The sequence below is a fragment of the Euphorbia lathyris genome, chromosome 8, assembly GCF_963576675.1.
Source record: "Euphorbia lathyris chromosome 8, ddEupLath1.1, whole genome shotgun sequence".
NCBI classification, from domain to species: Eukaryota; Viridiplantae; Streptophyta; class Magnoliopsida; order Malpighiales; family Euphorbiaceae; genus Euphorbia; species Euphorbia lathyris.
The window spans coordinates 67596778-67668866 of record NC_088917.1 but is presented as its reverse complement, the minus strand read 5'-3'; the positions used below and the strand labels follow the sequence as shown (position 1 = coordinate 67668866).

General features: G+C 33.6%; 2 protein-coding genes across 3 annotated transcripts; both read right to left on the bottom strand.

The window, feature by feature from the left end:
• Window positions 1-18816: 18816 nt before the first annotated feature.
• LOC136202742 (putative glucose-6-phosphate 1-epimerase) lies at window positions 18817-25784 on the bottom strand. Its single transcript, XM_065993583.1, has 8 exons — window positions 25433-25784; window positions 22538-22612; window positions 21561-21617; window positions 21323-21483; window positions 21083-21223; window positions 19950-20052; window positions 19765-19864; window positions 18817-19366 (listed from the first exon to the last, which is right to left on the bottom strand). The coding sequence occupies exons 1-8, from the start codon at window positions 25529-25531 to the stop codon at window positions 19152-19154; spliced, it is 951 nt and encodes a 316-aa protein (XP_065849655.1). The 5' UTR covers window positions 25532-25784; the 3' UTR covers window positions 18817-19151.
• An 8049-nt stretch (window positions 25785-33833) lies between these two features.
• LOC136202134 (villin-4) lies at window positions 33834-49857 on the bottom strand. Of its 2 annotated transcripts, XR_010674320.1 has the most exons (24): window positions 49595-49857; window positions 45760-45903; window positions 45450-45549; window positions 43537-43605; window positions 43203-43439; window positions 42695-42872; window positions 42461-42593; window positions 42149-42311; window positions 41899-42046; window positions 41627-41727; window positions 40809-40964; window positions 39513-39581; window positions 39348-39416; window positions 39094-39231; window positions 38421-38549; window positions 37366-37513; window positions 37214-37224; window positions 36839-36979; window positions 36245-36370; window positions 36086-36151; window positions 34909-35245; window positions 34595-34809; window positions 34312-34501; window positions 33834-34216 (listed from the first exon to the last, which is right to left on the bottom strand). XR_010674320.1 is itself a non-coding variant. In XM_065992624.1 (23 exons), the coding sequence occupies exons 2-23, from the start codon at window positions 45813-45815 to the stop codon at window positions 34388-34390; spliced, it is 2904 nt and encodes a 967-aa protein (XP_065848696.1). In that variant the 5' UTR covers window positions 45816-45903; window positions 49595-49857; the 3' UTR covers window positions 33834-34387. The 2 variants fall into 2 exon arrangements, 1 of the variants encoding a protein (XP_065848696.1); XM_065992624.1 differs by having other exon boundaries at window positions 33834-34501.
• Between the last annotated feature and the right edge of the window lie 22232 nt (window positions 49858-72089).

Genomic DNA, 72089 nt, shown 5'->3' with positions numbered 1-72089 from the left:
ATCTCAGTGACCGAAAATAATTCAATAAGAATATTTCGATTATTTTAAATTCTATCAATAGAATATTTTATGAAACTTTAATAATTATAATTAAAATACTTTAAAAATGGAAGGACTAATACTAATATTTGCCAAGTAGAGGTAGTGTAAAGTTGAATATAAAATTAGTACAAGTAGACTTATGATCCGTAACGAGTTTAACTGAACCTTCGGTCGGAACTAACGATACCGTTTAGTATTATACGTAATTATTCCAGATAAAAATAAGTCTCAGTTTTAAATGATTTAAGTAGTTTTGAATACGTTTTATTAAATTGTTTAAGATATCTTGTTTAAAATATTTATATACTTTTGATTTTGATTATTTGAAGAATAATTATTTATTATCGTGGTATTTTGGACATTCGGTCGAGATAACGAATTTGATGATTTTATACGAATTATTTTTGGATTGAGAAAGTTGTTACGATTGTGGTTATTATTTTGGATTGACATCCAAATATGATTTTATGTTTGATACTTTGAAAGAAAGATAAAATGGTTTTGTCCATCTAGGATTGCCCGGGGTAGGAGATGTAAGTTGTAAGACCATACCTAAGGGCGGTATGGCCAGAGTGCACGGCTGGTAGTCCTAACGTTAGGCAAGGCGAGATATGAATGAGATATCTCGATTATTGATATGATTGGTGTTATGATAAGCTACACGGGTGGAATTCGAGGATGGACACACACACAAATTTTATATTACGTTTTAAAAATGATTGATGATTTGAATTATAATATTTTACCTTTGATTTATTACGAGTTGGTTTGTTAAAGTAATTTATTTGATTACGAGTTGATTTGAGTACGAATCGTTTTGATAAAACGTTGTTCGATTTGATTCGTTTTGATAAAACGTTATTCGATTTGATACGTTTTGATAAAATGATATATATATAAAGATTATAACAACGTGAAATATACAATTAAAGTATTAGTGTGTCATTCAACGTGTGAATAAGTTAAAACGAGTTAATAAGTTAAGAGAACTACCTAAGTTAAGAGAACTACCTAAAATAGGTAGAACTACGTGGCTTTGATTCCCGATTTAAAAGATTAAAAGATGTTCGGGATACGTAGGAAGCTTGATAGAATTATCAAGTCCAAACCAAACAATTAAATAAACTTTAGGTAGTCCAAATAAATTTGTCTCTATTAGAAAATGGATTCGTGTTTCAGACCGATAGGCGTTCGTTAGCCTATTTTCCATTCATACCCGATGCCGATTTGGGTCGGGTGTGATATTTTGGTATCAGAGCCCTATGTTAAATTCTTCGGACCTAGCGTGGTTGGTCGTTGAATGTTTGGTAGTTATAAAAAACTGATTGAGAAAATAATTAAGACAGATTATATGATATGCATAAATTTCGAGGACGAAATTTTCTAACGGGGGGAGAATTGTCACGTCCGTGTCTAAAATTTCTAATTTTTATTTTCGAAATAGATAGTGTTAGTTAATTATAAAATTTAAGTATATTATTGAGTTCAATTTAATGTTTTTAGATATAAATAGATAGTGTTAGTTAATTATAAAATTTAAGTATATTATTGAGTTCAATTTAATGTTTTTAGATATAAATTAAAAGTTTTGGGTAAATTTAAAGAAATTATAAATTAAAAGAACCTTAATTGATATTTTATTGTTAATTCATTTATGTTAACAACTCATGTACGGTTAAAAATAATAAAGTAGATTAATATATTATATTATGATTAGGTTATTAATAAATATTTACTTTTTAAATAAAAAAATATATATATAAAAATTAGATTCAATCATCCACATTTACTACCCAAATAATGGTTAAATTGATACTTATTGATTTTCATATCATAATAATAATAATAATATAATAAATTTATAATAATAAAAAAATAAGTACATGACACCTTTTATATTACATGTCAATATTCCATTTTACTCTAAAACACATGTCTTGCATCATGTCTTACATCATGTCACAAATGATTTATATTTTACCAAGTATGTGACATGTGGCTTGATATTAGAAAACTTACCACTAAGATAAGATTATGAAATCATGTTCATATATATATATATAAGTTCTTGACATAGTGAAAAGATAATAATAAAAAAGGGAGATGAAAGGAATTAAAAAGAAAAAGAGAAGAAAAACGAAAATTAACTCTTTTTATAGAAAAAAATCTTATTTCATCCTTGATGTTGTCCTTTTTTTCGATCAATCTGATCGATGCGATGTTCCGACGATATTTCGTCTAGTTGTCACGTTTCGGATCAGCTGTCAATGGATCACACCGACGAATTTCCACCGACGACGATATTTTGGTAACTCTATTTTAGATTTAAATTATTTTTAAAAATGGTCTGAGTATGATTTTATATAATTTCGGTACTGGTAGTTTCGTCAATTTTAACAGTTTTAGATTTATCATTAATAATTTATCGCATGTGGATTACTAATAAAAATATACATTTTAGACTATTCGTCCTTTAGATTTGTTCAAGTGAAATTTCGGCATTTCTATTTTTTTTTTTAACAGCGTCGTGAGTTTAAAGGTATAACTGATCTAAATCAACTACGTCGATTCAAAATTACCATCTCAGTGACCGAAAATAATTCAATAAGAATATTTCGATTATTTTAAATTCTATCAATAGAATATTTTATGAAACTTTAATAATTATAATTAAAATACTTTAAAAATGGAAGGACTAATACTAATATTTGCCAAGTAGAGGTAGTATAAAGTTGAATATAAAATTAGTACAAGTAGACTTATGATCCGTAACGAGTTTAACTGAACCTTCGGTCGGAACTAACGATACCGTTTAGTATTATACGTAATTATTCCAGATAAAAATAAGTCTCAGTTTTAAATGATTTAAGTAGTTTTGAATACGTTTTATTAAATTGTTTAAGATATCTTGTTTAAAATATTTATATACTTTTGATTTTGATTATTTGAAGAATAATTATTTATTATCGTGGTATTTTGGAGATTCGGTCGAGATAACGAATTTGATGATTTTATACGAATTATTTTTGGATTGAGAAAGTTGTTACGATTGTGGTTATTATTTTGGATTGACATCCAAATATGATTTTATGTTTGATACTTTGAAAGAAAGATAAAATGGTTTTGTCCATCTAGGATTGTCCGGGGTAGGAGATGTAAGTTGTAAGACCATACCTAAGGGCGGTATGGCCAGAGTTCACGGCTGGTAGTCCTAACGTTAGGCAATGGGAGATATGAATGAGATATCTCGATTATTGATATGATTGATGTTATGATAAGCTACACGGGTGGAATTCGAGGATGGATACATACACAAATTTTATATTACGTTTTAAAAATGATTGATGATTTGAATTATAATATTTTACCTTTGATTTATTACGAGTTGGTTTGTTAAAGTAATTTATTTGATTATGAGTTGATTTGAGTACGAATCGTTTTGATAAAACATTGTTCGATTTGATTCGTTTTGATAAAACGTTATTCGATTTGATACGTTTTGATAAAATGATATATATATAAAGATTATAACAACGTGAAATATACAATTAAAGTATTAGTGTGTCATTCAACGTGTGAATAAGTTAAAACGAGTTAATAAGTTAAGAGAACTACCTAAGTTAAGAGAACTACCTAAAATAGGTAGAACTACGTGGCTTTGATTCCCGATTTAAAAGATTAATGTTCGGGATACGTAGGAAGCTTGATAGAATTATCAAGTCCAAACCAAACAATTAAATAAACTTTAGGTAGTCCAAATAAATTTGTCTCTGTTAGAAAATGGATTCGTGTTTCAGACCGATAGGCGTTCGTTAGCCTATTTTCCATTCATACCCGATGCCGATTTGGGTCGGGTGTGATACTTTTTCTTTAGGAGAAAAATCCACAAACATTATGAAAATTAGAGTTTTATGTAAAACCTTCGAACTTTACATAAATATTTTATTTTTAGATATAATTTACGTATAGTTTGACTAAATTTACGTAACCTTTTTATTTTAGGAGAAAAACATTCACGAACCTTGTGAAAATAGAGTTTTACGTAAAACCTACGAATTTTACGTAAATCTTTTATTTTTAGACATAATTTACGTAAGGTTTGACTAAATTTACGTAACCCTTTTACTTTAGGAGAAAAATCCATTGTGAAAATTAGAGTTTTATGTAAAACCTTTGAACTTTACGTAAATATTTTATTTTTAGATATAATTTACGTAACCTTGAGATAAAATACAGAAACCTTGTGAAATATAGAGTTTTTCTGTAAATCCTTTGAATTTTACGCAAATCTTTTATTTTTAGACATAATTTACGTAAGGTTTGACTAAATTTACGTAGCCCTTTTATTTTAGGAGAAAAATCCATAAATCTTGTGAAAAATGGAGTTTTACGTAAAACCTTTGAACTTTACGTAAATATTTTATTTGTAGACATAATTTACGTATAGTTTGACTAAATTTAGGTAACCTTTTTATTTTAGGAGAAAAAAATTCACAAACCTTGTGAAAATAGAGTTTAACGTAAAACTTATGAATTTTACGTAAATCTTTTATTTTTAGACATAATTTACGTAAGGTTTGACTAAATTTACGTAACCCTTTTACTTTAGGAGAAAAATCCACAAACATTGTGAAAATTAGAGTTTTACGTAAAACCTTTGAAGTTTACGTAAATCTTTTATTTTTAGATATAATTTACGTATAGTTTGATTAAATTTATGTAACCTTTTTATTTCAGGAGAAAAAAATTCACAAAACTTGTGAAAATAGAGTTTTACGTAAATCTTTTATTTTATCAGTCCCTATTTTAAATATCTAACATATTGTTTAGTTCTCGTATTTTAATAATATATTGTTTAGTTCTTATATTTTATTTTGATCAACAGCTTTGTCACTTAAATTTTTAAATTATTGAACAGATTAGTCCCTCTATAATGGACTAAACTGTTGAATTGAGCTAAAATTAAGGACTGAATAGTGTATTATTAACATATAATGATTAAATAGTGATTAGATTAAAATATAGGGACTCATATATTATTTACTTTATAATTAATAATCTTTAAAATTTTCATAATTAAATATTACCTGATGTTACCTTTTTATTAATTTTAATTAACATTATTTATATTAACACATATCTAATTACTATTGGATACTAAAATAAAGTATGGTTACTTTGTTTTCCAACAAAGTAGCCATAGAATTTACCCTAATAATAATAATAATAATAATAATAAATAAAAACAATAATAATTATTATTCAAAACCTTACACATGGACTTTAGGTGTGCATGTAGGTAATGTGTAATGGGTGATGGAATTTTTTTTAAAATAAAAATAATAATAATAATAATAATAATATATGTAAGGATGCTTTAAAAATAAAAGGGAGAATGGCAAGGGGTTTTGGAGGGCAGACGAAAAATTATGGGGACAAAAGAACAAATATTGTAAATTTCATCCCTCACTTTGAAATTTTTTTTATTTTACATCTTTCTTCTATTTTATTTCCCTTCTTTCTTCTATTTGAATTATACCATATTTGATGGATATTTACCATAAAAATTCAACCATATTCCTCATAAAGAAAAACCTATATATCAATGTCGTTAAGATTATTTTCATGTTTGGGGTTACGGATATTGAGAGATTATATGTTCGATTCAATCAAACCATGAAGAAATAGGATACGAAACAAGCATCATTGAACATAACATTTGGGAACAACGTCAAGCATATGAAGCATCAACTGTCAATAGATCACATTGACTCATTTTCGGTGTCCGACAACGACATTTCGATAACAATATTTTAGATCCAAATTATTTTTAAAATGTTATAGGTATGATTGTGAGTAAGTTTGATTCTGCTAGTTTTGTCAAATTTTAATAGATCTATGATTAATAATTTATCGCCAATGAATTTCTAATAAAAATATAAATTTTAGACTGTTATCCTTTAGATTTATTAACGCGAAATTCAGTATTAATGGGCTTTTAGCAACGTCACGAATTTAAAAGTATAATCGGTCCAAATTAATTATGTCGGTTTAAAATTTATATTTTAGTAACCGAAAATATTGCAATAAGAATATTTTGATTTTAAATCCTATCAAGTTAAAATTAAAATAAGTTATAAAATAGAAATGGTAATTATTGATAATTGCCTTAGAAAAATAGAAATGATTATTATTGATAATTGTCAATTAGAATCCATAAAAGAGCTTGAATATAAAATTAGTTGGATATAAAATCAGTATAAAAATGAGGAATATAAAATTATATAAGTAGATATATGATAATCTAACAAGTGTAATAAATAGTTAACTACTCTGATTTAGAGTTACTAATCTCGTGCTTAAAATAGCCGATAAGAATATTTAACTTTATCGATACCATATTTTGGGAAATTTGATTCTTGGAGTTGGATTAAATTATGATTCGGTAATTTTATATCAATTTTTGACAATTTTAGTTATATTAAACGAGTATTTGATTTTAAATGATATTGTATTTTGAGCAATTTTTAGAGAATATTTGAATAATTATGGTTCTTTTACGGAAGCCAAATGGGTTATGGTTTATGGTTATGAAATTTGATTGTGAAAAGAGATTTGAGCATATTATAATTTTATGATTTTATATATATCCATCTAGAGTAATCTGGATCGGTGGTTTTATATTTGAAGACCATGTTCAGTGAGGGACATGGCATGTGTACACTGTTGAAAGACCTATCGGGTATGGCAAAGAAGTGTTGAGTAAGACCATGCGGGTTAGGCAAAATTATGAGATATCTCGATTCTATTATATTATGTGGATTGATACGTAAGGGGGGAAACTTTAGGATGGATATCATATTTTAAGTTTATTTAGATCACGAGCTGGTTTGATAAAACGTTTGCTTGATTACGAGTTGGTTTGATAAAGCGTTTGCTTGATTACGAGTTGGTTTGATAAAACATTTGTTTGATTACAAGTTGTTTTGATAAAGCATTTATTTGATTATGAGCTTGTTTAAATGTTAGATTTATTTGATTATGCGTCGCTTTAATAAACAATTTATTCGATCATGGTTTGTATTGACAAAAATGTTAGATTATCGATATTTATTTGTGATACGAGTTGATTTGATAACGTAATTTATATACTTAAATGTTTATCGATTTTGATAAAATATTTGGTATATATTTTATAAAATATATTCATATTTTAAAAAGATTATTCCATATGGATTATTAAATAAATTCGGAATACTAAATATTAGTGTGCGGTCATGAACAGTATTGTGAATAGTAGTAGAGATAAAATAAAACTATAGAGTAATAAAGTAAAGTATATTAATTTCATCAACATGTCGAGAACTACCTAAACTAGGTAGAACTATGTGGCTTTGATTCCCGATTTAAAGATTAAAATATGTTCGGGATACGTAGGAAGCTTGATAGAATTATCAAGTCCAAGCCAAATAATTAAATAAACTTTAGGTAGTCTGAATAAATTTTTATATATTAGAATAGAGGTTCGGGTTTCAGGCTGTTAGGTGTTCGGTATCCTATTTTCCATTCATACCTGATGCAGGTTAGGGTTGGGTGTGACAGTGTTTTTCAACCAGAACGTAGGGGTTGATACTCGACAGCAGATATGTCACAGGTTGGGGCTCGGAAAAGTCAAAATTAAGGAAGTTATTTGGGGTTATCATTAATGGTTGGTCGGAATAAACGAGAAATCTTAAATTTTATTAAGGACAGAACTGTTGAAACACCTTTCCAACATGATTTTGATTTGACAAAATTATTTAAGATAATCCATGATTAAGACAATTAAATTTAAGTGCTTTGATTTAATTGTACTAATGCGTTTGTTCAATGTTGAGTATAAAAATATTTATAAGAACAGGAATCAAATTAAGACAGAACATAGTCAGCATGACAACATAGCGTGGGCTGAGTAAAGAATAACTCAGTACGAAAGAATGAAAGTCTTCTTCAGAATCGAAGCTTACAAATGAAGCTAATCACATAAGCTGAGTGAAAAGCAACTCAGCATAAAAGAAGAGAAGTCTTCTTCGGAACTATATCTTGCAGAACGAAGCTGACCGTGGAAGCTGAGTGAAAGGCAACTCAGTATCGGAATTGGCGACAATCAAAGACAACGGTTATCAAAGTCATGCTGAATTATTTTAAGACAGCACCAATGATCCGTTTCCTAAAAGACAAGATCCGACAGTCATCTGCACCAATTCAAAAGCTTTTGAATTATGCATGGATACAGTTTCGAGACGCATGGGTCAAATATCCGCTGGCTAAATGACGAAACATGCACAAGAAGACAAACCTGCGAGAAGAAGACAAGTCTGGCGCCTGCGAAATTCAGACGACATGATTGGCCTGCAAATCTGAAGCTGACCAGAACAATGTCGGAAGAAAGAGCCGTTTCAACGGATAGATCCGAATTCAAATGATTGTGTCTTCAGATTTCAACTATAAAAGGACAAGTACACTTCTTGGATCCTTTGTCGAAAATACAAGTGAAAAAGAGCATACATACAAATCACATCAAAACAAGAAAAAGATCTTACACCAAATTTCTATCTCTGTGTAAAAGCTAGATTGATTTTGTAATCATCTAAAGTGTTCTTTGTCTGAAAAAGAACAAGTCTGTATCAATTGTAGAATTGAGAGAGTTGTGCTGAGTACTCAGTTTTAAGTACTCAGTGGTAGAGAAATCTAGGTGTTCGGTTATAGCACTTAGTAGGAGTTGAGTAGACTAATAGAGGACGGTACTCTTGCATATTCAACTGCCTTGTAAATGGTTTGTGCTCTACCTTTAAAGAGCTCAATATTGGATTGAAAAAGCCCGGAGGGATTCTGGGGACTAGACGTAGGCAGAGAGGCCGAACCAGGATAAGTCGTGCTGAGTAATTTCTAACTCTATCTCAATATATATCTGTATGTGTTGCTTGCTATATTTACTCAGTATATAAATTGTTTAAGCTGACACTGAGTAAATTAGAGTGTTGAGTTGGAAGCTGGCCACAAAAGCGTTATTTCCCAACTCGCAAGTAAAACAGCTCTAGTCAGTATCTGACTAAAACTGTCTTACGCCTCACTCGGCCGTGCTGACCAAAACTGAGTTGTGAAACTCAAAGAATTATATTAAGTCAGCATAATTAAAACGAAAAAGTTATATTAGTTCCTAACCCCCCCCCCCCTTGGAACTAATTACACGGGACCAACAAGTGGTATCAGAGCCTAATAGCTCACTACTCAAAGATATAACTATCTTGAGCTGATCCCGATAAATGGCTGAGAACAGTACTCGTTTCCTTCCAGGGAACCAAACAACACAGATACTCCCTGAGGGACTATCAATTAGTCGGCCTCCCTTGTTTTTCGGATCAAATTATACATTTTGGAAAAACAGGATGAAGAACTTTATTCAAGTTACAAACATGAGTGCGTGGCTTGCAATAGTCCAAGGCCCATATGTGCCTTACAAAACTGTTGACAACGAAAAGGTTGTCAAGAGTGAAACTGAGTGGTCAGAAGATGACCTTAAAAAATTACAAAACAATGCTTCGACTATCAATATGCTTCACTGTGCGCTAGATGCTACAGAATACAATAAGATTTGAGGTTGCGAGTCAGCACATGAGATTTGGAAAAAGTTGGAGGTGACCTATGAATGCACAAGCAAGGTCAAGGAGTCCAAAGTGAACCAACATATGAGACTCTACGAGCTGTTCGAGATGAATGAAAATGAAAACATCTCGGAGATGAACTCAAGGTTCACCAATATTATAAATGAGCTCAAGAGGCTCGGAAAGAACTTCACCGAAGAGGAACAGGTGAAGAAAATATTGAGAAGTCTTCCCAAAAGCTGGCAAGCTAAGAAGACAGTTGTGGAAGAAGCTCAGGACTTGACCACGTACAAATACGACGAGCTGATCGGATCTTTGCTGACTCATGAGATCTCTATGAAAAACTTCGAAGCAAAAGAAAAGTCAGAGGACAAAAAGCAGAAATCTCTTATCATGAAAGTTGAATCAACCGAAGCTGACTCATCAGATGATAAGGAGATGGCCATGTTTACAAGAAAAATGAAGAAGCTGTTCAGAAAGAACGACAGGAACAGCAAAAGGCCATACAAAAGAAGCGACAGGTACAAAGCTGAGTCCAGTGACAGCAGATATAAAAAGGACAGCTCTAAGCCTGTCACATGCTTCGAGTGCCATCAAAATGGACACATTAAGTCAAGCTGTCCCAACTTAAAGAAAGAAAAGAAGGGAAGCAAAAAGGCAATGGTGGCCACATGGAGTGACAGCGATGAGTCAACATCATCTGAAGCTGATGCCACCGAGTCAGCAAACATATGCTTCATGGCAAATGATGCTGCTGACCACACTCAATCTGAGCAAGCTGACCTCTCAGAAGAATCTGAACAGGAGGAACACTCCAATGAGGTAACATCTTTACTCTTGCTTAGAAATGAAATGGTCAACGCCCTGAGTGATCTATATACACTAACTAAAAAGTGTAACAAGAAAATAAAAGCACTCAGCAGGCGATGTGACGAGATTGAAGAGGTCAAACTGAGTGACCTCCGATATCTTCTCCAAGACAACTCAACTTTGCATGACAACATGGAAATCATGCACAAGTTTGTCTCGGAAGTCCAATCAGATTCAAAGAAACTGAGAAAAGATGTCACAACCCTACAGAACCAAATAAAAGGTTCAACTAAAAATAAATCCCATGCTGAGTACTCAGGTACTGGTCAGCGTAGACAGTTCACTCGGTGTGACTGTTGTGGGAAAAGAGGACACACAATAGATGTGTGTTGGTATAATAAGCGGACTGTCCAATGTGACTTCTGCGGAAACAAATGTCATACCACTAAGGTATGTTGGCATGCTCAGCACAATAGTGCTGACCAAAGACAAAATCACCCTAAAAGGGTAACTCATTGTGACTTCTGTGGTAAACAAGGCCACACCATAAATATATGCCGTCACAAATTAAAATATGATATTGCACCTGTCTATGCTAACCAACGAGGACCCAAAAAGAATTGGGTACCTAAAGATGAATAGTTTAACATGCAGGTGATCCTGAGATGCGTGGAGAAATCAAAACTGTGGTATATAGACAGCGCATGCTCGAGGCACATGACTGGTGATGAAACTCAGTTCATCACACTTGAACGTAAACGATGTGGAAACGTAAGCTTTGGAGACAATAAAAAGGGTAAGATAGTATGTTCAGGTACTATCGGAGGTAACCCCACTATTGAGTCAGTCTCCTTAGTTAACGGTCTCAAATATAACCTATTGAGCGTAGCTCAGCTGTGTGACAGCGGTAGACAGGTTATATTTGATGCTACTCGGTGTCGGATACTCAAGGGAAAAAAAATAATTTGATTTTAACTGCCCCTCGTGTTGACAATGTATATATGTTGAGTTTAGAAAAACAGTTTTCCAAAAATATATGCTTGGTATCTAAAGAGGATAACTCCTGGCTATGGCATAGGAGACTTGGTCATGTAAGCATGGACCTCCTTGCCAAATTAGCTAGAAAGCAATTAGTTGAGGGATTGCCCAAATTGAAATTTGAAAAAGATCAATTATGCAATGCTTGTCAGCAAGGTAAACAAACGAAAAAGTCTTTTCAAAGTAAAAACATTGTCTCAACCAAGAGACCATTGGAATTACTACATTTGGACCTTTTCGGACCTGTCCAGCCACTCAGCTTGGGCGGTAAGAAATTTTCCTTAGTCATTGTAGACGATTTCTCTCGGTATACTTGGATCATCTTGCTGAGTAGCAAGGATGAAACATTTGAGATGTTCACAACATTGATTAAAAAGCTTGAAAATGACAAAGACCTAAGAGTAGCTCATGTTAGAAGTGACAATGGCGGAGAATTCAAAAACCAATAGTTTGACGAATTCTGTGAAGTCAGTGGTATTGACCACAATTTCTCTGCTCCTAGAACACCTCAACAAAATGGGATTGTTGAAAGGAAGAACAGAACAATTATCGAAATTGCTAGGACAATGCTGAGCGAAAATAGGCTTTCAAAGTATTTCTGGGGTGAAGCTGTCCACACAGCATGCTATATACTCAATAGGGCTTTAGTTAGACCTATTCTTAAGAAAACCCCATATGAACTTTGGAAAGGACGGAAGCCCAATATTGGCTACTTTCATGCCTTTGGGTGTAAATGCTTTATACTCAACACAAAAGATAACCTTGCTAAATTTGATGCTAAAGCTGACGAAGCAATCTTTCTCGGGTACTCAACTAACAGTAAAGCATATAAGGTGTATAATAAACGAACTCAAGTTGTAGAAGAGTCTGTCCATATCGAGTTCGATGAAACTGACCCTGCAGGAAAGACAACTCAGTCCGCTGAAGATGAACCAAGCTCAGCTTCCGCTGATCAAATTGGAGCCTCTGAGTCATCGGTACAAGGGTTGACCAAAGGTAAACACGAAACCGAAATTACCTTTGCTGACCAAACTACTCTTGCAGATATTGTAGAAACACCTATTCTAGACAACTCAACATTACCCAAAGAAATCAAAATTCCAAGAGGACATTCGGAGAAGTCCATTCTTGATGCTGCTGACAACAAGCTGATGACAAGAGATCAGCTTAGAAAATATCTCAGCAATATTGCATTTGTCTCAGTTTATGAGCCAAAAAGTTTCGCTGATGCTGAGCACGACGAACACTGGATCAATGCTATGCAAGAGGAGCTTGATCAGTTCAAAAGAAATGAGGTATGGGATTTAGTACCAAAACCTAGGAACCAAAAGACCATAGGAACTAAGTGGGTCTTTAGGAATAAACTAGATGAGCAGCGCAACGTAGTCAGAAACAAAGCCCGACTTGTAGCCCAGGGCTATAGTCAGCAAGAGGGCATTGACTACGGTGAAACCTTTGCACCCGTAGCTAGGTTAGAGGCTATACGTATTTTATGTGCTTATGCTATTTACATGAATTTCAAACTATATCAAATGGATGTCAAGAATATTTAACTTTATTGATACCATATTTTGGGAAATTTGATTCTTGGAGTTGGATTAAATTATGATTCGGTGATTTTATACGAATTTTTGACAATTTTAGTTATATTAAACGAGTATTTGATTTTAAATGATATTGTATTTTGAGCAATTTTTAGAGAATATTTGAATAATTATGGTTCTTTTACGGAAACCAAATGGGTTATGGTTTATGGTTATGAAATTTGATTGTGAAAAGAGATTTGAGCATATTATAATTTTATGATTTTATATATATCCATCTAGAGTAATCCGGATAGGTGGTTTTATATTTGAAGACCATGTTCAGTGAGGGACATGGCATGTGTACACTGTTGAAAGACCTATCGGGTATGGCAAAGAAGTGTTGAGTAAGACCATGCGGGTTAGGCAAAATTATGAGATATCTCGATTCTATTATATTATATGGATTGACGTAAGGGGAGAAACTTTAGGATGGATATAATGTTTTAAGTTTATTTAGATCACGAGCTGGTTTGATAAAACGTTTGCTTGATTACGAGTTGGTTTGATAAAACGTTTGCTTGATTGCGAGTTGGTTTGATAAAACATTTGTTTGATTACGAGTTGTTTTGATAAAGCATTTATTTGATTATGAGCTTGTTTAAATGTTAAATTTATTTGATTATGCGTCACTTTAATAAACAATTTATTCGATCATGGTTTGTATTGACAAAAATGTTAGATTATCGATATTTATTTTTGATACGAGTTGATTTGATAACATAATTTATATACTTAAAAGTTTATCGATTTTGATAAAATATTTGGGTATATATTTTATAAAATATATTCATATTTTAAAAAGATTATTCCATATGAATTATTAAATAAATTCGGGATACTAAATATTAGCGTGCGGTCATGAACAGTATTGTGAATAGTAGTAGAGATAAAATAAAACTATATAGTAATAAAGTAAAGTATATTAATTTCATCAACATGTCGAGAACTACCTAAACTAGGTAGAACTATGTGGCTTTGATTCCCGATTTAAAGATTAAAATATGTTCGGGATACGTAGGAAGCTTGATAGAATTATCAAGTCCAAGCCAAATAATTAAATAAACTTTAGGTAGTCTGAATAAATTTTTATATATTAGAATATAGGTTCGGGTTTCAGGCTGTTAGGTGTTTGGTATCCTATTTTCCATTCATACCCGATGCAGGTTAGGGTCGGGTGTGACAATGTTTTTCAACCAGAACGTAGGGGTTGATACTCGACAGCAGATATGTCACGAGTTGGGACTCGGAAAAGTCAAAATCAAGGAAGTTATTTGGGGTTGTCATTAATGGTTGGTCGGAATAAACGAGAAATCTTAAATTTTATTAAGGACAGAACTTGGAATCGTCTTCAGTCTTGGCATTTCAAAATCCTATCTCGTGCAGGTAAGGAAATATTAATGAAAACTGTTTCCAAACGATTCCAATTTATGCGATGGATGTTTTCTTACTACCGTTGAGTTTGTGTCAGGATCTTGAACGTATGTTCAACACTTTTTGGTGGTGTAATGTGGGGTCGGGGTATTCATTGGTTGCGTTAGGATTGTCTAAGCATATTTAAATTTGCTGGCGGTTTAGGGTTCAAAAAACTTAGGGAGTTTAACTTGGCTATGCTCGGAAAACAGGGTTGGCAATTTATCACTGCACCAAATTCTCTAGTTTTTCGTATATTTAAACTAGGTAGTTTAAACATGGGTCTTTCTTGGAAGCCACTAGAGGTCATAATGCAAGTTTTGTTTGGAGTAGTATTATTGAGGCAAAGGACATCCTTCTTCAAGGTTGTCACAGGAGATTTGGTAATGGTAATAATTTATGTATCGAACATGATTCTTGGCTGCTAGGAGCTCCTCTTGGAGTCCCAACTTTTGTGTTGCAAAATCCTATTGTTGCTGCTCTTGTCAGTTCTCTCTTTGTATTGGGTGAGAGATGATGGGATATAGATATTGTTCATGATCTTTTCAATTCAAATGATCAAAATTATATATTTAGTATTCCTATTTCTCAAAATCTATTGCATAATGATTGGTTCTGGTGTTTTGAACATGATGGAAACTATTCTGTCTGGAGTGCTTATAAAAGGCTTTGCAATATTCCAGTTGATAATGTGAGTAGTTTGTGGAAGAAAATTTGACAGCTCAAAGTTCCCTCGAATGTGAGAAATTTTATTTGGAGAGTCTGTCATAATGTTATCCCATCTGTTGATAATTTAATTAAGAGACATGTCAATTTAATTCCAATTTGTTCATTATGTGGTTCGGTTGAGGAGAGTTTTATGCATGTTTTATGTGCATGCAACATTCCTAGTCGAATTTGGCAGATTGCAGGAATGGAAAGAATTCTAAACTGGAGAGGTCACTTATTGAAGGAGTGGGTGAGCTTTATTTTTAATACACTGTCTGTTGACTCTATTTGTGTTTGGGCCATGGTAATCTGGGGAATTTGGATAAGTAGAAACAATTACATTTGGAACAATGTTAAGATGTCTCCAATAGTGGTTTCTAAATGGCTTGTATGTGTTTGAAGGAATAGCATGATGCACAAACCTTGCATCATGGCAGAAATGGTTCCACACAAAATTCATTAGCACATAGATGGCGCAGACCTCATCCCCATGTTCACAAGTTAAATGTTGATGCTTCCCTGATTTCGGGTTCTGATTTGTTAAGGGTTGGGGTTGTGCTTCGCAATAGTGAAGACCAGTTCTGTGGTGCGTTTTCTAAGCTTCTCCCAGACAACTATCAAGTCAGAGATGGAGAAGCAGTGGGTATAAGAGAATCGATGAGTTGATTTAAAAATAAAGGTTTGGAAAGATGTGATATTGAATCGGTTATTTTTACGGTAGTTAATCATCTTAGGGAATGACCTTTTAGGTCTGCTTATGGTTTTATATTATAAGAGTGCAAAAATCTCTGTTAAGTTCTTTAAATGACGTTAGTGTCAATTTCGTTAGTCGTTCTGCAAATAGTGTAGTCTATGAGTTTGCTCGAGCTGCCTCTATATTACGACTAATGAAATGATTAAGACCTCCTGATTTTGTTTCTTCTGTATTATATTCTGACTTTCATTAATGAAATTTTCTTTTTACTTTAAAAAAAATATTTAAAATTTAATTTAATTTAAAACAAAATATTATCATATTAAAAGTCAAACTATAATAACAGACCCTTTTACTAAAAGAAAAATTAAAAACACATAGGGTATAATACAATTCAATGCAACTCCAAAACGAAAAAACAAACAGAGCTAATATCGATTTTTGGCCCATTAGGGCCAAATATTGAATAGCCTGTTCCTTGTTCATACTGGGTGCGCTATGGCCTTTGCTCAAACCTACCTGATTAGAAAGATAAGGCACCTTGGCTTAGCCACCTTCAGTTCCCGAATAGAAAAAAAGAAGGATCTCCGGTTTCAAAAGCCCTAGATATACATCCTTAAGAAATAAGAAATCAAGGAGTAACTTAGAAGAGGGCCTTTCCTACCGGATTAGGAATGCGAAGGCCTTTACTTCGAAAGGAGACCCGGCAAAGAAAGAGCTATACTATCAGTTTTAATGCAAATTGACACTATTTTACGTAAAATATATACATTCACAAATTTTTGTAACATTGGTGCACTTTTACGTAAACTAATTATCTTTCACTAAAATATTAATAAAAAATAATTTTATTTGTTAATTATTTAATATTTTATTTATAAATTTAGTAAATTATGTCTAACGCTAAATGATTCTATAAAACTCAAATGTTTTACGTGAAACGCGAGTTTTAGGGAAGTTAGTAATTTTTTTTGTAAAATATTTTTAGGTATATTTACATAAATTATATCTATCAGTAGAGGATTTACGTAAAATTCAAAAAAATTATGTAAACCCCAATTATTTCGTGAAGTTAGAAATTTTTTTATAAAATAACAGCTTCACGGAAATTATATCAATTTAGGTGAAGTTGATTTGTTCTTTTTTGCAAAATAACAATGTTACGTAAATTGTGTCTAACAATAGATGACTTATATAAAGTTGAATTTTTTTTTACGTAAACCTCATTTTTTCGTGAAGTTAGAGATTTTTTTTATAAAATAACAGCTTTACATAAATTAACTCTCACTTTATGTAAATTATGTCTAACAATATAAGATTTACGTAAAGTTTGAAGATTTTATGTGAACCTCCATTTTTTCGCGAAGGTAGACAAGTTCAGATGATTTTTTTATGTATTAAGGGTCAGTTTGTTCTCTGTAATGAAATGTAATGTAATCAAAGTCGTAAAGTAATCAAAGTTATAATGTAATGGAATGGAATAGTGATTCTATTACCATGTTTTGTTGACAATTAAAAAGAAAATGATGGAATGTAATTACCATTACAATACTTATATTTTTCTAATTAAATATAATCATAAAATTTTATTTACATAATTAAAATCAACGAAAAACGTGAAAAACGTGAAAAGCACGAAAAATGTGAAAAATTGAATCGAAAATCAAATACAAAATTAGATTAACCGAAATCAATAAATTAGTGTATAATTTTTCGCTTTTTTACATTTTTCCCGTTACTTTTAATTTCCATTTTCACCATTTTTCTATTTTCTCCTTTTTCCGGTTTTTTGTTTTTTTTTATTTTTCGTTTTTTTCGTTTTTTTTCTCGTTTTTAATTTTCATGTTTTTCTACTTTTTACATTTTTTACAAGAATGAGAGACTAGATTGAGATTTGAAAAATGAGAGGTTAAATGACAATATAATGAGAATTCAAGTCATTTTTCTATGGGTAAAAAGCATCATTAGACCTCTGATCTTTCATTTTTTGGTCCATTAAACCCTTGATCTTTTATTTGGATACATTAAGCCCTGATCATTTATTTTTTGTCTTATTAAGCCCTTGATGACCAAAAAAGGTAAAATTGACCATAAAATTTGGTTAACATATTGTTGTTATTCATTGTATCTGGATTCGAAATTTGTATTTTTTCACTGTTTGAAAGCAGTTTTGGATGTGTAAAGTGACTATAGAAAAACTGTAGAACCCTTAATTCAAATTGTAAAAAATATTTTTTTTGAATAATTTCAAATACAGATGAAGTTAATAACATTATTTTAATATAATTACATGTTCACAATTTACTAATTTGGTCATCAAGGACTTAATGAGACAAAAATAAATGATTAAGGACTTAATGTATCAAAATAAAAGATCACGGGCTTAATGAACTAAAAAATAAAAGATCAGGGACCTAATAATGCTTTTTACCTTTTTCTATGTAATGGGGATTACAAGATTTGTTAAACAAAATTTAACTCAAGGTTTTCTCATTACATTACAATAAAATTGTAACATGCAACCAAACATGGTGAACCATCTAAATGGTCATTCCATTATGAAGGTCATTACATCTTACCAAACGGGACATAAACCTTTAACTAACCTTTAACTAGTGTTGCCGATGAATCCAAGGTTTACTAGGCATTAACATTATTCAATTACACGAACTCCCACCTCTCAAAGAAGGCTTATGTTCTAATGAAAAAAAAGAGCACATACAAAATAAAATACTCCCGTATTGGTAAAAGATAGTCCCTTGAGTCCATATATTTTTTGAGGCACTAATGACTCAACTAACATACAGCTCTGAAATTCTATAGTTATTGCTTATTTTGTAGTTTCTAGTCCAATGAATTTTTTCCTGTAAATAATAACCTTAAAAAAGAGAATAAAGCATAATATATAAATGTAGGCTATCTTTTTAGGACACAAGTACAAGTACAAAACAAACTAATATCATACCCTTGAAAATAGGCATTTGATTTCACAATATGGGTGGGGTTGTAGAAAGACTTTACAATATTCAAATCTTTTACAACATGGGGTCTCAACTCAACTCAAGCGAAGCATCCTTGAACTTGATTTATACATCCATCAACGTACACAGAAAAAAACTGAAATTCCATATACTAAGATTGATTTCTTAGACTTGCAGTAAAGTTCCAGCCAATGTAGCTGTACAGTACACAAAATATTGTGAGTGAGTGCATCTCCCTTTAGCTGCTTAGAAGAACTTTTGCGGGATCAAGTTGACCGCTACAGTAACTGGATGGAACGGCAGACAGTTCCAGTCTTCCTTTCCATTCTTCACCTGGTTTTAGTGTTATTGGCTTCTCCACAGCAGCTGCCTCCACACACAACATATGCTTGTACTCATCATCTCCAAAATCAGCCATTGCCTTTGCCTTCTTATCCCACGGATTCCACACCACTACATTCACAACACAAACAATAATTCAATCTCATGTTCAGCTCAGGTCAATCCATTTTAAAGCTTGTTTCATTACTTCACCAAGAGTGGTGTAGCCTCCCCAACTTCAACCAACGAAATATCTTCAAGGAACTGAGTCGGATATGTAGACAGAAGACTATAAACTATGAAGACTTATTGAAGTCATATTATTCTCATTCTTGTTCTTGTTACCTTTCTATTACTTAAATCTTGTATTTGCTGTGTTTTTGTTGCTCACTCTTAACAAACACAAACATTTGACTCAATGTCCTAGCATTGCCATTCTTATATTTAGAATTCCATCATCACACATGGTGTTCTTACTAAACCATGATTCCTCCAAGGCACACTAGAAACAAAGAGATTGTAAATCTTACCAGCATCTGGAAGTCCATCTTTGCGCAGTACAAATGTCCTCTTCTTCTCATGATCCAGGATTGCTATCTTTGTAGGAGTGCTAAGATATACCTTGTCAATCTGTATAGTGATAAAAGCTTAAATTAAGAAACTTTTAATCAAACTAGTTTTGATTAGAAGGAAACATTCACCATCTTCACTTTACCTCTGATTCAAATGTTATTGCATCCCCTTGCTCAGTAAAACGTTCCTTACTTTGTAGGTTGTCAAGATAATCCAGTGTCTCCAATCCTTCAACTCGCACTTCACTGAAAACGAAGTCCAGCAAACTATATGTGAACAAATGCAACTAAACAAAGCCTTCACGAATTAACAAATGGATTATCAGAATGATAGAATGTACACCCTGGCAGATTCAGAAGATTGGTCTTTAATTACAACTCAAATGTTAGTGCTAATGGGACTAAAAAGTTAAACATGATAAGTATACTAATTACTAAAGGGTTTCATACCATGACTATGTCCTGTCATCTCCCATGTGAATATCATCAAGAACAATGGTTCAAATATTTGCTAAAGAAAGGACAACCAGAGGCAAAGGAGGTTTTGATGTGAATCCAGAGTTAGACACAATTGGACACATGCAATCAAGCAGACTAATTCTGCACAGACGCACACCATCAAGGCCACAGAATATAAGAATTTATGTATTTGGGTAGGGAAGAAAATGAGGTATAAGAGTTCTATTGTAAATCCAGCATCAGATCAAGCTGGCATCTTGTAGATGAGGTTTGGCAGTGAGACAGTAGAATAAAGCATTTCAGATCCAATAACAAATGCTCAACTCCAAACCCTGCCTGCAATGCCCCATCCTATAGGCAGAGGTTGATTTTAATACTAAATTTCTAAGTTATGTTTATATTTCAGAAGAATAACAAGACTGCATGTGGATGCTACTCAAGGCCACTTGCTCAAGCAGGAATATAATAAGCACCCTTTAATTTTTCATTAACTCATGACTATTATGAGATTTTAAGAGCATGATTTCTGAAAGGGAAATCTGGATAAGTATTAACTTGTGACTTGATAATACTATTAATCAACAGCTATCAGATATGTGGCAAGATACAAATACAGTTTTTTTTTTCATTCTCAATCCTAAATAAAACTTTCAGAACAAATTTTAGAGAAAGGTTTTTGATAAATAAAATTCATTTTTTAGGGAAAAAATGAATTTTACATGTCACTAACCATGGATGCATATATGAACTATATGAAATAATATTATCGCAGCAACATAATAAAAACCAAACACGAGAAACAAATTTCATTAACTACCTGATGTCCGAAACAGAAAAATATGTGTGATATGCAAACGTGAAAGAGAATGGCTTTCCATCAGCGTTGGTATTCCTGATTCGAGATGTCAGCATCAGATCTCCACCAGGTCCCAAAGCTACCCTCAGACGGTATTCAAAACTAAAATCAAAGAGAAACATGGTTCAATTACAGCTTATTAAGTATGCCAATCCTCAAGATTATGACAAGCATCGAAAGAAAAGATTTCAAGTACTTCACCTCTGAGGCCAAATCTTCATATCTTCTTCAGTAGGCTTAAGGAGCAAATCAATAAAAGCCTTACTAGTAGAAACTGTTGGAAAAGGAGGTGGGTCAGTGTCAATGCTCCAGATTCTATTCCTTGCAAATCCATGCTGCTCAAGACCACCTTGACTTCCAAACTGTGCAAGGAGCAAATTCTCTTAACAAAGATGAACTCGAGCAAAACAAGATGAGAATTTGAGTGACTAGTACATACTTGAGGAAAGCACAGTGGGATGCCTCCACGAATTGCCTTTGGGGGTTTGAATATAGCCTGCATAATATAATCAAGACGGTCAGATTGGATGTACTTGGTAGAAGTACGCAAAAAAAAAAAAAAAATGAGCATTATATTATGTTTGCAGAAGATGAAGATGGAATTCAATGCATTTGCAAATGAATTTCATTAGTCAAGAAGTTACTTTAAGTAAACTGTGCAGACCAAGCATGCCCAATGTGAATTTTCATGAGCTCGATATAAGTATGTGGAAATTATATACACCACATAAATTCTTAAGCACATGCTAGTGGACATCAACTGTATGATATTGTTTCTTTCTTCTCACATTTTATGTTGATGTAAACCCAAGCTAATAGACAAGAATTATACATTAAACTAGTACACAAGGTTGACCTCAACTGAACTTACAAGCACTAAGACAACCAATGTAGTATACATATGTCAAAGGCAATAAATAGGGTAGGTCCTTGGTAGCATTGAAGGCATAAACCAGCAAGTTATTACTTTCCAATGCATCAACCAGTAATAATAGAGAGTTACACTATCTACCCATAAGACTTCCGCAATATATGAGGACAGTTCAACACACATGCATTTGCTTATTATTTTCACCGTACTGGATATAAAAAGGGCGGCCCGGTCGCACTACGCGTCCCCGCTGAGCGAGGGTCCGGGGAGGGGTCCCACCACAAGGGTGTACTGGGGGCAAGCCTTCCCCTGCCAATTTATTTGGCAAGAGGCCGCTCCTAAGACTCGAACCCGTGACCTCTTGGTCACACGACAACAACGTTTACCGTTGCGCCAAGGCTCGCCCTCACTGTACTGGATATACATCAAAAAAATAATAATAAGTCTTTACAAGTGATTGCTGCTCTCTTAAGGGGAAAAATTTTCAAAATTAAAATGGACAATAATTATGGAACTGAAGACATAATTAGATTGCTGAAAATCACCTTATTGCTAAGAAAAAGTAACTCCTCCCCATGGTCATTCTTCCAGGATGTTACATGGGCCCCGTACAAATACACCTGGAGAAATAAAACCAGAATAATAAAAAATGGTTAAGTAAAAGGAAAAATAGAACTATTTGCACAGCACTAGTTAGCAGGCCTCTACCCTTTTTTTCACTTTTTACCCATAATCCCAATGAAATAGATTTCTTGTGGAGCAATGTTCATTATAGTTCAACATTTCATAATCAAGACTTAAATTAATGATAATATTTTTATTTTATTTATTTATTTAGTGCTTTAGCAGTTTTTGTTAGTGGAAACCTATGCTTTTCCACCAATGAGTTAGTATTAATTATGGTGTTTGTTGAATATAGATACATGTTCTTCATTTAAGCTTAATAGGAAAAAAAAAAGACACTTCCCATAATCAAGCTAATAAATTATCCAAGGAGTCCTCTAAATTTGCAGGACAAAAAATGACCAGTATTAACAAATGTTTCCAACAACCAGTCCATATATTGAAAGAGGAAAGGTAAAACATTGGATTCATGGAATTCAACTTCTAAACCAAATTAACAAATCTTATACAACAAGTCCTCTAAAACTGTTGACTAAAATTGCTGTTATTAGCAAACATTTCAAACCAATAGCCTATCTATTATAAGGGAAAAGGCAAACATCTGGATTCATGGCTATCAAATCTCAAACAAAATCTACCATTGTCACAGTAATGATGCAGATGCACTATGGTAAAGGTTACGCACCTACATCATGTGAAATATCTCACTAATCTTTACATGCAATATATTTCAGTGACGGAAAATAATATTACTAAGTAACCTTATGCCACAAACTTAGGAACCAATAGGTGCGGCAGTGAATTTTAATTATTTTCAGTTTGTTCTAGGAAAACTATTTTTTTTATTTATGATCTTTTCTCTTTCAAGTTCAATATCAAAATAAAAATGTAATTAGAGACCTTATTATGTGGTAATTATTTGGTCCACTGGTCGTCATTATGTGACATTTATCTGATATTTTAATGAAAGGAAAGAAAGTTTATTCAATTTAGGGACCTTATATACTAGAAAATTTGGTTCTCTCTAACAAGCCATTACTGTTAAATTAGCAAAAATAGGTTAATGTGAAGAAAATCCAAAAATGTAGCATGCAGCCTAAGCTATTCTCTAACTCGGGTTAGAGTACCATAGAGCCCAAGCATAGACACAGACCTGCGAAAATCTAAAATGGAAAATAATGTCTACTCAAAACAGCACAGTTTCAAGTTTTTGCATGGTATAGTTCACACCAGTACATGAATGACTCTCACTTGATCCGAAGATATCAAAAATGGGGGAGTGCAACAAATAGAAAATACCATTATAGGATATCCACTTTGAATCCAAGTTAATCTAAAACTAGATGGAAGTAGTAATTTAGTACATCAATTGGTAAGGCAATCTTTGAAGAAAGGGAAGAGAAAAAAAAAGACCTAGTTTGTAATATCAGTTAGATACATAAACCGAGATGAAAGGCACAAAGCATGCATCTAATTTACTTGATACTGTATACAGTTCCTCTTATTCTACTTTCTCTTCAAACTGAGCATAAAGATAAATAAAAGAAAAGAAAAAAAAAAGCATGCTATACTTCAACCAAATAGATCTGACAACGCACCATTTGTTTGAGTATACTGAGCTCAAAAGCCTTTTGGTTCTTAGAAACACTACTTAATGCTCTAACAGATACATGAACAGAGATGAAAGAGACATGGCATGAATCTAGTTTAGGTGATACCATATACATTTCCTCTTATTCTACTTTCTCTCCAAGTGGGATAAAAGATATATAAAAGACCATACTAAGTAAGACAGTTATAGTTAAACTTAAACCAAATAGATCTGACAAGGCACCATTTGTTTGAGTACACTGAGCTCAAAAGCCTTTTGGTTCTTAGAATCACTACTCAATGCTCTAATAAGGTCTAATGGATGTTACAATCAACTCCGAAATTTTTCTTTCATTCATAGAAAATCCACAGAAAGATAGCAAACAATAGGTCCCCTCCCTTCCCCCCACCGCCCACCCCCCAACACACACACACACACATACAGAAGCATGAGGATGCTATCACTTCAGTTTCCTCATTCAAAAGAACATCACAAATATGCCAAAATAACTCCAGGTACTAAGAATTCTTGTACTAAAAAACAAAAGAAAAGAAAGACACCGAATATCACAAATCCATCTTAATATCCTTCTCAATGCACAATCTAAATCATGTGTCTACTTGAGTGTGCACATACATGTACAGATCCATAAGATTTTAGTCGTCCGCATTAAATAGACTACATTTACTAGAATTGACTTTCCGCAAATAACTTGTACTCAGCAAACACAAGCACACACTCGTCAAAAATAGCAACAGAAATGTTGATAGTCTTTACTATATATCTGAAAAAAAAACTTCTACTGACATCTTTAATCCCAAACAAGAGAATCTATCGAGAAATCACATCGTGGGCCCTGAAATGCACATTCAATAGAAGCTATGTACTATTAACACATCCAACCGCAACTATATCATAAACTGCAAACTTATACTTCAAGATTGAAGTCATAGAAATCTTGTTCAAATTCAAGAGACGAGAGTAACAGATTTAATCAAAATCCAGCTTCGCTAACCTAAATTCTTACAAATCATTCGCACAGAGCATAATCAAGAGATCTGAGCAAGCTAAGGACTAATACGAACACATAAACCCGAACACTAAACCCTAAGAAGAAAATCGGAAGAAGATCAAGAAGCAAAAGAAATTAGATCCTAAACAAGAATCAATAGAAAAAAATGAGATAGAGAGAGAAAGAAAGAGAGTAATAGACATCTTATCTTACCTCAGCAGCACTGCCACGAATCTCCCGGAGAACAACCTTTTCGAGGCCGTTGATTCCTTTACAAACCTCCACCGGTACTCTATCCCTTCCCGTCGCCATTAAATCTCAGCTTCAGCAACTTCTTTATACTTCTTCTTCCCCTTGAAGAATGAACTGACTATACAAATTCAACAACCTCTTTCTCTCTATATATCTCTCTAGAGTGTGAATTTCTTGCTTCTCTCTCTAAAATCTGTTTCGCTCTGCAGAGTGATGCTTTTGTTCGTGAAATTTCGGTATATATTTGGTTTTTGTTTTGTTGTTGCCAGTTACAGAGCTGCGGTGCTACTTCTGGTACAGCTTTTATTTATTTATTAGGATTTTTTATTTAAAAAATGATTTTATTTTTGTAGAGAGAAAGCAAAGGCAAAGCAAGCAACATCTACATCTATAGCCCAACCAACCGATTCCTGAAAAGATAGTTTTCATTTTGTCTTTTTCTGCGTTCATAAATAACTAAATTTTTATTTATAAAACATAAATATAAACCTCAATTAAATTTAGTTTAAGTCACGAAAGGTATCAATCTCGAGTTTGAATCATAACGTACGTATAAAATTTTAATTGGAAAAGGATTCACCAAAAACGTGTGACGAACCGAGAAATTGGATAAACTATCAGAAAAACTAAATTAAACTATTATTTTATGAGAAGTGGAAATCGTACAATCTGCAGGTCCAATCAACTAGATACAGCAGTTCGTTCCCAAGTTCAGTGGAACCCGCCGCTTACTGGTCATCTGAAATGCAACACGGATGGTGCTGTCTTCCACGAGCATCAATCGGGTGGCCTGGGATGTGTAGTTCGGGACAGCCAGGGTAAGGTAATTGTTGTCTGCAGCTCGAAGGTTATTGGTGTAACGGAACCTCGTGTTGTTGAAATTCTGGCAATCCGGAAAGCACTGGTTTTAGCAGCAAACGAGGGTTGGGAACGAGTTATATTCGAGTCGGATGCGCAATGAGTGGTCTCTAGTATTCTTAACAACAGCGAAGATCTTTCAGACTATAGTTGTATATTACAGGATTATATGGATATTTTGATTTTTAGACCAGGTTATTCCGTCTCATTTATACCGCGGTTAGCGAACACAGCTGCTCATGCGATGGCAAGACAGTCTGGTTCCTTAGCTAACGATTACATTTCTTTTTCTGAACTGAGTTGGATGGGTGATGCCATTGTAAGAGACATGTTTTGTGATGTTTAATAAAGTTTATCTTTGTTTCAAAAAAAACTATTATTTTACCTTATTTTTTTTCGAATAAAAATCTAAATTTATTAAATTAACATTTTTTGGGGGAAAATAGTTTTGTTTTCATCTTCATTTCTTATTCCTCTTACTTGTAATGTATTTTTCTGAGATAATGAACTTTATCTTTATGATAATATATTTAATTTTTAGTTTTTTATTTTCCAAAACCCTGGAATCTTTTACCTATTTTGTTCACAAATAACATTGGTTCATTTCAGAATATTTAAAAGATATACTAAAAAATAATGTTAGAATATCCAAAAATAGTTTGGTTTTATCTTTTCTTTTTCTTATTTGCTTTCATATAATTTATTTATCTTTTAAAGAGAATAACATTTTTTTCTAATATTCTTTTCTTATATATATATTTTTTTTTTGAAAGAATATATATATTATTACCTATTTTATTCATAACACTGGTCAAACAATTGGATTTTTTTTAGAAGAAAACAAATGGACTTAGTTCTCACTTTTTTAGTTTGTTTATACTTAATGTGATTTATCATCTTTTTTATTTATTTATTTATTTATTTTTTTTGTCTAATCTTCAAAGTTGGGTAGGTATTTTCGAAAATTAAAGTTCCATCAATTATTTTAATAATGTGAATTAGATATAAATTCATGGTTATTGGAAAAGAGTATATTTAATTTTGGGAAAAGTACGCAAAAAATACATGTGGTTTGCCCATTTTGCAAACAGATGTATGTGGTTTAAAAGTTTACAAATAAAGGTATGTGATATGTTTTATTTACAAAACAAAAGTATTACAATTACACAATTAAGTTTTGATTACAACTAGATACATTTTTATCTTAAAAAAATTTATTCTTACATATCAGCAAAATATAACCTCCGAAAAAAACAACTTCCTAAATCGAAGCAATAAATAATATGGGGGAATTTTACATTTTTTACTAATCTGACAGTTTATGAACTAAATTGATATTTAAATTTATTTTAAATCGTTTTAATTTGACTTTGGGATCCGTATTTTGTCAATATATAAATATAATTGAATTTTTTTAAAAAAATGCTCCTATTGTCATCAATTACTTAAAAATTTAATTTTAAATACTTTCTTTTGTAAAAAAAAATATACTACATGCCTCTATTTGTAAACTTTTAAACCACGGACCTCTATTTACAAATAAAGTAAACCACGAGCATTTTTTTATACTTTACCCTTTAATTTTCATGTACAAACAATCCAATATTAAGTATAACGTTTTCGACATTGCAATTTCAAACCTAAATTTTTATAATATAAAATTGTGATTTCAAGTTTTTTTTGTGACCAAAACTCTGGAAGTTTGAGAGTGATGAATATGAAATTGTATATGAAAAAAAAATCATTTTTGGTTAATCAGGATTGAAATTGCAGCATTTGGTAAACAGTATGGATAAGATTGTATTGTTTTGAATGTGGATGTTAAACTCACTCTCCCACAATAATTATACAGTTAAATTTATACATTATTCTTCAATTATAATTACATATTTATCTTTTTTTGTAATATCGCATATTTATCTTTAAGATTTAAATTCTGGTTGAATGATTAAATTAATCTGGTATCTTAACTATCTAAATTACATTCTTCGTTGTGATATAATTTTTTATCAATAAAGATAAAGCACAACCATTTTTAATCATAATTATTTTTAAAATAAATGAAATATTCAATATTTCAAGGCTTTTATTGCATGTAATGGACAATTTTTTTAAGAAAATTTTTTTCTAAAAAAATAAATATTTTTCTTGGTATATTTGGTTTCAAAACAGCATTAAATTGTTTTAGTAAAGAATAAGGTGGATTTGTTGGGAAAGATAAAAAAAAAATCAAAGAATTAATAAATAAATATAGCACTTTTAGAATTGGACCTCTCTCAGTCTTATATAAATAAAATGGGTAAATATTAATTTATTTTTCACCAAGAAAAATAAAAATATAATTATAATCTCACCAAATATTGATGGTTAAACTCTGTTTTTCTCTCGAGATAATTTTCTCTAACACGAATGGGTTTATTTCTCAACTATTTGTAGCTAATTTGAATCCATATCATCATGATCTTACAAACAAAACTTAGTTGTTATTATTCTAACACATATGTTACATATAGTTAACATATTTCTCTCTTCTCCTTTAATTGTTTTTTCTTTACTTAATATAGTTTTAATATTATACCAAAAAAAAAGTTATAGTTCTAATGTTTTTTCTGTTTTTTCTCCTCTCCACTAACGAGGGAAACTCATCAATCTCCCCTTTCCAAATTAGGTGGAGGGCTCTAGCAGTCCAGCTGCTTCTCTACAAAATTTGTATTTGTCCTTGAGTAAGGACTTGGTCATCATATCTCAACTATTGTCAACATGTAATTGTTCAGACTCCAACATATTATGTATCCAGTGATATCGCACATCGTGTGCTTCGATCTCGAGTGAAAACTCGAATTCTTGCTCAAGTGGATCGCGCTTTGACTATCACAATCCATGTATTTATGTTGCCTTTGCCCTTTGTAGGAACCACTTCATCCAAAGCATTTCTTTGCACGCTTCATTAGTTGCAATAAACTTTGCATCCGTAGTTGATAGAGCAACACATTTCTGTAACTTTGATTACTATGAAACTTCTTCCCCCTAAAAATGTAATCAGATATCCTGAAGTAGATTTTCTGGAATCAAGATCTATTGTCATGTCTGTATCTGTGTAGCCATTCAATTCAGCCTTCCCACCTCTAAGGCATAAACTCATTTTGGAGGTACCCCGTGGATATCTGAGAATCCATTGCAACTGTTCTAGTGCTCGTTGTCTGGTTTAGACATGAATCTGCTTAAAATGAATCTAGTTTTTTTGTGTCTTCCCCTTCTGCGACAAGGAACAAAAATAGTAAGCTCGTGGATCTCGTTGTTAAGGGCTCGTATGTTTGGAATAAAGGTAAATTGTTTAATTTGCTACACCACCATGAGGCATTGGTTGTTATTAATATGGTTATTTCATTAAACCTTATTCTGAATAGGCACATCTTGCATTATTCAAAGGATGGTTCTTACTCTTCTAATTTTGGTTACATATTGTATTGCACATTCCTGATTTGGTGTTGAATAATGTATTGCACATTCCTGCATTTCAATATAACTTCATTTCAGTGGGACAGTTATTGCAAGAAGGACAAGTCAGGGTCATTTTTATGCAAATCATTGCTTGTTACAGGACCTGAGGACTAAGAAGGTGATTGGAGTAGGATTTTACCATGAAGGACTATACAAGCTTACACAGAGATCTTTTCAGCAAAAAGTTATAAAGGATTTTTGTTCTAGTTGTAATGCTCAAAATGTTGATTGTATTTCTAAGAACGATAGTTTGTTATAGCATTTTCGCTTAGGACACACTTCTTTTGAAAAGATGAAGCACATATCTGCAGTCAATTTCAAAGAAATAAAATATCCTTGTTCCATATGTCCACTTGCAAAACAACATAGGCTCTGTTTTTCTAATAGTCAATTTGCATCTCACAGAATTTTTGAATTAGTCTATTTGGATGTATGGGGTCCTTACCATCAACAATCTATGACATGATCAAAGTTTTTCCTTACTATTATAGATGATTACTCAAGAGCATTGTGGTTAATCTTACTTAAATCTAAAACAGAAGTTCATGGTTCTCTTAAATAGTTTTTTTTATATATGTGCACAATCAATTTGAAGTAACTGTCAAAGTAGTGAAAAATGACAATGAGACTGAGTTTGTAAATGGAATGTGTACTGGTTTATTCTCTTCTCTTGGCATTATTCATCAAAAAAACTTGTGCCTACACACCCCAACAGAATGGGGTGGCAGAGAGAAAGCACAGACATATTTTGGAAGTGGCAAGATCCTTATTATTTCAATCAAATACACCCATCACTTTCTGGGGAGAGGCGATGCTGACAGCAACACATATAATCAATCTCTTGCCTGTGAAGTCTATGAATTGGCAAACACCATTTCAGAAGTTATATGGGAGAGAGCCTAAGTATGAGAATCTAAGGGTTTTTGGATGTCTATGTTACATCACAAACATGCAGCCAAGTAAAGACAAATTTGACGCAAGGGCTTTTAAAGGTGTTTTTATGGGATACAAACCAGTTCAAAAAGGATTCCTGGTATATAATCTTGATATAAAGGCAATAACAGTATCCAAGGATGTTATTTTTCATGAAGAGATATTTCCTTTTAAGGAAATCAAAACAGTGACAACAACTAACACTAATATTTTTGAATTGCCTGTGTTTACTAGTTCTGCAGGTATGTTTCTAAAGAAATTTCAAGTGATAAACTTATCGCTATTTCACCACCAGCAGTTGAACAAGTTACTAAAACAGGCAGACAAGTTCACAAACCAGCATGGCTCACTGATTTTGTATCTGCAATACAGACAGAATCAACCAATGCCATTAGTTGCACATATATCTTTCATCAACAACATCTAGCTTTCTTGGCTAAAATTACAGAAAAACATGAGCCTAAATCTTATGCTGAAGCTGTGAAGGATCCAAGATGGATTGCAGCTGTGAAACTGGAGCTAAAAGCTTTAGAGGAGAATAAAACATGGATACTCGTGACATTGCCACCAGAAAAGAAACCAATTGCATCAGGATGGGTCTACAGGATCAAATACAATTTAGATGGCATTGTTGACAGATTTAAGGCCAGACTTGTGGCTAAAGGTTATAATCAATTGTTTGGAATTGATTATACATATTCTTATTCTCCTGTCGCAAAAGGTGTAACAGTAAGAATTTTTCTAGCTATTGCAGCAGCAAGAGGGTGGCCAGTACATCAAATTGACATCAATAATTCCTAATTACATGGTTTTATTGATGAGGATCTATATATGAAAATACCAAAAGGGTATGAAGTGGCAGATAAATCAAAAGTTTGCAAGCGTGTTAAATCCCTTTATGGGTTAAAACAAGTTGGCAGACAATGGAATAAGGAAATGTCCTCAACATTCGTGGCATTTGGTTTCATTAGGTCTGCACATGATCATTGTTTGTATACAATGAAAACTGCAGAGAATTTTACTATTATTGTGTTATATGTAGATGATCTTCTGATTTCTGGTACTTCAGAGGTCAAAATCACTCAAGTAAAGCAGTATTTGTACAAGAAGTTCACAATCAAAGACTTGGGGTATGCCAAGTATTTTTTGGGCATAGAGATGGCAATGTCAGATGAAGGTTTACTGGTTTCACAGATAAAATATGTCAATGATCTATTGAAGGATTCTAACCTGGCTGAAGCACATGCAACAACATCACCTTTGCCTTCAGGATTTCAGTTTCACGCAGAGACAGAGAAGTTGACATCACCAGACAGTTTTTGAAGACTAATAGGTAAACTCTTGTATTTAGGTTTTACAAGACCAGGCATAAGCTTTCCAACTCATTTATTAAAGTCAAGCCATGTCAATGCCCTATCAACACCATTTTGATGTTGCATTGCATATACTGAGGTATTTGATTGAAGGGTACTTTAAACAGGGCTATTCTCAATCCTATCCAACATGACTTAATTGTTAGAGGTTATTGTGATTCTGATTGGGCTATGTGCAAAACTACAAGAAAATCAGTGACAGGTTACTGTATTTTGATTGGCAAAGCATTGATCTCTTGGAAAACCAAAAAACAGGCTACTGTTAGCAGATCATCAGCTGAAGCTGAATACAGAAGTTTAGGTGTTACATCTTGTGAAATTCGATGGATCTATTTCATACTTGAAACCTTTTTTTATTAGGGTTCGACTTCCTATAGCATTACACTGTGACAACACTTCTGCTATTGCAATTGCTGCTAATCCTATAGATCATGATCGAACTAAACACTTCGATATTGATGTCCATTTCATACGCGATTATGTGGAACAAGGTTTCTTAACCACCCCTCATGTTAATTCAGCAGATCAATTAGCAGACCTCTTTACTAAACCATGGATTGGTTCCAAACTTACAGAGTTATCATTCCAGGTTGGAATTGTCTTACCTTCAGTTCAAGCTTGAGGGGGGACTATAAAGATAAACTGTTTCAAAGTTACAGTTTTACTAGTTACAACACATTTTGCTCTAGTGATTTAGTAACTTGCAGTTACAAAGTTAGTTACAAAACAGTTTTCCATTTCCATTGTATCTGTTATAAATAACAGATTGTAATCTACTTGCAAATCATCCGATTGTATTCAATAATAGAATTCGTAGAATTCATCTTCGATTTCTCATTTCTTAATTCCTAGGACCCGTGGCGAGATCCTATTCGCGGGCACATAACAAAGTATTTTTGTAATTCCAAGTTTTTGTTAAAAAAGAAAAATCAAATTCCACAAGTTCAATTTCATAAAATTATGTAAAGCTAACTTTTCTTCAAGGCAATTGGTTCAAAACTGATCATACAATTTTTAGTTGTAGGGATACTGTATAACTATTCATCAATTGGAAGAATCTGTACGAGGGTTGCTCTCTTTGCAACGTTGATGCTGGAATCTCTCAGGAAGTAGGCTTCTGTTCTTTGTGTTCCTTATTCGTGATCACGATAGATAACATTTAGCAGCAAATCTGCTTTTGTTCTTTGTGTTCCTTATTCGTGATCACGACAGATAACATTTAGATCACGACAGATAACATTTAGCAGCAAATCCTTATTCGTGATCACGACAAGTAACATGTAGCAGAAACATTAGCAATTCAAGCCAATAACAAACTGTGGTTCACACTATTAATAGTCCTAAACCTGATCAGAGGCCAGTGGACATGACCATCACCTCTTTTTTTATTATCGATGTTCTTTCCTTTGACTTCTTTAATACAAATTGTTTCTTTTCAAAAATAAAAACAAAAGTTAACTTGTATCTTAAAATGAAGCTATTAGCCTGTTGGTTGAGAACTTACCTATGACTCTAGAGATCATGGGTTTGAATCACATAGATGGAGTGGGTTGGAGGTTTTTCTTTCTCTTTAATGTAATCTTCATTTGTTTAATGCAAGTGCATTGCGCACAACTTTTAAAAAATAATAAATTTAAAAGTTTTATTTAATCCAAAAATAATTCTAGGTGAAATTCATTTAAAAATAAATTTGTAAGTGCGATTCAAAATACACACCTTTATTTAAAACAGATGATGAGTGAACTGGTTTATACACTCTGCTTTACATACTTTCATCCTCAGTTGTACAAATTACACCCTAAACTGTCTCCATTCTCAACCCTAATTCAAATTTCCAATTCAAAAATAGAAAACAAAAATGCAAGCTCACAACAAACCTCTGCTCATAAAAAGAATACCAACCCAACTAACTCAATCAAAAAGGGGGGAGGAGGAAAAAAAAAATTAAAGAAATTTTTGAAAAAAAGAAAAAAAAACTCTGGTTTTGTCCATCAATCAATAAACAAGCTTCCTGGGAGCAGAAGCAGCTAAAAAAGCACTGATGCTGTCCCTTTTACTTCTGAGCAACTGAGCTCCCTCACTGCAGGAAGGAATAAATTTGGAGGATTTAGGATTTTCAGAAGCAACTAAACATCCCAAAAATGTATCTATCTTTTTCCAGGGAAGAATTTGTACACATTCATAAATAAGCTTTCTTTCGGGACCCGAATGAAAGGCAAAGGTGAGGTGCGAACGAAGCGAAAGGACACACTCAGAACAACTGAAGGGACATCTTCTGCTTGTTCTGTTTCCATTTAGGTAACTTGTAGAAAGCATCTTTTGCCATCCCGAATTTCTCCCTGAACTCTGCTGACGATAGGTAAGTCTACACGAATACAAGAGAAACATCTTAGAACAGTTGAAAAATGTATGATTACGATAATTTATAGCCAATTGTTGATAGTATAATATAGTTTACCTCTCGCTTGGTCACATCGATATCAGTGGGAGGGTCTGAAGAGTTAATTTTAAGGCGTTCGTAAGGATATATTGGAAGCCCTTCCTCATCTTCAGCTTCACCTTCTTTCACGTCTTCCTCTATTACGAGGGATTCTATTCGGTTGCTCATAGTATTATTGTTTGACTCAGATGATGATTTAGGAGTCGATGATTTATGAGTCTCAGGGCCCGTCGCTTTAACACATGACAAGCAATATGATCAAATTTACAACCAAGAAGATTTTAGGTATGCTAATTGCCAACTTAATTGCCTTCAAGAAGCTTCAATAATACCTTTGACAGTACGAGGCATGATAACTTGTCGTGCCGGTGGCGGTTGTTGATCAAAACCTGCAGTAAGTGCTGCAAGAGCTGAAGATTTGGAAGCTGCTTTTGCTGAATCTGGGGACCCACCGGATTTTGGATAAACCTTTCTTACAACTGGTGGCGGAGTTGAAAGGTTCCTTGAGCTAGGGCTCTCAAAATTAGCAGCTAGTGCATTGAAAGCTGGTGATCTTCCCCTGACACGAACTCGATCAGGACTGAATGATACGCTTCTGGAACGCTGTGATTTTTCTGGCACACTAGATGATCTTCCTCCATATGAGACAGGTGTCCTTCGTTTGGGTTTCTAATCAAGCATTATTTTATACAATCAGAAATTGATTTGAAACAGAAAAACAACCGCATACGAGGAATAAGACCACCAAACAATGAATAAACTAGTTACTTGTAATAGACATTTACAGGAAGTTTGCATTCTGAAATTAGAGACTGAAACCAGTTACAAGCTTTCGAACTTATAACCAATAATAAAAATATATAAAGGAAAAGCACAAAAATAAAACATGTGGTTTGAAAAGACAATCCCGTGGTTTAAAAGTTCGAAAACAGAGGGGTATGTGCTTTGTGTAGTTTGCAAACACAGACATTCTGTCAAAAATTATTATCGTGACTATTTAGCCCAAAAAGGAGGGATTTGGAGCAAAAAAGACTGACTTTGCAAATTACCCTATATACATATAAGGTCTGACTTTGCAAATTAACTAAACCATCATAATTATTGTTTGACCGAAAAATTGACTCACATCCTTTAAGTGAAAACTTCACAAGCCTCAGACCCCTATTTAAGTTTTTAAACCACTGGACTGCGTCTGCAAATCAGGCAAACCACGGATATTTCTTTTGTACTTTACCCAATATATAATACATGTGTCGCACAATAAGTATTGACTGAACATATTGTCCCTTCAACCTTCAGCTTTGAACTAAATAACCAAGTTAAGCTTTTGGTGTATAAATTTTTAGCATACATGTTTTATTTCCATCATAAGAGAAATCAATAAATTTGATGTTTTAGTCACTACCACAGATCCTTTTCCAAAATTCAACAGAAGATAAAAATTTTAAAGATTCAGTGTCTTCAAGCATCATGGTAAAAGAACCCATGTAAATTTAGAAAGAAACTTACATCCATAACTGGAGTTCCACCATTTTTAACAATTATAAGCTTTCTTTGGAATGAGTTCCCGTGCATCTGCATCCAAATGATCCATGAAACATTAAGATCTCTTTCAGAAATCTAAAGTCATACACTTAACTACTTCAAAATCATTGTAATCTAACTTACCACTGCTTTTGCTGAGTCCCATGTAAAGAAACGTGTGAAGAAAGGTGGCTCATTCCCTTCCGTCACAATATATATCGGAGTTTCACGAGATAACTTCTCATATAGAAAGTCATTCTCAAGAAATTTCTGTCGGTAGCAAGCAAGAATACAAGAATCAATCAGATGCTAATATGAATGGTAAATTATCATAAGCTAAGAGCCGATTAACATATGGACCAAGCCAAATCCTCAGCCTTACTGGTTTGACTCTATGTTGCACGGAAACGGACCAATTAACATATGGACCAAGCCAAATCCTCGGTCTTACTGGTTTGATTATACGTTGCACGGAAATGGAAACTGTAACTGACACGGACACAGGGAACGTTATTTCTAGAAAAACATAGATAGGAAACACAGAAACGGTAATGAAACTGAAACCGAAACGGACATGAAATGTGGAAATGCTACCGAAGAGGAGTTTCCGTGCAACATAGGTTTGACCCAATAACTGACCCAAAATAGATTGTTCTATATCACAAACTTTAATCAATTGAGGAAAGAAAAAAGAGTATCATCGTGGAATTTTCCACCGTGCCACTATCTAAGACATACCTCGCCAATAGATAAAGCATGTATTCTATTCTTGGAGTCCACCTGTTGCCCCACCCAGACAAAGATGTCAGAGTGAATATCCAAGATGAATATATCTTCGGTCATCAAATCATCTTGAGTAAAGTTGTATATCTCGGTCACCTACAATAATGAATAGAACAAATAATTACAGAGCAAAGCATATACCTGTATCTTTGGTACAAAATCATACAATAAAATCTTATTAGCAAGCATGGTTCTTTCAGAATTCATCAATACACAACTGCGTAAGGGGTGAATAATTTTCGAAGCCACCATAAGTTGAAAACACGAATAAGTTCAGAATAATACAGTATATTATAAAGTTGAAATTAATATACTATAAAGCATAGATACCTTCAGAATTTCTGCAGATCAGCATTCAATTTGGCAGTAATTAAAACCATGGGAGAAAGAAAGAGTCAGGAATTAGATTTTCACAAATACTATCAATAAAAACAGAAGTACAAAGTAGCCCAAGAATCCCCACTAAAATAAAATTTCCCTACCTTTTTGGAATACACAAGCAAATAGGTGAGGATCACTCTCAGCGTTCTTCCCAAGTTTCTGGCTGGGGTGCTCAGTTTTTCCTCCTAATATGTTCCAAAAGTGCTCAGATTCTGAACCTTCCTTTTGTGGCTTCGTTTGCATATTGGGCTGCAGAATTTTACAAGTGTCAGATATTAATATGAAGTGGACCTTTAACTATCAGCTTGAGCTGTTGGTTAAAACGGTTCCATGACATGGTATATGACCAAGTGGTCTAGGATTCGATTCATGGCAACCCCATTTGTTGATTTAATTGCAGGACATGGTAATATGGGCATGTGTTGCGCACGCTTCAAGCCCAGTGGTCATTCGCATGTGGGGTGTGTCAGATATTAATATGAAGTGGACCTTTAACTATAAGCTTGAGCTGTTGGTTAAAACGGTTCCATGACAACAAGCATACAAATTTAACAAAGTATAAATTTAATAAATCATCCATCTAAAAATTGAACAAATTGAACCTTAATCAATAAGAATAAAGTAGCTTAATGGTATCACTCAGTGGTTGAAGAACAAAAGGTTGGGGTTTGAATCCCACATCTTACATCTAGAAAATAATATAATTTATTAATATATAAAAGATTTATGACAGGTAACGGGTACCCTGGGGTATTCCCATACCCATCCCATACTCATCACGGGTAATGGTTTTGATCTCATACCCGTCCCACACCCTTTTATACAGGGTACGGGTAGTCCCATTAGGGTCGGGTAGTGCCGGATACCCGCGGGTACAATACCCATTGCCATCCCTAGTTAGGATCGCCACATAATCCCAAAACCGAGGATAATTGCTGAAAATTAAATATCAGTTCTCTGTAATATTTAGAAGAGAAGTAAGGTTTCTATTAAACCTGCGACACAGTATAATATTGAAAAACACCTAAAATCCAGCATAACTTTCATATAACATAAGGTGAAGTAATGTTTTGCTTTAAAAAAAGGAGGGACGAAGCTGTAAATGTAAGAATCTAGATCAAACTACCTACAGAAAGCATAAGAATATGCATCAAACCTTTATCAAATCCAATAGCCTTTCCACAACTTCATGCTCTTCTGCGGTTGTGAGGTTCCCAGACCAAGTAAAGACAGAGGAACCATCGTGCAATATGTAACAATAGGAGGAATTCAGAGATGATGCAACCTGATTGTGCAAATAAGAAAGTAAATCCCATATTATATACATAGAAAAAATTTGAACCTATAACATGTGCATATCAACAGAAAGTAGTTCCAAAACTGACATCTACACTACATTTAAACAAAATAATATATAGGACTGGTAAATGGATGTTATAGAAACTCCAATGCCTTTTTCTCGAGTAATATACAATACAATAACATAATGCAACTTGTGTGACTTTGAAGGACAACTTGCCCTATAGTAAATGCTCTTTTAGATAACTAAATAAATAATATGGATATATCCTAGCGGAATCAAACTATTACGTACATGCAATAGCATTGTAAAATGTGAGCAATTTTGTTTTTCAGGGTGAAGAATTTCCAATTGAAGAACAATATGTAGAAAAATGAGACTAGTGAAGAAAAAGTTAATCATATAACATGTTGCACACACATCGGCTAGGTAAAAGTTGCATACCTTTTGAACTAAAACTTTTAACTTCATATTTAAAATAAAAAAAGGATTAGTCAGCAATGATAATAAAAAGGAGACCATGACATACTGGTTCAACTTGTATTGCTTGCATATTATCTGGTCCAGAACCTTGAACACGGAATAATGCAACCCCATCCTCCTTATATGTCTCATCTGGGAGTTCCTTCTCTGCAATATAACTCTTGTACCCGGAGCTAATACCACCCTGATAAGCTTTAAATTAGTTGGTTCGGTAGTGCGTTTGAAAGAGGTCAAGGCTAAATTTATAATCAACGAATGGATGATTATGATACGTCCATCATATCTCCAAATCCCACAAACCTTAAAAACTATAAAGCTCTGGAAGATTGTAAAGAACTGAATTGGCTCACTTCCTTCGTAGAGGCGAGCCTAAGAAACATATTAAGAAGAAAAAAAAAACAAATCAGTACGAGGGCTAGAACATGTAACTTCTCAATTTTATAGAGATCAATGGCTAAAAAAAACCTGGGCTGGAAGAAACTTTAATGATTCAACCATCTTGCTTGCCAATGAAAGAGCAGAAGCTCTTTCCTCCTACAATTCAGAACAAATGCATTGTAAGTAAACAAATCAATATGCAATGATGTAAGTATAAATACTGGCAGCTTTACAGTTTCACCACAATGAAGCAGAGAACATGACAAACCACAAAATTTGATATCAATACATGCAATTTTGCAATGTGAGTAAAGAACAAATTGCGGCCCGCACAAACCTTGAGCTCTCTCTTCAAGCAAAAAAAATATAAGCAAGAAAATATCACAAAGATAAAGAACAAAGGCCCCATCAGTGAAGACCAGTTTCAAGGGCACCGAGGTAAATAAACTGAACAACAGAAGTCATGCTAACTCAGATACCAAAAATGCAAATTTGTATATGGTAGTTTTTTCTGCATAGGTCCATTGATTACCAACACAAGCAAACACAATGATTTGGTTGATATTAAGGAAATTTATTGCTGATCGTATCAAAAAATGGGAGCAAGTCTAACAAGAAGTTCTATTTCATTCTTTTGCAAGTGTTTACTTCCGGCAACAACAAGAGAGGCCAAAAAACAATCAAATGAATTTGACAGCAGGGTAAAAGAATTAACAGAACACAGACATTACAACTACACGGGAAGCTAACTACAGATCAACGTGAAATGTGTCACTTGTACTGCTTAAGGAGATGGGGTTGAGACGTGAATAAATCCCAATTGCTTATTCAATAAATCAAAACAAAAATAAAGATAATGAACTTGAATAAGAAGAAGGTTGAAAACATTTTATGCCAAAGAGATATCAGCTGAAAGAGCTTATCCAAAGAGGGAGAGAGATAAAACCTGAGTAAAGTCGTACGAAATTAGTTTCATTTATTTTTTCAGGTATAATTTAACAGCCATTTGAAGTATAGAAAACCTGAAATTTTGCATACAGCAAGAAAATCAAACCACAATGGTCTTTTCAATCATGAAGCTGTCAAAAATTTAGAAACCGATATCCAACATTAACATACAAGTAATCTAGTTCTGCTGCACTCTTCTCCCCATTGGTAGAACTAGAAACTTAGGGGTCTACCGTTAGTGAAAACATCTTACAATGCATTAACTGTAGCACCTCTTCAAAAATCCAAGCAAGGCAAACTCAAACCACACAGAAGAATAAAAAGTGGCAAACTCAAACTCAAAAGACTTCTCATATTGAGAATATGAGAGCATAGACAACAGAAAAGGAGAAAATAAAGGTATCAATGATTTTAATCGAAATACTTTAAATTCACCTCAACACTCTTCTTCCCAAACCAGGTTCCAATGAGAAATTCCTCCTTATCTTCTCCTGGATATGCGTAATGAAATATATAGCAATCTCCACTATAAAACTTTGATTGATCTGAAGCTTGAAGGAGAACCTTTTCATCCCCATCCACATGCCACACCTGTGCAACCAAGGTCGAAATTCTGCTTAGCAACATGATCATAGTGTTATTTGCAGACAACAGTATGTGCAAAATGGACAGGCAAACATATAAAACTGCTAATAGAGAGGAAGGAAATGCAAACGCGGACTTAAAAAAGATCCCTAGAAAGCATTCATATCATATGTACAGAAACTTCCAGTTGAGATCTGTTCTCCGTAACCTTTCTACAGTCTTTTAAACACTTCCAATAAGTTGCCAAGTTCCTAAACGGAAGACCAAAGCTTCTTAATTCATTCATATAAGTTGAGATTGATTATACTCTTTGAGAGCCCTTTATGTCCTTTAAATATCTGCTTCAGCTAATTGCATTTATGTCAAGAATGAAGCTTGCCACTAGAGAAATACCAAAATGAGCCAGATGGTTACTAGATGATATATCCAGTAAAAGTAATATATGTGATTGATCTCTTGTAAATTCAAATTAAGAAATAAAACCCTCAGACCTACTTGATAAAATTTTAATTCTATAAATATTTGCCTACTTGTAAAGATTTTCATTTCAGTATATATGAGTGGCCGTTGAGATAATATAAATCAAAACAGGAAATATATAAAAAGAGCCAATCAAAACTGGTATTCCAAGTCCAATAAATTATTAAAATCTAGAAAATACATATTACCTGCAAATTTCCTGTGACATCAATATGTGGTTCAGGTTCCTCCTGCACTGGTGCAGTTTTCACCAGACCCTTAACATTAACCCCCTGCCGTTTTAGAAGTGCTGCAAAATCACTAAAAAAATCAGAACTACAAGAATAATAAAAAACAAACATGATAACTAGATTGGAAACGCTACCGCTAGTGAGAATAATGACAATTAGGATGGATTCTCGTGAACCGGAACAAAATACAATGATAACAAAATCTCCAAAACATTGAGTGAGTCACCAACCTGCAACTTTTCCTCTACCATCCTCGGAGACAGCCACGTCAGCTTTCTCCGGCCATGAATCAAACTTAGACCGGAACATCACTGTTTCAAATCCCTCAATTACACGAATAATATGGGACTTTGGCCGTTCAGCTTTGTGGACTAACTCCTGATCAGTACAACCAACAACAGGGACAGATAAGTGAGAATTTACATGAAACCAAATATCCTGAAACTAGACCCATATTGAATATGAACAGATAAAGTATACCTCTGCAACTCCACTTGCACTCTTTCTGTCATCAAGTGATGTACTTCTCCCCATCCATACAAACACTTCAAGTCCACAATCCAGAATATAGCACTTATTTGTGTCTAGTAAGTCCCTTGACAAAGAATCTGCCTCAACATGTTCTGCTTGCCCCTTCTCAACACTTGAAAGGAAAACATGTCAGTTAGAACAACCACATCATAATTCTCCTCTTAAAACCTAAATTCAAATGCAGAATACAGAATCATCGGCATTGCCGAATACAATAGAGTAGGAATGAAAAAGCAAGGTAGAACATATAAAATGCCGTACCGTAACAGCTTAGTAAAATTAGATGAAACGATATTATTCTCATCCGTGGTTGTTTTCCTAGGAAGGGGAGCAAAACCACCAAAGTGACCCCAGAATTCTCCACTTTCAGCATCAGCCATCAATTTTCCATCCTCTGCAAAATTATGAAATATTAAATGAAAAAAAAGGAAAAAAGATAACGCAATACCCAATTATCATATAACCTTTAACTTTTCAATCCAATTATCCACTTACCAATGGCAGCAATCTCACATTTTCCATCATGATAAGTGTCCTTGATATACTGGACTACTTCTAAAGCCTTAGCTCTCTCTTGGATAGAAGAATTGGAACCATTAAATTGAAAGATTTTTGAACTGGTATCAAGAATAAAAATATCGTCATGGTTGAGTGAAGATCGGGCAAAAGGAACCTGCATAGAAAAATAAAACCTCAAAATAGAGACATATACGCTATGAAGCACGGACACGGGTGCGGACACGGCAAACGGCATTTTTAGAAAATATGAGACACGGGTGCGGCGGGACACGGCAAATTTTATATAATTAATTATATATATATATATATATATATATTAGATATAAAAATTTATAAAAAACTTGCTAAATCACAAATAATTCATTCTCTAATCCATAAAAAAAACATCCATAATAAGATAAGCCATCATGATCACTACCAGAAATTCTTTTTGAATGGGTTAACAATTCTTTATCAATGGGAAGTTTTAAATCATCAGACTTGCCTCTTTTACATGAACAACATGTTTTCCTTTGCAGACAAACAAGCGTGTCTGGTATTCTTCAGCCTCAACTTTTTTAAACCCAGATGCAACCCCACCTTCTTGAGGTATGATACATGGTTTAAAATAAGATAGGAACTTTTCAGTTTCATGGCCCTGTACTTCACGATACTGTACAGCACGACCTCCAAGGGCTGCATCCAATTCAACAGTTTTAACGGCAGCTGCACCTGCTTCATCCTATGCAAAAAGAGGTGTAATCACAAGGCGCAATGCAAAGAGAAGAATACTGGACCAGCAAAATATCAAAATCATGCAAAACAAATTAGGGACTCACTTGAGAGGTATCTTTACCCAGCCAATAATGAATATCCTGGCGTAAGGCACCGCTTTTTAAGGCAGTTGTCTACAAAGGAAAAGTAGTATTAAGTCATAATAACCAATGTCATAATGTGGATTTCTACAAGTCAATAAAATAACTGCAACTACTTTAATCCAGAAGTGAAATTTATAGAATTGAATTATTAGTAAAAGTAATAATATGTACTATTGATTGTAACTGAATGTATCAAAGCGTAGTTGTCCTTAAGATCCCATATAATGTATTGAACTATTGCAGAAGCAATGATGATTGTGATAGGAACCATGGTGATAGAATGGCAAATGCAGCATTCCAGTTCGCAACTAGCTAAATCGTTCTAAATTTTTAATCTTCCAAAAATTTTGGCAATGTATTGTCAGTTCTCTTTTTATTCACTTTTCTCCTAAGAAATTGATGTGTATTCTAAGTTCTACTTTTTCCTTCTCAAACTTATAATAAGCACAAAAACAATTGTAGATTGCAGCCAGGGGCGGAGCCAGAGGGGGCGGGGAGGGTCAGCCGACCCTCCGGCCTGCCGGAACACCCTGAGGAATAGTGATTCAGCCCCGAGCAGCCCCCCAAGATAGTTAAATTAGTACTTATAATATAGGACGTAATTATATAACATAAAATTAAGTTTGCAGCCTTAGTGGCAGTTAAAGGCACCTCCACAACCAACTGCTTCCATGTATGAATCTCCCTCTCAGTTTCTATCCCATTTTAATTTTTTCCCTTAAACCTCCTTCCCCTTTGAAAATGTCAATATTATTACCTAATTTAATTATCTTTTTTCATCATTATTATTAATTAATTTTTATTTTTTTCTTTAATGAAAATGTCAATCTAAATATTCAATTTATAAAGAATAATATACTTGTTTAGGGGCTTTTAATTTAGAAAACTAGCGTTGAACTTGTAGAAAATTAAATATGTCTACACTTTTCATGTTAGACACTTTTAATTTTTTAGTCAACACACTAAGATGAAACAGTTTTATCATGTTGAAGGCCAAAAAAAAAAATTCCCAGTTGAGCCCCCTGGAACGTTTTGTCCTGGCTCCGCCACTGATTGCAGCTCCTATATTTACTACAGGTTCTTTTTGCCCCTCCAAATGAGATGTCCCTTTTCAACTGCATGAAAGGTTTCAGGAAGAGGCTCCCCACTTGCATTACAGGGACATACGACATACCTTTTATAGATGATATATGGACACATTATTTAGCAGAAAACGTACAATTTCATGTTTTCAGTCAGTGTTTTTGACATGCCATCATGCAAAAAACATAAAATAGCAATAGCATAGAGATGAAGATGCAGTAATAGATTACTTAGAATAGTATGATAAAATCCTAGCAAACTGCAACCTACAATGATGATCATCTAAAGATCTGAATGGACCTTCTGCATGCAACATATATATATACAGAGGACTTGTCAGATATTAATATGAAGTGGACCTTTAACTATCAGCTTGAGCTTTTAGTTCAAATTGGTTCCATGACATAGTATCAGAGCCTCCCTGACCAAACAGTCAAGGGTTCGATTCCTGGCAACCCCATTTGTTGATTAAATTGCAGGACATGGTAATACGCACCTGTGTTGTGCACGCTTCAAGCCCAGTGGGCAGTTGCGTGTGGGGGTATGTCAAATATTAATATGATGTGGACCTTTAACTATCAACTTGAGCTCTTAGTTCAATTGGTTCCGTGACAGGACTCATATCACATACTCATTTATATACAGTATATCATGTTACTCTCAGTTAAGGTGAGATTGTTACTGCTATATTGATCCGTGACAAAATGTAGCATATATGAATCCTATCTTTTCCAGCCAAGTAAAGCATATATGCAGAGACAACACAGATGAAAAGGAAAAAGACCACTAACCTTCAAAATAATATAGGAGTCACCCATGAAAAATTTCCCATAAGAAGTCTTCGGTACAGGAACTGGAGAAAATTTTTCAATCCTCCATATTTCTAGTCCACTATAAATCAGTTAAGGAAATTATTATGTGAAGAGGTCCATTGGAGCACATGTCTAATCTTAACAACAGAAGTTGCAGCACCTAGTCCAATGAGCCATCAAGAAGCCAGTACATGCAACTTTTCATAAAATAAATAAATAATTCCAGAAGAGTAAATTATCTGTACAACACTATAAAAACAAAGATGCTACATATTTTTATTAAGGATACGCTTTCTGTCCAGCTCCTTGGAAAGCTGGATCCAAATCTTTCATGGAAACAGCCATATTGTTTCTGCACTTAAATTATTTCAATTTGCCAGAACTTCAGATTAAACACAGAAACAATAATCCTTGCTTCAGAAACAAGATGACCCTGAAAAAGAATAGGGTACAATTAATTAAAACAAGGAACTGAAAAATAAAATACATAAACTTCTATAGGAAGCATATACCCAAATAGTTTTAGGCAATAACTCTATAATGGAGGAAGCATGAACCCACATAAATTTGATTTTAGGCAATAACGTTCTTAATGGAGATAACCTTATGCTCAGAATCTTCTGTCTTACAGCAAGTAAAACCTTTGAAGCTAATACAAAGTAAAACAGACAAACGTCAAATAAACTGGTGCACAATACATGTGATACACCTTAAACTAAAACCTTTTAGCTGTCAAATCTTTTCATCAGGACATTGATCATGGTAAATGCAACTACATTTTGGAGGTAATATGTTAAAATTTCTTGAATTGCATAAGCTCGTTCAATAAGCATAAAGGCCCTGTTTGGCAATTAGCTGATTAACTTTTTGGTTAGCTGATTTGACTAGCTGATTTGATTATAAACTTGTTTGGTAAAACTTAGCTAATTGCTAATAACTGTTTGTGTAAAATGACAAATAAGGACATGATAAAGCCTTTATTTGGGGTTAAAGGGTTAGTAATTAGGGGTAAAAATGTCCTTAAAAAGAGATGGAGCAATAAGCTAATTGAAAAAGCTCCTAAACCCAGCATTTTCAAAATTAGTTTTTTTGGACCAAATAAGCTCTTTCAAACCTCTCTTTACCAAACACCACTATTAGAGGTTTGACCAGTCAAAATCTCTACAGAGGCTCAAACCTCTAATTTTACCCCAAAAAGCTATTTACCAAACAGGGCCAAAACCTATCTTCATTTTATGTATCACGATATAGGGAAATCTCCTAAGCAATTCCAGAACTGAGGCACTCAAGTATTTCAGTGCTTCAAAGCCAATTTCTCAGTTTATCATCAGAATTTTAATAAATCGCTTAAAATCCCTTTTGATCTCATTTCTTCTCAAGTTCCAATTTCTTAATCCTCCCTACTGCCAATCTAGGCTGAGAATTATAGGTCACAGTAACAATGTAACATCATAACAAGCTTAAAGATTTCGAAAATCTTGTATCCTACGACTGCATATTTATGGTAACGAAGTGTCACAACCCGAGCCGGGCCATGACCGGCGCATAAATTAAGGTTACCTTAACATATGCTAGCCTCGAATTCAAATTACAAAATACTATTCTTTTAACTAATAAAGCCTTATACCATGATGATGCAACTTAAACTATAAAGCAATATATATCACAAAATACCCCAAATATCTCCAAATAAGTACAATAGAAATATCTAACTAATAATATCCTCCTTCAATATCGAACTCAAAAGTCTGTCCAGCTATAGAGATCTTAATCTGAAAAAGCTAAAGTCATCGTGGTATGAGATTTCCGTCTATGCGAGCGAAAATCTCAGTGAGTGATAATCATAGCACATAACAAACAAGCAACAGGCAGACATGCTGATAAATTTTCAAATTTGTTTTCAGAATTTATCAAACATGATAGTGCAAAGAAATCAAATAATAATGCGATATTTACTCAAATCAAGTAAGTTAAATAATAATAACTAAATTACAGAAATTATCAAAACCACGGTACAGTAACATCAGGGTGATGATACTCCACATCACTAAAGGCCAGATAACATGTACAGATGGTAGCGCTTCCCGATACAAATACAGAATGCCTTCACCGACCTTATGCATGATTCTAATGCAAATGCAACTGACACAGAGATAGACAAATACACAGATAACACAAGAGCAAATACTGCAACCCTAGTATGAAGGTCGGTGCGAGACCAGATAACATATACAGATATACTGAGCACAACCTATAAGTTGTATCTCATATTTGTCCGATAACATAAATATCCAAATGACGGAATTCAAATTCAGATTTTCAACACAAACGATGTAACAGATAAAACAATTGATTAAACAGAACTGAATATAACTTCAATGGACTCCTTTAATTTCTAAAACAGATGATATCAAGTAAATTGAAATATAAAGAGCCTGTCTACAGAAACCTACGCTCTAATGCAGAGAATATTTGACAAAATTCATTTGAGTGGTGTTAAGACAAAATAGAAATTAAAGTTCAGATTCAAATAGAAATACATTTACCAAAAGAACATTTTCATAAAATGAGAATTTCAAAGTATTGAAGGACATTTTTAACAAAATACTACTCTTATCAAATAGTTTTCATACTAGAGATTTCAAAATCAAGCAAAATAGAGTGCCATGAACCATAATTACCACTCACCTCGAACTCCGAACACCGTTAAGTTTCCTATTCGATAACAACTCCAACTAAATTACTCCAAACTTTCCTATCACATACTCAAAGAAATTCTACAACCCAAATAAGATTGAGTCGAAATAAACTATTGAGGAATCGAAGTAAGTGAATTTAAATGGTATTAAAATACGAGTTTAATGAAAACTATGATACGTAGAGAAAATATATGTAAAATAAAAGTTTGAAAAACTACTAATTGTGGAGTCAGAATTTAGCCCCAAACAATGAAAATGAGATACATTGTTCCAATAAAGCCCAATGGTAAAGTGTAAAGATGAACAGGTAACATATGCATAACAAAATTATAAACACTCATAAACCATGATTGTGGAGTTCATTAAAATGCACCAACCCAGATGGTATTTGCAGAAATAAATTAAGTCATAGCCAAAAGTAATATGAGACACAAGCTAGCTTCAGAAAGTATGAAAGAACCTATTCAAATATTATTAAATATTAATAGAAAATAACTTTTGCATCACGAATGTACTCTCTTCATACGGTAAAGGGCGGCCCAGTGCACTACGCGTCCCCGCTAAGCGAGGGTCCGGGGAGAGGTCCCACCATAAGGGTGTACTAGGAGTAAGCCTTCCCCTGCCAATATTTGGCAAGAGGCTGCTCCTAAGACTCAAACCCGTGACCTCTCGGTCACACGACAACAACGTTTACCGTTGCGCCAAGGCTCGCCCTCATAAATATATTGGTTAACTTAAAAAAATTCGCTCTCATGTCACTGTTGGGAAATAAAAATTGGAATATTAAAAAATACATGTAGCAGTACAAAAAAAATTTAATATTTGGACCAAAAAACTAAAAATGCTAGAATAACTTATATTTGGGGGAAAAACTAATTTGCTAGAATGACCTATATAAGGGAATATAAGGGAATGAATGGAGTATTAAAATAATAAAGCCTAAACCCATATTGGAAATCCAACATTTCCAAAACCAGAAATTCCCAATTACCCAAATAACAAAATCCGATAACATACAAGACCTCGAAAAGTACAATAATGCTATCGTAAAATTCACATTAAAAACACAGAATCCGAGCTTGATTACGTTACCAGCCATTGCCTTCGAGGGAAATCATAGAACAAAATTAAGCTAAAAAAACTCAGATCAATCATAAGAAAATACTAAATAAGCTATCCAAAAACCAGATCAAACACCCACCACAAACAAAAACAAACAAACAAAACAATAAAGAACAAAACTTTTTCTACTTCCGATAGGACAGGGAACTCCAATTTTCAAATTTCCATCATTCACCAAAAGGCCCACTTATAGTGACTTCATTGAATACAGCAAAAAAGACTTCAATTCAAAAACCCAGACATCAAAAACATTAGAAATAAAATCCAGAAGTAGGAAATTAACAATTTATAAACTAAAATAACCTGGTATTCGGAGAAGATAGGAGTAAACACAGATCCAATCTAATGGTGGAAATTAGGAAACCCAGATTTTTTGATTGAATTCTGATTTTTCCTGCGGCAGCTGAGACAAAAGAAAAGCTGGCATAGGAAGAGGAGATAGAAAAAAAGTTGGAGAAGAGAGAGAGAGAAAGAAAGAGAGAGGAAGAGAGTGAAAAGTGGGGTTAAGGAGAAGAGGAAGAACAAGAATAGCTTTAGAGAGAGAAAAGCTAGAGAGAGAAAAGAGGGAAAAGGAGAGAGAAGAAGGGTTGGAGGGAATGATGAGTGCCAGGCGTGCTTATCACTAACGGCAACAAAAGCCACCCCACAAAGAACTCAATGAACTGTTATTTAGCAATTTAAATATATGCTTTATTTTAATATAATCATCACTTAATTTCAACAATCCCGTGTAATAAATACTGTAGCTCGTATAGGTTACATAGTTCAGGTAGCTCTCACCAAAATAACCGAAATGGAAATAGAAGTGCGGACCCATGGCCCAAAAACTGTCAAACCCGCAATATATTAATAAAAGAAAAAAGTGAGTTTCGAACAAGAGAATAGGAAGGAGAACAAACAAAAAGAAGGGGATGAGAAAAGATAAGAAAAGTCAAGAAAAACGCAAATGTGAAATAATACAGATGTCATCATTGATAAACATGTTGCAAAAAACAGGAGTTGAAGGCCACCAATTGATCGCTGAGGAATAGACTTCAGACTTTGTCAATGCATCAGCAACTCTATTTCCTTCCCTAAGATGTGTGAAAAGTGAATGTTCGTCCTAGAGTAAATGTTGAGACAATGCAACCACTTTTGTCGAATACTTCAAGGAACATCCATGGAACGATGTCTAAACAGATTAACTATGTACATTGAGTCTGACTCAACCCAAAACTGATGTCAATTTTTCTCCCAAACAAGTTCAATTACCAAAATAGTGGCTCTCAATTCAGCCATAGAAGCAAAAAAAAAAGATGTAGAAAAAGCAAAACAACTTTTGAAAAAGCCTCGATAGTTGTGAAAAATACATCTGGCTCCTGCCTCGCTAGGAGTGCCAAAAGCAGAACCGTCCACATTATGTTTAGATACTAAATTAATGTTGAATTTTAGAGCTCGTTTATTTTTATTGTTTGGAACTACTGTTTTTCATAAAAGTTTAAAATTGTTGTTTTTAGCAAAAAAAAAAAAAAAAAAAAAAAAAAAAAAAATCAATTAATATCTACTATCTATCATTAATAGCAAATACAACAAAAAGAATTGATAAATAAATATATTTTCTTGTATACAAATTTATAATTTCAAACATTTAATTTAGAAAATTATATATTTCGATTATTCAGTTGGTGACTAAACCGAAATTTTTCAGTTTCATAATATTAGGTTATCAATTTTATGCAATTCAGTTTGGTTCCTAAAATAGAATATATTTTGGTTCGGTTAATAACCGAACCAAATCGATACTCACTCCTAATCAGGACCTTCAATTTGAACTTTAAAAACCATTTGGTTCCTGTATGTTCTCAATTGTTTTAATAAGATATGACTAATCAATTATTATTATCTTATTTCAAAAAAATATATTAGTATTACCTCATAACGTAAAAAGGGATTTGAACTCACTTTAATTAAATTCAGGATATAACATGTTATTTATAAAAGTATAGAAGGCAGCGTATCATATTAAATAAGTTAAATAAATTCGTAAAACATTTCTAAAATTAAGTGAGTCATTCATCTTCTAAATTGTTTCAATAAGATATAACTAATCAACTATTATTATTATGGATAACGTAAAAAGGCATTTGAACTCTAATTAAATTCAGGATATAATATACTATTTATAGAAATATAGAAGTAAATGTATCATATTAAATAAGTTAAATAAGCTCGTAAAACATTTCCAAAATTAAGTGAGTCATTCAGTTTCTTTTAGGTAAATCGAGAGAAACCGAACGTAATTTAAATAATATTAGAATTATTATCTATAAAAGAACACATACAAACATAGCCATGGCTAATACAACATAGCACGATCGTTTTCCTGAGGCAAAGTTATTTAACGAAGAAGTCATATGCTCTGATCACTCAGTTCTCTTTCTTTCTCCAAAGCGGAATAGTATGTACAAAAGACATTGTTTCGGGTTTGAAAACGCCTGGTTGTATGAGGTTGATTGCCGGGATAGGGTTACTAGTGGTTGGCAGGGAGATAGAGACTTACCACTCCCGGAACGATTAAAGTAGTGTGGCTCCTCTCTGTTACGGTGGGGTGATGAACTTAGGAACCAGTTCAAACTGAAAATTGGAGAGTGTAAAGTGCAGATTCACAGAACTACGCGAAGAAATGATGTCGATTCGGTTCAGGCATACAAATTAGCAAATGATGAACTAGCAACGCTGCTAATTCAAAAGGAAAGTTACTGGGGTCAGCGAGCAAAACAATTGTGGCTTAGGAGTGGTGACCAAAATTCGAAATTCTTTCATAAAGCTGCAACTGCGCGTAGAAAGAAGAATGTTCTTACTAGATTGAAAGGGTTAGATAGGGATTGGCATGATTGGGAGGGGGGGGGACTAGCTCAGATTCTACTAAACTATTATAATGATATCTTTTGCAGCTAGCCCGTGTTGGACTGATCCTATTTTAGCTAATATCTCCTGTAAGTTAAATGTCGCAGATAATGATGAGTTATTAAGACCGTTTGTCTCGGAGGAGGTTAAAGCTGCGATTTTTTCTATGCACCTAGGACCCGCTATTGGCAGAAGGAATGAGTTGTCGTGAAGCCCTTAGTTGGTTGAAGACGGGAGGTATTCCGAATGTTCATATGGAAATGGATTCTCAGCTCTTGGTTCTTGCAATTTCTGGAACTACAGAACTAGTTTCCCTTTTGGCATTATTGTTGATGATTGTAAAGCTTTGATTAGCGAGTTCAATATTTTATCTGTTTCTTTCATTAAGAGGTCAACGAATAAGATTACTCATATGTTTACAAGAGCGTCTAATTCTGTGTCTGATCATGGGTTATTGAAATATAATCCTCAATCACTTGTAATAATTAAGTGCTGATATTGAATAATAAAGTTTCTTTCTATTGAAAAAAAAAAAAAAAATACATTATTATTAGAATTATTAAATTATTATAGTTGTGAGAAAGAGGTGAGTTAGTGGTATTGGAAATCTTTGAATTTTTTTATTTCTTTGAATTTCTTTTTTTTTTGGTAGGAATTTCTTTGAATTTCTTAATTTTTTTTATTATTGTTTTATTGGCTAATCAATGGTGGTGTTTTATTGTTGTTGTTGGTTTTAAGACATTTCTTCTTCTTTGACTGTCCAATTGAATAGAATTTAATATTATTAATTAAACTTAATTTAAGAATTTTAAAGAATGCAACCTCCATTATTATTAATTCCTCTGAGCTGTTTTTTTTAACGGAAAGAGAGAAAACTAGGTAGGTAAATCGGACAGTAAAAACTCTTTACGGCACTTTATTAATTACCACCAATTTTTTCATTTCTTTAACAGATAATATCCAAATTTACCATAAATGTTTTTGGAGAATGATATACATTCAATATTTTAAAGGGTTAATGTTTCTCCAGCCCTCTTAACTTGTCTAAATTAATCATTTTACCCATTCAACTCATCGAATATCCTATTTACCCTCTTAACTCCATAAAAGTGGTATTTTTCACCCCTCAACTTGTCCATTTACCCCATTAACTCTATAAAAGTGGTAATTCTCACCCCTTACAATCCGTTATCGAGACCTAAATTGATACCATTTTTTAAACGTTAAACCTATATTGGTGCTATTTTGTACGTGGAACCTAAATTGATACTTCCCCAAAAACCATAGGCCTATTTTGATACCTTATCTCTACCTATAATGTTTTTGACTTGTTTATATTAATGTTCTTGTTATTTGTATCTTTTATTCATTCTTTCTCTTTTCAACTTTTTTGGCTAGTTAAATTTTGATTATCTAATTATTGTAATACAATATTATTGTAATAAACACATGAAAGATATAATTATCAAATTAAAACAAAATAAAAGTTGATATTAAAAAAATATATTTTCAAACTCATTTGAATAAGTTCTATTAATTTTGCATTATAAAAGAGTAAGAAATACCACTTTTATGAGTTAAGAGGGTAAATAGGACATTCGATGAGTTGGAGAGGGATAAAATGACCAATTTGGACAATTTAACGGGGTGAGAAATGTTGGGCTTGGCCCAATTAGAATTTATAAAATTAGCCCACTCATATGCCTTTAAATTTTGTCAAGTGAAAAACATCCCGCATTGCTTTCAAAGCATTTGGTGGATATGTTTATAAGGAAGGTCCTCACATGCTTGGGGTGTGCCCCAAGGGGTACCCACTTTTGTGAAAGGGTGAGGACCTATCTCTTTGGTTGACCACCACACACGCTCGCGCGCGTCGTCCGTTCGACCGAACCGGGTTGGTGTGGTGTGAACAATATAATTTTTTATTGAAAAAAATTATTAATAATAATATTTTTTTTATTAAATTCGGTTTTTATTTTTTATTAAATTTAATTGCCTCTGATTCAGTCTTTCAGAACGTTATTCATAACGTCTCTCTTCTTCTGAACGTGTCTTCTCCAAACCCAGTCTTCCTGATTTTCCTCCTTCACATTCTCCATGAAATCAGAGCTCAACAGCTCTTTTTTCCTGTATAAATAGGTGAGATTGGCATACAAAAAATTACAATTGAATTCATTCTTTCTTCTTTTCGATTACAAAAACTGAGCAAGTTACAGAGTGTATTACAGAAACGATTTTTGTACGGTGCAATACAAAATCGTAATTAAGAGGGCTGTTTTATCCTGGAGGCGACCGGAGTTTATACTGTTTGCTAATTTCCGGCAGTTCCGCGAACGTCTTAAAGAAAGCGACATTGTCCGCGACTCTGCCCATTTAATTCTTGTTCGGTCTGTTCCTATTTTCTGAGTTCGTGCAACAACAATTTTAAGACGATTCAATCACTGCTAATGGCTACCGAACAATCAAATGGGATTGCTGAGATCAACAAACCATTCCGGTTTGAAGGAGCTCATTTCTGAAGATGGAGACAGAAGATGTTGTTCTACCTCACAACAAAGAAGGTAGCTTCTGTTCTAACTTCTGAAAACCCAATTGTTCCTGAAGATGGTGATGAGGCAGATGTTCGTGCTGCTGTTCGTGCTGCTGAAAGATGGACAGAAAATGATTTTCTGTGCAAAAATTATATTCTCAATGGGCTGACAGATGATCTGTATGATTATTACACTGCTGAAGAAAAATCTGCCAAAGAAATATGGAAAGCACTGCAGAGGAAATATGACACTGAGGAGGTCGGATCGAAAAAGTATGCTGTAAGCTGCTACCTCAAATTCCAGATGACTGATGACAAGTCAGTGGAAATTCAATCTCATGAATTACAGAAGATAACACATGAAATTATTTCAGAAGGTATGCCTTTAAACGATCAATTTCAAGTTGCTGTCATTATTGACAAATTGCCTCCTTCGTGGAAAGATTTTAAAAATATTTTGAGGCACAAAACAAAAGAATTTTCAATGGAAAGTTTGATTACTCGCCTCCAAATTGAGGAGGAAGCTCGAAAACAAGATTTAAAAGAGGAAGTGCTTATTGTTTCTAATAGCACTAAAAGGTCCACTGCGGTTCTGAAACCCACTCAAAAGAATTTTAAGAATCAGAACCACAAACCAATCCAAAACCGCAACACCCGAGTTAATTTGAATTGGAACCTTCAAAGGAACCAAAATAGGCCACAACAACAACCACCTAGAAATGATGCTGCTTTCCTATGCTTTAATTGTGGGAAACCAGGTCATATGGCACGTAAGTGCAGGAACAGGCCAAACACTACTCCTAGTGTTAACCTGACTGAAGAGCAACATAACTTTGTTGCTATGATTTCTGAGATCAACCTCGTAGGTGGATCAGATGGGTGGTGGGTAGACACTGGTGCTTCTCGCCATGTTTGCTATGATAGAAGTATGTTCAAAACATACAGTGTTGTGACCGAAGATAAGAAAGTGTTATTGGGTGATTCCCATACCACTATTGTTGCTGGAATTGGTAGTGTGGAATTGAACTTCACATCTGGAAAAACCTTAACTTTGAAAGCTGTGATGCATACTCCAGAAATGAGGAAAAATTTGGTTTCGGGCTATCTTCTCAACAAGGCTGGTTTTACTCAGACTATAGGAGCATATTTATTTACTTTGACTAAGAACAATGTATTTGTAGGAAAAGGTTATGCTACTGAAGGCATGTTTAAGTTGAATGTTGAGATTAATAAAGTGAATGCTTCTGTTTACTCCTTGTGTACTTTTAATGTTTGGCATGCTCGTTTTTGTCATGTTAATAAGCGTATCATTAAAAATATGAGTAACTTAGGATTAATTCCAAAATTGAATTTGAATGAATTCTTAAATGTGATTATTGTAGTCAGGCAAAAATCACAAAAACACCTCATAAATCTGTTGTTAGGGATTCTGAACCTCTAGATTTAATTCATTCAGATATATGTGAATTAGATGGAAAGTTGACTAGAAATGACAAACGGTACTTTATAACCTTTATTAATGATTGTTCTGACTTTACTTTTGTTTATCTTATGAAAAATAAAAGTGAAGCGTTTGACATGTTTAAGTTGTTCATAGTTGAAATAGAAAATCAATACAATAGGAAAGTCAAGAGACTTCATAGCGATAGAGGCACAGAATATGGTTCTAGCCTGTTTATTGATTTCTATAAAACACATGGCATTATACATGAAACCACAGCACCTTACTCACCAGAAATGAACGGAAAGGCTGAAAGAAAAAATAGGACACTTACCGAATCTGTAGTAGCTATTATGCTTAGTTCAGGTGCTGCCTCACATTGGTGGGGAGAAATCCTTTTGACTGTTTGCTATGTGCTAAATAGGGTCCCTAAATCCAGAAGCAAAATCTCTCCTTATGAGATCTTGAAAAATAAAACACCTAGTCTTTCATATTTTAGAACTTGGGGTTGTTTGGCTTATGTTAGGATTCCTGACCCTAAGAGAGTCAAACTTGCTAGTAGGGCTTATGAATGTGTGTTTATTGGATATGTTGTGAATAGCAAAGCATATAGGTTCTATGATTTGAATGCAAAAGTCATCTTGGAGTCAAATGATGCTGACTTTTATGAAGATAGGTTTCCTTTTAAATTAAGAAATAGTGGGGGTGCATCATCGAGTAGCATACCTGCTACTAGACCTATAGTACAAAAAGAGATTGAGGAATCTGAACCTAGGAGAAGTAAGAGACCTAGAGTATCTAAAGACTTTGGTTCTGACTTTTACGCTTTCACAGTAGAAGAGGATCCACTTACTATACAAGAAGCCTTAACCTCATTAGATGTTGATTTATGGCAAGAAGCCATTAATGATGAAATGGACTCACTTGAGTCAAACCAAACTTGGCACTTAGTAGACTTACCACCAGGTTGTAAACCAATAGGTTGTAAATGGATCCTTAAAAAGAAACTGAAACCTGATGGTTCAGTAGATAAGTTTAAGGCTCGCCTTGTAGCTAAAGGCTTTAGACAAAGAGAAAATGTTGATTTCTTTGATACTTATTCACCTATCACTAGGATTACGTCTATACGTGTTTTGATTGCTATTGCTTCTGTGCACAATCTAGTGGTGCACCAAATGGATGTTAAAACTGCGTTTTTGAATGGTGAACTAGAAGAAGAGGTTTATATGGATCAACCTGAGGGCTTTGTAGTCTTTTGTCAAGCCCATAAGGTATGTAAGTTAGATAAGTCTTTATGTGGGCTAAAACAAGCACCTAAGCAATGGCATGCAAAGTTTGATAACTTGATTATTTCAAATGGCTTTAAGGTGAATGAAAGTGATAAGTGTATCTACTATAAATATGAAAATGGTCTTTGCACCATTATTTGCTTATATGTTGATGACTTGCTTATTTTTGGATCTAATATTCATGTTGTGAATGTTGTTAAGTCAATGTTGTGTGAAAACTTTGACATGAAAGATCTAGGAGAAGCGAACGTCATTCTTGGCATAAAGATAACTAGGTCTGAAACTAGAATTTCTTTAGATCAATCTCACTACGTTGAGAAGATTCTAAAGAAATATAACTACTTTGATTGTAAACCTGCATGTACACCTTATGACCCTAGTATAAAACTTTTTAAGAACACTAGAGACAGTGTAAGACAATCAGAGTATGCTAGCATAATTGGCAGCCTTCGCTATGGCACTGATTGTACTAGACCCGACATCGCGTATGTCGTAGGATTGCTATGCAGATTTACTAGTAGTCCTAGTGTAGAGCATTGGAATGCTATAGAAAGGGTCATGAGATACCTTAAAAGAACCATGAAACTTGGATTACATTATCAAAGGTTTCCAGCAGTCCTTGAAGGATATAGTGATGCTGACTGGAATACCTTATCAGATGATTCCAAGGCTACCAGTGGCTATATTTTCAATATAGCTGGTGGTGCTGTTTCATGGAAGTCTAAGAAACAGACTATCCTAGCTCAATCAACCATGGAATCAGAACTGATTGCACTAGCTGTGGCTAGTGAAGAAGCAGGTTGGTTGAGAAGTCTGTTAGCTGAGATTCCCCTATGGGAAAAACCAATTCCAGCTGTATTGATCCACTATGATAGTACTGCGGCTATTGCTAAGATTCAGAATCGTTATTACAACGATAAGAAACGACAGATACGTCGTAAGCACAGCACTGTGAGAGAGCTACTCACTAAAGGAGCTGTTAGAGTGGATCACATACGCTCAGAAGAGAATCTAGCCGATCCTTTGACGAAAGGATTAGCTAGAGAGAAAGTCCATAATACGACAAAGAGTATGGGACTTATGCCCCTACAGTGATGAGTTACACACAATGGTAACCCAACCTATAGACTGGAGATCCCAAGAAATAGGTTCAATGGGTAATAACAAGTTATGTTGTAATATGAGTCAGATCATGCAATTTGAAGCATGAATATCCTAAAGCGATTTGAGGTTGAGATAATAGAAACTCTTAATGAAGTCTATACTCCATTTAGAGTGAAGTACATAGCTACAGGAGTACTTTTGATAGACTCACCTATATGAATGTGGAAGTGAGGCCGCTTCCTATGAGTTTAGGGCAAAACTCTAGAGCATTCATTAAACCGGGATAGACGTGCATGGCCATAAACGCACGGGCTACTAGAACTACACTCTGAAAAGGTTATGGCGTGATATACATCAGAGATAGAGTTCAAGACTACGAGTCACTCTAGTAAAATCTGAACTATACTCACTACACAAAGGTTCAAATCGAAAGATACCTCTGTTTATGTCTGACCTTATGTAACTGCTCAGTAAAACGATTTCAAAAATTCTAGTGGGGGATTGTTGGGCTTGGCCCAATTAGAATTTATAAAATTAGCCCACTCATATGCCTTTAAATTTTCTCAAGTGAAAAACATCCCACATTGCTTTCAAAGCACTTGGTGGAGATGTTTATAAGGAAGGTCCTCACATGCTTGGGGTGTGCCCCAAGGGGTACCCACTTTTGTGAAAGGGTGAGGACCTATCTCTTTGGTTGACCACCACACACGCGCGCGCGCGCCGTCCGATCGAACCGAACCAGGCCGGGTTGGTGTGGTGTGGTGTGGTGTGAACAATATAATTTTTTATTGAAAAAAATTATTAATAATAATATTTTTTTTATTAAATTCGGTTTTTATTTTTTATTAAATTTAATTGCCTCTGATTCAGTCTTTTAGAACGTTATTCATAACGTCTCTCTTCTTCTGAACGTGTCTTCTCCAAACCCAGTCTTCCTGATTTTCCTCCTTCACATTCTCCATGAAATCAGAGCTCAACAGCTATTTTTTCCTGTATAAATAGGTGAGACTGGCATACAGAAAATTACAATTGAATTCATTCTTTCTTCTTTTCGATTACAAAAACCGAGCAAGTTACAGAGTGTATTACAGAAACGATTTTTGTACGGTGCAATACAAAATCGTAATTAAGAGGGCTGTTTTATCCTGGAGGCGACCGGAGTTTATACTGTTTGCTAATTTCCGGCAGTTCCGCGAACGTCTTAAAGAAAGCGACATTGTCCGCGACTTTGCCCATTTAATTTTTGTTCGGTCTGTTCCTATTTTCCGAGTTCGTGCAACAACAAGAAATATCATTTTATGGAGTTAAGGGGGTAAATAGAACATTCGATGAGTTGAAGGGGTAAAATGACCAATTTGGAGAAGTTAAAGGGGCTGGATGAGCATTATGAAAATAACATAATAAAAATGAGTTTAAAAGTGTTATGAAAATAAAAATTCCACTTGAATTAATAATGATAATATATTTTTATAATTATTAAAAAATAAAGTTAAAATAAATAAAAACATTCTAAAAATAAATTAAGGTTAGTGGGAATAAAACCTAGAATCTATTAAGTAGAAGCATGTATCTTTAACCATCTCATATATCTTTAAACATTTTAATAATACTACATTGAGTCTATATACACTAATATTTGAGGGGCTACAATGAGCGAAATGACCCGTACTCAAAGGTGGAGCCGGTAGCCGGGGGGCTCGGGCCCCCTGGGCCCGAGGCTGGCTCCACCCCTGAACGCTCTAAGCAGGCTGAACGTCTGTTTACCGGTACCTTCCCGAGTTGGTCTGTTTGAGTGACCCTTAGTCTATAGTTGCAAAAATAGGTAAGTAAATAGAGAGCGTCGCTAGATCATAATGGTCAGTGACCTTTGACTTAAGACTATAATAGAAATACTCACTCCATATCCGTATTCGCCATATTTAGAGGAAAAGAAATCAATTATTTTTTAGTAATGTTTTAATTTTTGTTAATTTGAGTTATTTAGAATATCTGAATGTTTGAATTTATTTATTGAATTGTTGAATGATTTATTAAACTAATGGAATATTTAAGTTTTATATAATTTATAATTTATTTGATTTTTTTTATTTTTAATTAAATTGATATCAATGTTTGGTAGGAATGGGTTTTAAGTATGGATGGTAACATATATGCATTTCATGGGTATTCGGTATCTATTTGATTCTATTGAGACGATTCGAACCATGTATGGAAGAATATTAGATGGAAATGTGATGCAAGTGTGGCTTAGCTCAGTGCGAATGCAATCTGCCTTGGTAGGATCCTATGTCCATGTGCGATTGGATCGGTCGAGACAAATCGATTTGACCATAAACGTTCTCAGTGGCGGAGCCAGGAATTTAGACTTGGAGGATGGGCTGATTTTAACCGTGCGGTTAAGGGTGAATTTTCAAAGTCCAGCCGTAATGGGCTGGGTAAAATTTTTATAACATTTTTATATTTTTATTTTTAGTTTTAAAATTTTTATATTTTTCATAAATTAAATTTAATTTAGAAATTAAGTTATATGAATCTTAAAAATAAGAAATTATTTTTTAATGGAAAAACATAATAAAAATAAGTTCAAAAGTGTTATGAAAATAAAAATTCTATTTAAATTAATTAATAATGGTATTATAATTATTGAAAAATAATGTTAAAATAAATAAAAACATTCTAAAAATAAAATGAGGTTAGTGGGAGTAAAACCTAGGATCTCTTAAGTAAAAGCATGCATCTTTAACCATCTCATCTATCTTTAAATATTTTAATAATACTACATTGAGTCTATATACACTAATATTAGAGGGGCTACAAGGGGTAAAATGACCCGTACTCAAGGGTGGATTTGGTAGCCGAGGGGCTCGGGCCCATCCAGACCCTAGACTGGCTCCACCCCTAAACGCTCTAAACAGGCTAAACGTTTGTTTATCGGTTCCTCCTCGAATTGGTCTGTTCGAGTGACCTTTAATCTATAGTTGTAAAAATAGGTAAGTAAATAGAGAGTGTCACTTGATAATAATGGTCAGTAACCTTTGACTTAAGACTAGAATAGAAATACTCACACCATTTTTTTTAATCATCTCACACCATATCTATATTCGTCATATTTAGATGAAAACAAATCAATTGTTTTTTAATAATGTTTTAATTTTTTATTAATTTGAGCTATTTAGAATATCTGAATGTTTGAATTTATTTATTCAATTGGTGAATGATTTATTAAACTGATGGAATATTTATTTTATTTATGTTTTATATAATTTATAATTTATTTGATTTTTTTTATTCTTAACGAAAAGGTATCTGTGAATTAATTGGATATCAATGATTAGTAGGAATGTGTTTTATGTATGAATGGTAACATGTACGCGTTTCGTGGGTATTCGGTATCTACTTGATTCTATTGGAACGATTCAAACTATGTATGAAAGAATATCAGATGGAAATGCGATGCAAGTGTGGCTTGGCTCAGTGCGGATGCGGTCTGCCCTAGCAGGATCCGATGTCCATGTATGGTTGGATTGGTCAAGACAGATTGATTGATCGATTTTACCATAAACGCTCTAAACAGGCTGAACGTTTGTTTAGCGGTACCTCCCCGAGTTGGTCTGTTCGAGTGACCCTCAGTCTATAGTTTCAAAAATAGGTAACTAAATAGAGAGCGCCGCTTGATCATAATGGTCTATGACCTTTGACTTAAGACTATAATAGAAATACTCACACCTTATCTATATTCGTCATATTTAGAGGAAAAGAAATCAATTATTTTTTAGTAATGTTTTACTTTTTTTTTTTGTTAATTTGAGTTATTTAGAATATATCTGAATGTTTGAATTTATTTATTGAATTGCTCAATGATTTATTAAACTGATGGAACATTTAAGTTTTATATAATTTATAATTTATTTGATTTTTTTTTTAACGAAAAGTTATCTATGAATTAAATTGATATCAATGTTCGGTAGGAATGGGTTTTAGGTATAGATGGTATCATGTACGCGTTTCATGGGTATTCAGCACTACTTGATTCTATTGGGACGATTCGAACCATGTATGAAAGAATATTAGATGGAAATGCGATGTAAGTGTGGCGTAGCTCAGTGCGAATGCGGTCTACCCTGGTAGGATCCTATGTCCATGTGTGGTTGGATCGGTCGAGACAGATCGATTTTACCATAAACGTTCTCAGTGACGGAGTCAGGAATTTAGACTTGGAGGGGGGCTAATTTTAGCCGTGCGGTTAAGGGTAAATTTTCAAAGTCCAACCCTAACGGGACAATTCTATTTTAATATAAATGTTGGTATCCTTTAATTGAAAAAACTCTTAAAAGCAGTATTTCTAAATAAACATTTAATATAAATGTTACTCTGTTTTTATTAAAACAACGACATTAGAAGTTTGACTAGTTAAATCTCTGAAAGTGCTACAAAAATCTTTAATTTTACCTCAAATTTCTATTTGATATCACTTCCTTTAAACAGCAGTAAAAAGTGTAAATAAAGAAGATTAAATTTTTGGAAAAATGGTGTTGTTGAATGAAAAAAAAAAAAAGTTGACGAACCTTTATGGAAAGGTTGCATTTTTACAGGTAGAATTTGTAGTTATGCTTGCTGTAATCAAGATTCCTTTGTATTAATTTATTATCTAAAAAAGGTGCTTACCTCATTTGGGTTAACATAATTTAATTTAAGTTTATCCATTCAAAACTCTAATTATATTTATATAATTCCGCGCCGTTTTTTATTTTTAAAGTTAATTCTTTTTTGTTTTACATTCAGTCTAAACCATACGTATCCCCTTGAATTTATCAAATTTGGTTATTTTACCTCCTGAATTTATGGGATGATCTATTTACCCCCTCAACTATTTAAAAGTGGTATTAGCAATCCTTTATTTTTATAATAACAGAAAAAAGATGAAGTTTCAACATTAGTACAAGTGTTCATCGAATTATTGGAACCAACTTGCATATATGTAAACGATTTAGAAGGAGTTAAAGCTACATGTAATTTTTACAAGAGAATCTGTGTACTGCTATACTAATCTCATTTGTAGCTTGTTTTAGTAGTGCACAACCATTTTTATTATGATCTTGGTGCTTGCAATGAGAACATGTCATGATTATTTCCGTTATAATGAAAAGATGGGATTGCTAATACCACTTTTAAATAGTTGAAGTGAAGGGGTAAATAGACCATCTCATAAATTCATGGGATAAAATAACCAAAAATGATAAATTCAAAGGGTTACTATGGTTCGGGCCTTTATATTCTTTTAAAAGTTACTCCAATTGATAACATAAAAATAAACATTACATTTACTGTTTTTTTATCTGAAGGATGCTAATACAGCAGCAAAAACAAAGAAAAAAAAATAGAAGAGGAAGTGCAGGAATTAAGACACATCAGTTAGAACCTGCAGAAAAAAAAAATTAAACTATGGGAGCAGAAACAATTCTAGACTCTCTAATACCCATAAAATCTAACCATAACAGTTTTTTAATATCGTCCGGCGGGTCGTTCAGACAGCTTACTCCAACGGAAGCCTCATGGGACAGATTTGCAAGCCAATCTGCGCATTTGTTGCCTTCTCTGTATGTATGTCTAAACAGGATTTGTGCAGTGTTCTGGAAAGACAGGATTTCCTGGATTAGAATGCGTTGGGGATGAATCTGGAGATTCTGAACTCTTCCGTTCAACATTTGGATAATCTCCCATGAATCCGATTCCACAATGATTTGCATGTACCCTTGGGAGATAGTTAGTTTCAGGCCACTATAAATCCCCCACAGTTCAGCAACAAAGCTATCTCCAATGCCTATGTTTTGGATGAACCCAATGATCCAAGAGCCATTCCAGTCTCTCACGAGTCCACCCGCTCCAATTGAGTTTGTAGTTGCACTGCAGGAGCCATCCGTATTCACTTTCACCCAAGGAAAGTTTGGTTTGTGCCATTTTACCAGAATCTCTTCAGTATTTCGGACCTTTATCAAGTCATTCTCTAGATCCGCTTGGCAACACATCGCAGTATATTTTCAGACCCATTTTAGCTGATGTTCTGCACTGTTTGCCACATTTCCAAAGATGAATTCATTTCTTCCCTTCCATAAAGCCCACAAACTGATCGAGAAAGTAGTGTTCCACCTGTTGTTCCCATTTTTTCTCTCCTTGTCATTTTTCAGGTTAGATACTAGCCATCTATCCCAACTAGTGGTGAAAAAATTCTGGTCACTTATTTCCACTTGGAATTTCTGCCAGAAGTTTTTGGTTACGGGGCAGTCCCGAAATAGATGGATGTTGGTCTCTATACCTTGTTTGCAGCGGTAGCATGTGGAATTATCAGTTAGGTGTCTTCTACATCTCTCTACCTGGGTAAGAAGTTTTCCATGTGTAAGTAGCCAAAGGAACATTCTGATCCTGTTGGGGATTTTCAACTTCCATATGAAATGCCATTTCCAATCCCTTTCATCTTCTTTCGCTGTGACAATTGAATATGCAGACTTGGTTGAGAAGCTTCCGTTCGATGTCCCATGCCAAATCAATTCATCAGGGTAAGTGTTTATAATATCAACTTTATGGGCTGCTAGCGTGAGGCATATTTCTGCTGGCAATAGCTCCTCTATCTCTGACCAAATCCAGTTTCCTTCATTATTGACATAGTCAGCTACCCTCCTTTGTTGATGATGAACTGGGATATGACCACATACATCAGAGAGCCTAAACTCCCCCAACCATTTATCAGTCCAGAACATGACATTTTTTTCCATCCCCAACACTCCATCTCGTACCATTCTGAAAATCCTGCTTGACTTTAATTATGCTTCGCCAGATATAAGAGCATTTTTTGGAGGGAGGAGCAGCAAAAAAGTCAGTGTTGGGAAAATAATTGCCTTTGAGTAGCCTTACCCAGAGTGGAGTTGGTTCCCTAATGATTCTCCATATCAGTTTCATCAAGAGAGCCTTATTTTGGTTATCAGTTTGTCGAATACCGATTCCTCCTTGTAGTTTTGTGTTGCAAACTTCATCCCATGGAATTAGGTGAATTTTCCTATTTTCACTTTTGCTTCCCCAAAGAAATTGTCTATTCTTGCTATCAATTCTCCTACTTGTGGTTTTTGGCAGGAGATTAGTATGCATCACATAGGAGGGGACATCGCTGGTGACTGACTGGATTAGAGTGGCTCTGCCTGCCAGTGAAAATGTAGAAGCCTTCTAGCCAGCTACCGGTTATAGACATTTTCCACTATATCATTGAAATCCTTCACCAATGTTCTCTTCTGGTAGATACCCACTCCTAAATACTTCCCCAGGCAAGTAGTAAGAGGAATACCACATTGATTACTCAGGGATCAAGCAAGAGTGTCACACCCGACCCTAGACGACCTCAATCGGCATCGGGCGTGAAATAAAAAGATCGTAATCAATACTTAAGAGTCTCCAAATTATCCAACGCCATTATATTACAATTGAGCTGCCAAAGTTCTAACCATAATTCTCACAATAAGCAGCCAACTTCCAAACCCCGCCTAAATGGTCGGTAACCTTCTCTATATCCTGTACTTTCTCACCTAAAATCATTAAAACATTTAAAAACGTGAGACAAAAATCTCAGTAAGAAACTATCAGCTATAAAAACCAACTTTATTTAACATAGCTACATATATACATTTATAAAGGGATTTAATCAAAACCTTATAAAATATACTCAAAACGTAAAGTCATAATATAGTCAAAGGATTAAACCAAAATCCAAAAATATAGATAATCTTGTATTCATTCTTGAGTTCAAAACCTTATAAAATATGGTAATCAAATAAGTGTTTTCTCAAACCAACTCGTATATAATCAAACGTAAAACCTTATATCAAAATCAATCATAACCGAAAACATAATCCAAATGAACTTAAAACATTGTATCCATCCTCGAGTTTCTCCCCTTAAGTATCAATCCATAACCACATATATAAGCGAGACGTCTCTTAACATTGCCTATCCCATATGGTCTTACCCAACACTTCACTGCCATACCCAATAGGTCTTCAGACTGTGTACACAGGCCATGTCCCTCACTGAACATGGTCTTCAAATATGGAACCACCGATCCGGATAACTCCCGATGGATATAAAATTATAAAATAATAACGTGCTCAAATATCCTTTCACAATCAAATTCCAAACTATTTGATAACCAAAAATCATTTGGCTTCAAGTAGCCCTTTTGTATCATAAAAATCATATTTGGACTTCAACCCAAAATAATAACAACAATAACCGCAACAGATTTCTCAATCCAAAAACAATTCGTAAGAAATCATCAAATTCATTTTGTTCAATATAGAGATATATTGAAACCAAAAACATATATGTATATATGTAAATCAACCAAATTAAGTCTTAAATCAACATAATCAAGTAAAATCTGAAATTCACATAGAAGCATAATCAATAGCTTCATTTGAACCATAAATTCACAATAAAAAGCAAAATCGTGAAAAACCTCAATTTTATAAAATTCCTGCATAACCCTAAAATATCAATTTCTGAAAATTCTTTGATTATATATATATATATATATATATATGTATACATAAAACTCAATATATAGGTGATAGTTACTTACCTTGGTCACTAATTGAAGACCACAAACCCGTTCAATTCGCCTCTAAACTCTGTTTAAGACATTTTCCTCCAAACACTGCCGAAACTCAAAAACTCTTCGGTTAGGACTTAGATCTATACATAAGGATACTATGATTTAAATTTCAAGTGATTCGGACGGTCGAATATCCGTAAATCAAAGAAACGGTGGAAAAACGGTTTAGGAACGATAATGTGCAGAAGAAACGGGAAGAAGAAGAAAAAGGAAAAAGAAATCAAATAATGATCATCTCTCCCCACCTCGTGCGTATATATATATATATATCCATATCTGGAGAATATCCCGTTTGATCCTCATCTTTATATAATCTTTTAAAAATTATCCTAAACTTTTAATTACATCTAAAATCCTCAAATTAACTCCAAACTTTTCCTATAACACCAAATAAAAATCATACACCTAATAATTATCATATATACTAATATCAAAATATAAATTCTAGAAATTTAGTCACGGACGTGACAATTCTCCCTATCTTAAGAAATTTCGTCCTCGAAATTCACGTTCTCTAATCTAATTTTTCTTCCTCAACTAATCTCCAAGATCACAAAATTATTTCAAATTTTCAAAATTCCTCATAATCAACATAAGACCATAAATTCTAATGTTGCCTTCCATTAACGTCATCATTTATCAATATTGACATCTTAATATACTCTTAGTAACTCTAAACTTCAACTTAGTCAATTCCATCACCAATAAATTCACAATAAAACTTCAAAGATCATATATTCAGTTTTCTATCATATGATATACTTTATATTCATATCTTTCTATCGTTAAACCAAATCTCACTTTAATAGATTTAAATCACAATTGATTCCATCAATTGCATATATATCAAATATATTTCACCTATCTCCAAGTTCTATAGACTTCCAAAAAAAAAAATCAATTTTGACCCCCTAATATGTATGAGATTATTTTTTTCTTAGATCTTCCAAATAATTCGAATCAATAAACATCACACACCTATAAGCACATTTCATCATAATAATACTTAAATCTATAATTTTTCAGTCCAATCATGATGAATATGAACTCCAAGTCATCATCATCAATCAAATATAAACCTTATATCGATAACATATTTCCTCTATGAATATCACATTGACTTATTTATTTTCGTAAAACCTCTATAATCAAATCCTTATAATAAGAAAAATCAATATCGATCATTCTTATACCCATCATCCTACATCCCATTAATAACTCCAAATAAATTTAAGTTTCTCATCAAACTATATGGATAACAAATACGATTTACTTAAATCGCAATGTGAAAGTTTTTGAAATCTCCAAGCAATATCCTCAAACACATTAAAAGCCTAAAATTTTTATAATGTCATTCAATTTCTTTATTTGATCTATAAATACGCAGGTAGATAGTTATGTAATTTAGACTATAATCCTCGAAACTTCAATCTTTTCTCCAAACCATATAACCAAGGAAGATAGAGTACCTATCTTTACCCATATGCAGTAAAATTTATATTGCTATCTCATTGTCTTATTTGACCTATAAACTCTTAATTTGATCCTCATTATATAAACTTACACTATAATCCTCCAACTTTCAACTAAAATAACTTGACTATGATAAAAGTACTATATAAATTGAAATGTCAATATATCCTCAACTGTGCTTAGGATCAAAGAATTTTATCCTCAAAACTCAAACACTATTTAAGCTTACCAAATTTTCATATGTAATCATCAAATCATAAACTCTAATATATTCTCTCACTTTACTTCTCATTGATCACTACCATCAGTATCTCTCTAAACATCATTTATATAACTTTCAAATAATTCTATACCTCAACCCGAGAAAGTTCAACAATAGATCTGCACTTCGAATTCGGATATCCTTTATTCAAATTAAGATTTCATAACTTATTCAACTCCTATCATAATCTCCAATTAATCAACCTCCAAAACAATTAATTGACATCTCCACATTTTCACGTTCTTAATCACATATAGATTATCTGCAAAACTCATCATATCATTTCAAAGTCTCATAACCTTACTTCACATCTGAGATACGTATATTGTTCAGCCAACTATTAATCGCTCAAATATCAATTCCAAGTTATACTAAGGAGAAAAATCAAACAAAAACCAAATTCTGGTTGAAAGCTAAAATGACCAACATATGTCGTTTCCAGCATAACTTTTTCATACGGAGTCCGATTAAGGCGATTCAAAAACACCTGGAAACGTAAGATAATAATAAAGAACTTCCATTTAGGACTCCGTGACAGATTCAACCTATATCTAGTCGAAAAATGCATCACAAGATTCAGGTTCGAATCTGATTTTTCAGCAGCACCTATATAGACAATTCTCTATATCTCTAGCTCAAAGTTATAATGTACTCATAACCCATATCACCAAATATCAAATAAGTTACTATTTTTCATACACCTAGATATTGCTAACCATCAAAACTCATTTTTACACCTCATTAGCTAGTTACTCAATCCTCGAAAAATTCCAAATTATTTCTTAACTATCACCAACTATCCATATTCCTCAATTACTATCGATTATTTCTTAGCTATCATCAGATATCGATATTCCTCAATTATTATCAACCTTAGGTCCGAAGAATTTAACCTAGAGCTCTGATACCAAACTGTCACACCCGACCCTAGACGACCTCAATCGGCATCGGACGTGAAATAAAAAGATCGTAATCAATACTTAAGAGTCTCCAAATTATCCAACGCCATTATATTACAATTGAGCTGCCAAAGTTCTAACCATAATTCTCACAATAAGCAGCCAACTTCCAAACCCCGCCTAAACGGTCGGTAACCTTCTCTATATCCTGTACTTTCTCACCTAAAATCATTAAAACATTTAAAAACGTGAGACAAAAATCTCAGTAAGAAACTATCAGCTATAAAAACCAACTTTATTTAACATAGCTACATATATACATTTATAAAGGGATTTAATCAAAACCTTATAAAATATACTCAAAACGTAAAGTCATAATATAGTCAAAGGATTAAACCAAAATCCAAAAATATAGATAATCTTGTATTCATTCTTGAGTTCAAAACCTTATAAAATATGGTAATCAAATAAGTGTTTTCTCAAACCAACTCGTATATAATCAAACGTAAAACCTTATATCAAAATCAATCATAACCGAAAACATAATCCAAATGAACTTAAAACATTGTATCCATCCTCGAGTTTCTCCCCTTAAGTATCAATCCATAACCACATATATAAGCGAGACGTCTCTTAACATTGCCTATCCCATATGGTCTTACCCAACACTTCACTGCCATACCCAATAGGTCTTCAGACTGTGTACACAGGCCATGTCCCTCACTGAACATGGTCTTCAAATATGGAACCACCGATCCGGATAACTCCCGATGGATATAAAATTATAAAATAATAACGTGCTCAAATATCCTTTCACAATCAAATTCCAAACTATTTGATAACCAAAAATCATTTGGCTTCAAGTAGCCCTTTTGTATCATAAAAATCATATTTGGACTTCAACCCAAAATAATAACAACAATAACCGCAACAGATTTCTCAATCCAAAAACAATTCGTAAGAAATCATCAAATTCATTTTGTTCAATATAGAGATATATTGAAACCAAAAACATATATGTATATATGTAAATCAACCAAATTAAGTCTTAAATCAACATAATCAAGTAAAATCTGAAATTCACATAGAAGCATAATCAATAGCTTCATTTGAACCATAAATTCACAATAAAAAGCAAAATCGTGAAAAACCTCAATTTTATAAAATTCCTGCATAACCCTAAAATATCAATTTCTGAAAATTCTTTGATTATATATATATATATATGTATACATAAAACTCAATATATAGGTGATAGTTACTTACCTTGGTCACTAATTGAAGACCACAAACCCGTTCAATTCGCCTCTAAACTCTGTTTAAGACATTTTCCTCCAAACACTGCCGAAACTCAAAAACTCTTCGGTTAGGACTTAGATCTATACATAAGGATACTATGATTTAAATTTCAAGTGATTCGGACGGTCGAATATCCGTAAATCAAAGAAACGGTGGAAAAACGGTTTAGGAACGATAATGTGCAGAAGAAACGGGAAGAAGAAGAAAAAGGAAAAAGAAATCAAATAATGATCATCTCTCCCCACCTCGTGCGTATATATATATATATCCATATCTGGAGAATATCCCGTTTGATCCTCATCTTTATATAATCTTTTAAAAATTATCCTAAACTTTTAATTACATCTAAAATCCTCAAATTAACTCCAAACTTTTCCTATAACACCAAATAAAAATCATACACCTAATAATTATCATATATACTAATATCAAAATATAAATTCTAGAAATTTAGTCACGGACGTGACAAAGAGAATTGGAGACATTTTTTGAAAAATAGATTTTAGATTTTGAGAGGCTTACCTTCTGTCCGGATTGTTTGCAAAAGGAGGCCAGACACTCTTTAATAACTTCAATTTGATTTGGATTGGCCTCTGCAAAGAGGATGGGATCATCTGCAAAAAAAAGAGTGAGACAGTTTAGGGCAGTGTCGGCCAAGAGAAATTCCTTTCCATCTCCCCTCTTCCACTTTAGTTGTGATCAAATGGCTTAACCTTTCCATGCATAGAACAAACAGATAGGGCGAGAGGGGATCCCCTGTCTTATTCCTCTACTAGGACGAAAAGATTCAGTCAATTCTCCGTTGAAGGATATTCGAAAAGAAGAGGTTGTCAGACATCTCTCAATTACTGTGATCCAGCTAAGAGGCATTCCAATATGTTTTATAGTGTCAAGGATAAAGTCCCAACGGAGTCGGTCATATGCTTTCTCCAGGTCGATTTTAATTTCCATTAAGCCCT

What these genes read in the sequence shown, in the direction of transcription:
- LOC136202742 (XM_065993583.1), bottom strand. Translation starts at nt 25,531, where the DNA reads ATGGCGACGGGAAGGGATAGAGTACCGGTGGAGGTTTGTAAAGGAATC. An exon ending in TTCGTGGCAGTGCTGCTGAG is followed by an intron (nt 22,613 to 25,432) that starts GTAAGATAAGAT and finishes TTATTTCTCCAG; the next exon opens with GTGTATTTGTACGGGGCCCA. An exon ending in CAATAACATTTGAATCAGAG is followed by an intron (nt 19,865 to 19,949) that starts GTAAAGTGAAGA and finishes ATCACTATACAG; the next exon opens with ATTGACAAGGTATATCTTAG.
- LOC136202134 (XM_065992624.1), bottom strand. Translation starts at nt 45,815, where the DNA reads ATGGCTGTTTCCATGAAAGATTTGGATCCAGCTTTCCAAGGAGCTGGA. An exon ending in ATGTGAGATTGCTGCCATTG is followed by an intron (nt 42,594 to 42,694) that starts GTAAGTGGATAA and finishes ATAATTTTGCAG; the next exon opens with AGGATGGAAAATTGATGGCT. An exon ending in TTGGGAAGAAGAGTGTTGAG is followed by an intron (nt 39,582 to 40,808) that starts GTGAATTTAAAG and finishes TCTGAATTGTAG; the next exon opens with GAGGAAAGAGCTTCTGCTCT.